We start from the raw sequence: 70,951 nt of genomic DNA on the forward strand, positions 1-70,951 counted from the left end.
TTACTTAAACTTTGACCTCATTGATTTGACCTTTCAAGGTGCAAACAATTCCAGAAGCAATGATGACTTTTACCTGTGCTGCACTTTGCCTCTCTGCTCTGTGCCCTACCTCCCAGTTTTACCACGGATCATGTGTAGGTGACTTTTCATGGATACTTACAAGTTCTCCCAATTCCTTGGGAACCCACTAGTGGTCAAAGCCTCCACAGGGTAACTTTTAGTCAACTATTTCTGGCATGTATGATGCATAATCTGTTACCTTTGTTTGTTTTTGACCAGTCTGCCTCCCAGTGTTCCCTCTACAGGCTCTCTGCCTCACAAACTGCAGTCTGGTAAGAAGACAACAACACAAACACAAACATTAAAGGAAAAGTTTGACATTTTGGGAAATTGTCTGCTTATTCTCTTTCTTGCTGAGAGTAAAGCCCCTTTCAAATGGCATTAACATTGCCTTGTTCAAAAGGTGAATGAGAGGCAAAACTCTCCCAACTTCTCTTTTTCATAACTCAGTAAAATGTGACATAGACATGAAACACATATTGATATCATTCAGTGTGACTTTCACTTCCCGAGGATATCATCATCTCTGATGTCCATCTAGAATAAATGTATTGGAAATCATAGGAAAAAAAGCTGCAAAACCTGCCTGAGAATCGGCATTTTTTTTTTTACGTTTTCTTCAGTTTTAGATTAACCCAGTGATTGTCTGTACATCCATAGGTACATTGCAAACAGGAGCTGCTGATAGATCATTCAGCACACTGTTATTGGACACACTTTGACTAAATGTATGTCGTCTTATTGCCTCCCAAATAGGCCTAATCATATACAGCTTCGATGCGCTGTGTGGTGTGTTTTTTTCTGTTAATGTAAAACCAAACAACATTGCTTTTTGTTGTTAATGTGATATTAAAACACCATAAAACGCCCCACCCAGTCTTGTGTCAGCCCTGTGGAAACACTAGAGGGTGCTCTGTCACCTACAGACTCTGTGGCTGCTTCATCCAGCAGGAATATTACTGTCAATAAGTTGTGTGTGTGTGTGTGTGTGTGTGTGTGTGCAGCGATTGCCGAACAAAGAGGCAGCTTCGTAGGATCAGACAGACAGTCATTTCATCCTTCTCCAGCCACAACAGGACACACACAGGTAACAAAACACACTCTTACACACACTTACACGTTTGTCTGTCTCTACATGTGAGGACCGTCATTGGCATTCCCTAGCTCCTAATTCTAACCTGAACCTTAAAATCAATTCTTAACATTCAAATGGTCCTTTGACATATCAGTCAATCAAGCAATCAATCAAACTGTATATGTATAGCACCTTTCATACAGGTTAGCTTCACAGATGGCTGACAATAATAAGACTGAAAAAGACAAAAACAATTTGAGACCAATGCACGCAAGATTAAAAAAAAATTATTTAACAGTAATAGTAGTAAAACAGAGTGAAATATAACTACATTAAAGAACTACATACAATAGATTAAAAAGACAAAACAACTTTACAAATGATGGGAATAAAGCACAATAAGATAGACTTAAAAGCTAATAATAAAATAAAATCTAAAAAGCTAAATAAAAGCTAGACTAAAACTAGATCAAATACATTATAAAGACAAAACAAAGACAAATGAAATTGATGAGGGAAAAATATACAATATTAATAATAATACAAACACATTTTTTACAGAATAAATACAATTAAGTATGTTAATAATATAATGTAAATAATGTCTATAAACCATTCTTAATCAGTAGTGATTACAATTGATCACAATGCAGAAATGTCCTCACTACGATGGTTTAAAACTGTTGGTCCTCACAAAGATAGCAATACAAGAAGTTTTTATTACATTTCTGAGCTTCAGGGACACCAAATCCATCAAACACACTTTTATTTCCTCACCTAACTTACTGTAATGGTCTCCTAACTGGCATAAATCAGAAAATGATTCATAGACTCCAAATGATACAGAACAACGCAGCTGAAGTACTAACAAACCAAGAAAAGAGATCAAATTACCTCTGTCTTAATGTCTAAATTAGAGAGTCAATTTTAAAATTTTACTCATTACCTTAAAAGCCCGTCATAGCCCCAGACTCTGAATGACTATGTTCCTATAAACCTGCACACAGTTTGAGGTCCCCTGTTAGCTGTTAATGGTGTATAGCTAAAGGTGTTTTTATGTGTGAACAGCAGGTGGTGCTGTCGTCTTTGTGTTTGTTGCTCTGTAAGTATAATGTTTTTATATATATTGTGTGTAGGAGCTGGACCCTCGCTGGTATGTGGGTAAAGTGACCAGAGGTCAGGCAGAGGGATGTCTAAAACAAGTCAGAAAGGTAACAAAAAGTAAAATAATAGTAGCCTACAGAACATTTGATGTATTCCTTTAAAAAAAAAATGTTTGAAGGTATTTTTTTAGTTACTTTGCATGCAATGTTTTGATGGAGAGAATTTGACTAAATGTAAACAAATAGGCCTATAGGCTCAATAAATATGGGTAGTAGTTTAACATCAGTTTTTCTGTGACGTCCACCCCTTATGTATTATTCTGTGACTGTGTTGAGGACGGGACATACCTGGTCAGGGACAGCACCCGGCAGCTGGCCAATCAGCCCTTCACCCTGATGGTCTTCTATCAGGATAAAGTCTACAACATCCAGATCAGACAGCAGAACCAGAAGTTCCAGCTTGGAACTGGACTCAAATCCCAGGAGGTAAACATGAAGTTACTGACCAGAGGCCTTCAGAAGAAGTAAAGTTATCTAAGGGGCTAAACCTGTTTGTGTAATGTAACTGTATTGACTTTGTATTTGAAATGAAAATGTGAGCGTTGTCCCATTCACTTAAATTGACCATTCATTAAACTTACAAAAAGCCAAAAGTTAGCATTTCATTTGCTAACTACTTTCATTTGTGTGGTTACGTAAAGAAAAAAACACTTAACACTATGAGGGAGTCGGTGTTCGGTGCTATCAGAATTGAGGCTAATGTTAGCATATCTGTCCTGATCTGGATTTGGGGAAGTTTACACTCCAGCTTAGTCCTCGTCCTCAGTTTATTTTGTCTTGTAACGTTAAAGTGAAACAAACTGTCCAGCAGAGTGTCTGTCGGTATGACTGGTTAGCTCAGACTACCAGAAGTTTTGATACTAACATATTAAAGTTGTGTATGTCTGCACGCTAATTCAGTATTTAACATTTACCATCTTAGCACATTAGCATGCTATGTGAACATTAATCCAGTATCAGTTTTAGGCCTCCTACAGGCCTTACCCCTCCAGCTCCTCTGTTTCATTTTTTAAATATGCTGGGAGGAAGAGAATTTGTGGATGTAGTTATCGTTTGATACATCGATAGTTTTGACACAGCCAGAAGTGTCTTTAGCAGCCCCTAGTTGACATTAGAGAAAGTGCAGCTGAAAAAAGCTCTGACTTCAACAAGTCACGTTGGTGATTGGTCAGGAAAACTTTAATCGTGTGTGTGTGTGTGTGCAGTCTTTCCCGTCAGTGAGTGGCATCATCGGCCATTACTCCCAGTCTCCTCTGCTCCTCATCGATGCAAAAAACCGCAGCTCCAGCCAGCAAAACCAGTGTCTGCTCTCTGACCCGGCTGGATACCACATGACCGGAGAGACGTGGTCCTGACCAGATAAACTGGATCACACCAGATCACAAAACTAAACCAAAGGGAATTAAGATTAATGTCTACCTAAAACGCCATTGAGGCGTGGTACTCGCCGATACCCGATCCAGCATTTTAGGCAGTATCTGTGGGATTTCCGATACTGGTATCGGTATGGGAACAACTCCATAAACATGCTCAGGTTTTTATCTGTAACAATGAGTAAAAATTATTTTGCACATGTTGCTTCGTGTGCTTATTTTTGACCATTGACAAACTAGAGTTTCTAGCTTTATGTCAGCGCTCAGTTTTGAGTTTAAAGTGTTTGACACAATAAACCTTTATACTTAAAAGCTCTAAAACATTTCTGAGAGGTTTTAGATTGTTTTGTCTGTATGATGCTACTTCCAGTACAATATATTGAATCAATGCTATATTTCTATAGCATTTAGTTAAAGTATATTTCACATTCAAACTATGCATGTTGATTGCAAAACTTGTCCTGGTTCTATCTTCAGCTAAGCAAAGAAAATCCCACGTTTCATGATTGTATTTTCCATTCTTTTTGTTAAACAATGCAGATGAAACCTCACAAGCCTCCAATGTTCATACTTTGTGCATTCAGTGTGGGACATTTTTATTTCACTGTTAATGTATCAGATGTAAATGTTTTTTTTCTCTCAGGTGTTTAATTAAAACATCATGAAAACATTAGCAGCTTTATTGTTTCTCTGAAGGAGAAGAATATAAATATTTAAAATATTTAAAATTGTAAACAGCATGTGTTCTAAATGTCCCTGCCACTATGAGCAGTTTGTAGCCACATTAGCTAATCAGGTAACAAGAAATAGACCATGTTTACACTTACTTTCTGGGTCTTGTTCAATTGTGTTTGTCTGTTCTGTATGTTTAAAAAATATAAAAAAAAACAAGAAAGAATTGATCTTAAAAAAAAAAAAAAATGTTTCCGGGATACAAACACAAGTGGAGAACCAAGACACATCGCCGACCACACCTGTGTCTATCATGCGTCTCCAGATGACCTCTTGTGTTCAGATTTCGTTACTGCCTACGTAACTTCCACTGGAAGGTCAAAGGGCACAGTTATTACGTCCACACTCTCGCCAGTCTCGTTAGCAGTTGTGTCTGTACTCCTTGAGATATCGTTGTCAGCAGAATCCAACACATTTCTTTTTATCGGGCAAAATACAACACTTTGTTCAACTCGTGGTAAAATAGGCAAGTTATAGAGTGTTGCCGCACTGTCACCAAAACAACCACCATGACAGACTTTTCACTGAGTAAAGTTTTGGGTTTGGTGCTCTTATACTTTGTCACCTCGCTTCCTCGTGGGTCGTTAGGAGCTGCTCAACAAACAACCTATAAGGGTCGTTTTCTGGGTGAGGACAGTCTGGAAAGTTGCTGTGAACCAACTTGAGCCTGGTGAAAATGACTCAACAAAAAACAATCCATCTGTTTCCTTTTCAAAGCCATTATTGAGGCTGAACACGCCACGTTAATTCTTTGTTAAAACAGTGAGGGTTAGTATGATTTGTACTAGTAACAGCATCAGAGGTTTTAAGGGATTTATTCACATTTTGAGTAATTGAGGCTGTAGTAATTCAGGAATTTGTGGAGCCAACTGTTGATGCTGTATGTTGTTATTTAAAGGTCATTAATGTGAAACAAATATTTTCCCTTTGCCGATTACCTTAAACTGCATTATATTTGACAGTTAAAGGTTATCTCTTACTTTTTTTCCATGAACCCCTGCACCCCCTCCCTCTCTCTCTTTCTCTCTCTGTATAATCCCAGTCAATTATAGTTCAGACTGTGTGTGTTGTTTTGTCTGTGTCATCTTCGAAGGCACCGCAGGGCGAAGATTACTGCTGCCACCGCCAACTGTCATCACGCACACACACGCACACACACACACACACACACACACACACACACACACACAGGTGTGACTTATTAATCTCGCTGGCAGTGAACAGATAAGACGACTGTCTGCTTCAGTTCAGACACACTGAGACATTGCTGTCAGTGACCTGGATTTATGGTGGTTTTTGACTGATGTTGTGAGGGCAGGTGATGTAAAATAACCACCACTACAGACAGAAACCCAGGCTGGATGGAGCTTCAGAAAGGTTCTGATGACTTTATAAACTAGTTAACTAGAAAATATTCCAACTATAGTGTATACTCAAACTGATATAGATTTTCTTTAGGTGGCTAAAAGAAAAGTTGCTGCCCCGCAGTATATTACTCTATTCAAAGCCACCAGACTCCTTTGACAAAACCAGTCATTTGCTGCTTTTCCATTGCCTTGATCGGTTAGTTAGTTTGTGTTACTGTGTGACTTTCGGGTTAGATCTAACGTGGTGTCCACAGCAGTACGATGCTTAATGACCCAAGTCTTAGTTACTGTAGGTAATACATTGAGCATAAGGATATAGCAATGTCATTATGCAGAAGGTCACATGGGGAAAAAGTTTTTAGAAGGGCGTTGGAAAACAGCATTTTGACGCTAAAACTTACATACTTCGACCAAGATGTGACTACCTGGATTTGAATACATAAGGAACCTGACAAAATAAAAAAAATAATGATGTACTCATCCTTTAACTACTGTAGTTAAAGTACAATTTTGAGGTATTTGTACTTCACTTGATTATTTCCATTTTCTGCTACTTTATACTTCTACTAGCCTACATCTCAGAGGGAAATATAGTACTTTTTAAAAAGCAGTAAAAGTAGGCTACTAAAGCATCTCTGTGAGACAAATTAGGTTTTGTTCTATAATAAAGCAAACTTTATTTAATATAGCACATTTCAAAACACAGTTACAAAGTGCTTTACAATAAAAAGAATACATTTAAAACAAAGTTTTTTTTTTTTAATTAGTGACTCTAATCTACGTTTTATGGTATCTTTATAAAGATTTGTTGAAACCAAACCAACAGATGACTTGACCTGTTAAGCTTTGTTGTGGGGATTTATTCCAAACTTCACGACAGCTGAAAATAACTGAATCATTCCACTGTTGTTACTCTGTCAAATAATGAATCCTGATTTACAGGAGAACATTTAAATAAACATTCAAAGTTAGACTGAAAAGTTTACATTAAAGTACAGCGTTACCGTTTGATTAGGATTAAATTGCTCCTGTGAATGCTGACATGCTGATGGTGTGTTTGGGGTTTTAAGAACAATAGCTTGGACAACACCTCAAACAGCAGCTGATGGTCTGTCAGTCTGCAGTTTCTTTTAAATTAGATTCAGGCACTTCTAAAGGAATCTGAACACCCTGAATCAGCAGATTTAAAATAAACAGACGATTTTATTTCGTGAAGTAAGATAGACTCTTGTTTCAGTTGAGCCATTATTAACTGCTTCAATAAGATGGGGCAAAATAAATATAAAACTAAAGGGTAAAGGACACTTTTTGGTAGAAAACCCCATACATTCTGAAGACTCTTTTAAGTGTTACCTTTAGAACTTGTGCTATATTTTTCTATAAAGCAAATATGTTGCCAAGTAAAAATATACTTTAGGAGCTTTGGACTTTCAAACACATGAAAAAGCCCTACCTCACTGTGGCTGACATGGACTCACTGCATCCTCTATAATATGTTTTAGGTGACAAAAACACAAAGAAATGTCTGTTATATGACACAACAGTGGCACACAATAGCATAATAACTTTAGATGTTTTTCCCCACAACATGCTGGTTTCACTTTACCATTTGATCTTAATTCTTTGTCTAATTTTACCTGATGCATTCAGGTAAAATGGGATAGTCACTCAAAACCCTTTCCCATACAAAGTAAAGTGTATAGTGATAACATTTTGATTATTATATTTGTCTTATTTGAGATTTTAATCCTAGTTATTTCCGACCAATCAAAATGATTGTGTTATGTAAAGGACATTTGTAGCAACAATGCAATAACATGTTTGCTGTTTGGCTGCCAATACTTAAAGAGCCAAGATGTAAAACCTTAACTGACTTCACCCTATATACAAATATTTGTATGTATATTACATTTTTTACAATAAATACTTTCTTTTAGTGGTTTGAATTTATTTTCTTGAATGCATCAGTTCCTAAATCTACAACAGTAACAACTTAGTCATACATCAGAGATAATTATATCCTTGGGAAGTGTAAGTCCCACTGAATGATATATGTGTTTCATGTCTCCACCTGTGATATTAACCCTGTCTGAATGGGGCTTAAGAATAGATAAATCATTAGGATGTTGCTTGTATGTCAAAATAAATACATTTTTGTTCTGTGCAACACTTTCATATTGTGTCTGTGATGGAGGCTGCAGCCTGTGAGGCTCTAACAGGAGTTTAGACTGTCATTGTTTGTTTTATCTTTAGTGTTTATTAGAATCAGTGACTTTCGCCAGACAAGACGCTGTAACGTCTAAAACTGTAAAAAGAGCCTCAATCACTCATTTGTCAAGCTGTGTGGTGTGTGTGTGTGTGTGTGTGTGTGTGCGTGTGTGCGTGCGTGCGTGCGTGCGTGCGTGTGTATGTGTGTGTGACATACCTCAGCATTAAATCCTCAGGCTCTTATCTGCCTGAGGGAAGGGATTCAACCTGTTCTTATTCAAATCAACCCCCACCACACACACACACACACACTTATGGATGTGAATCACTTACACATGTGAATCCGTGTGTGTGTTAGAGATAGCACAGTAGCCAATCAGCTCGTCCGTGGGTGGGGCAGCAGAGTATAAGTTCCTCAGGTGAGCAGCAGCAGGTGGACAGGTGCAAGAGGACGACATCGGCTGTTTGTGGCTTCTACAAACGCACATTTTTATATAATCACACATTGAGCCGAGCAGAAGAGGACGTCGCCACAGACAGATGTCTATGTAGAGAGACAGGAAAGTGAAGAAAGAAAGACAGGAAAAGACTTTCCAGAATGACGTCCTTTGTCACAGAGAAAGATCCATCTGCCCCCCTGTGTGGACGCGCTCTCCCCCACCAGGAGCTTCCTTCTCTGGGCCTTGATCCGTCTGATTTCAGCCTGTACAGCCCTCCTGCTCCTCCTGAGACAAGCATGTCTGTATCAACGTGGCTCCCAACTTCTAACAACCACAGCGACCCTTACCTCTGCTTCAAAGGCCCAGAGCCAGGCCCCATCTCTGGGGCCACAGGACTTCCTCCAGGCTTCTTCCCTTATCTCTACAGCCTCCAGAGGCCCCTGTTTCCCAGCAGCCCCTGGTTCTCCTTGTCCACCCCAGAAGACATGCTGCGCCTGGTCCGCCCGCCGTACTCCTACTCTGCCCTCATCGCCATGGCAATACAGAGCGCACCTGAGCAGCGGCTGACACTCAGTCAAATCTACCAGTACGTCTCAGACAACTTCCCCTTCTATAGCCACAACAAGGCCGGCTGGCAGAACTCCATCCGCCACAACCTGTCGCTCAACGACTGTTTCCGGAAGGTTCCCCGCAACGAGAGTGACCCAGGTGAGCTTTAAATCCCACTTTATCCTTTTTACCACAAAGCTTTTGATTTCAGTTCATTTAAAAAAAAAAAATCCTTTTACATTAAGGTCAAGTCAAATAGTGTTTTATGATGTTTCTAACAAACAAATAAAATGATGCCAAACCAAACTCCACAAAGTTTTTCCATAAAAACAATATGTCTGACACTGGTAAAAACCAGCTGGTTCTTTTGTTCTTTGAGGTCATAGTTAGATTGTGATTTTGAATAAAAAGTGAAAAAGCAATAGAGGAGCTCAGGGCTTTGTGAAAAGATAAATAAAACTCCAGTTATAATAGTCCTGCCTTTAAAAAGTTAAAGTTCAGTAACATTAGTTCAGTAACATAGAATCTAATGTTAAAGCCACCGCTAGGCGGTTTGTTTCTGGACATTTAAACCTCCTGAAATGTGTTTTTCTTTCATGTACTCACAGAAAAGAGAAGAGAAATACTTGCTGCTATTTTTTAACCTCCCTCTTCCTCTTTCCTCCTCTCGTCCTCTCTGCAGGTAAAGGAAACTACTGGATTCTGGACCCAAACTGTGAGAAGATGTTCGACAACGGAAACTTTTGCCGCAAGAGGAAGAGGAAGAGTAAGAAAGATAACGTGACCACTGGAAGGAAAACTTCCTCCTCCTCATCCTCGGACTCCGGCTTGTCAGAGCCCAGCCCTAAAATTCCCAGCATACACTGCAGTGGCGGCAGCAGCGGTGGCGGCAGCAGCGGTGGCGGCAGCAGCGGTGGCGGCAGCAGCGGTGGCGGCAGCAGCGGTGGCGGCAGCACTGAACTCCCTGCACTCTCAGACACTCCCCCCGGCCTCAGCAGCTTCCTGTGTCCTCTCCAGGATTCCCTTCTCCCTCCTCTGCCTCCTCTCCCTCCTCTCCCTCCTCTTCCTTCTCAGGTCAGCTCCCCTGAGCTGTACATGCAGGTACCGGACCATGCTTCACCCCCTCCTCCTTCTCAGGGATATGCCTCTTCTTACTCGCCCGGCGCCGTGGTGCCGCAGTGGGACGCCTGCAGCTCCTCTCCTCCCCTCTACTCCTCCCTTCATCACTCCTTACCTCCTCCTTCTCCCCTCCCGTCTTCCCAGTTGAGTCCCCCACACTTCTCCTACCTCGCCGACCCCCAGGCCGGGTCGCCGCCTCTCTACGTCGACCTGCAGACGGCGTCTTGTCTTCTGACGGACTTCCAGGAGGCCCAGCAGCTGCTGCAGCTTCAGTGTGGGTCTCTCTCCTCTGGGGGCTTCGCTGATAATCTGCCCCTCGACTCTCTTGTTCTCCAGCAATGACACAAACTGATAGTGATACTTCCAGAGAACGTCTTGTGTTTACACTGAGAACTGATGTGAATTTGATGTTGAATTTTAAACTTTGTAAAGTATTTTTTTAAATGTGTAAAATGTCTCCAGGTGGATGTTTGACTGAATTCAAACCAGCCAGAATGCACTATGCTAGCTGTAAAAAGTTTGGGAATGTTTGTATTTATCATTTTTTTGGTGGGTGAATGTTTTTTATAGTGTGAATATCAGTTTGTGTTTGTAATAAAAACAAAACAAAAAAAACAACGAAAATGCAACGATTTTGAATGGTCTGGATGAAAAGTTTAGTTTATTTAGTAACAAAACGAAATATAAACCAATCACTAAGACATCATCGTCAGATATTATTTATTAAAAGTAAAAAGACAACATAAACGAGGAAGTAGTTGATTGTTTTTACAACCAATCAATGTTTTAAAATTACAAATTAAGAAGTAAAATAATAAAGAAATAAATAGGCTAAATAAACAAAGAAACCAAAGAATGTAACATTTCCACAAAAGAAAATTATGTAAATAGCAATAAACTAGCAATACATGAGCTGTGGCACTTCCTTTTCTAACAATAAAGTATAAAATCAAACAGGCTGCTATTTTAACAGTTAATGTAACTCCTTCTGTCCCAGAATGAGACGCTAACAGGATAGGGTGACCAGATTTCCCGGAACTAAAACTGGGACACTTTGCGCATGACCGTAGTGCTGAAACCATGACCTGTAGTAAGTAGCAGTGAGTGATTGGGAAGTAGCCTACTACAGCAATCAGAATGAGAGAATTAATTTTTATTTCATATTTTCCAGAAATAATAATAACTGAACTGTACGTATTGGGAAGTAATGCAATCATCATGAAAACGAATTATTATATAATTATGTTTTCAAAAAATAGCCAAGTGTTGCATCCCTACTGTCATTGCCGATCTACCAAAACGGTAATTTGTCGACGGTCCCTTACACAGAACCTAGCGACAGAACAGATTAAGTGCTATGAGGCTTTATGTTGGATACAAATCTCTAGCGATAATAATTGTAGTTGGCTATGTAATCGCTGACAACCGGGAAAATTTCATAGTGGTTGGTGTAAACCAGGACCTCTATTCTATCTACAGTCCTCTATTTCTCACGAAGATCCACCAAAGGGTGAGGGATGATGACATCAGCACCTTCAAACAAACAACAAAACTAACAAACAGACAGTCCCACTGTGGTTTGAGAATCTGCTGAGTCCTGCGATCCACAAGGAGGAAATCCTGACCTGTTTTCTGTCTGTTTGACTTTGCTTCAGTGACTCAGCAGTTTTGTGTGCAGGACGAGTCGACAGCAGAAATGATAAAGTAGATAACAACTCTGAGTGTTACAGTCAGCAATTCCCACATAACAACTGACCGAAGAGCAGCACTTACATTTCCCACAGACAGTGAATTTAATTTAATGTCAGAAAGAAGTGGAAAAACAACCTGAGATCTCAAGGTACAACAGATATAACAAATTAAGAATTTTTCTTCAATTAATGTTAAAAAAAATGCCACTTACTCACTTGCTTTGGAGCTTACGACCATATCACACTGTCTTCATCAGACGATAAATGACCCTTGAGTTGAGATTGTTATGTTGTGTTCTTTAAGTAAAAGTAAATCAGCTAAATATACTTCAAGTAAATATAGTCATCATGCAGAATGGCCCTTTTAAGAGTGTTATATTGTAGGTTAAACTGTTCAGTTACGGAAAGTAACTAAGTACATTTACTCAAGTACTGTACTTAAGTTTAAGAATGTCTCCGAAGGATAATTCACAAACTACCCAGTATATAAAGTAATTAAAATGAGCTCCACCAGCTGTGACATTACAATTTTACACTAACAGTGAGACACACTAAAGAGATCAAAACTCCATCAACACTTGTAGTATATTATAATAGATTTTCTCGATCGATAAGACAGGCTTAATGAAACTGGTAACCACTTTATCTTCATCCTCACCCTCTCAGCACAGCAGAGGTCCTCTCTTGTAAACGTGTTAACCCTTTTTGTTTTATTGGTTTCACTCATTTTTCACACCTTTTTTCAAAAGAAGTTTACACAGCTCTCATAGAAAGACCCAGAACTCTATTGGAGTAACTGTGTTAAACAAAAGGAAACATCTATTCACAGCTGATAAAAATTACTTGCATAGTTATGAATCTCCAATGCACCTGTGTGAAACTCCTGTGCACAGCTCAGCAATCAGCAATCAGTCCTAGATTTGATTTGTATATGCGACAGGAAGACGTTTGTTAAATAAGTTAGTTTGTGGTGTCTTGTAATCCCATGTGAGATGGACCAAAATGTTTGGCATGACACAGAAATAAAATATAACTAACTAACTAACTAACCTAGACTAGGTCAAGAAATATGACATGGAAAAATCTGATGCAGTACAATACATATTTTTTTGTTTATGAGTATTTCTGAGTTTGGGTGAAATTCTTTATTGATTCTTTGATAAGGAAAGAATGCAGTAGAAAAGCTGTACCATAATGAATGTCTAAATGTATCTAGTCGATGTGCTTACTGCATCTTGCCAACGACAGTTCATGGGCACGGAAAGACCTGCACACAAGAATACAATTATTGAAGAAAACTTTCTCCCTTGTCTCCCTTTTTATTTTATTTTTGTTGATTTTTTTTTTTTTTTTTTTTTTTTTTTTTTTACAGTATTTCAACAGGGCATAAAGGATGTCTGCACACTGCTTGGCTCCAGTTACGATTTAAAGGCCTCGTTTCAATCTGCAAGATCTTCCTCAGGCAAAAATAAAAGACAAAACAGGGATTTCTTGTAAAGGCAGTAGACCTAATCAACTCAAATCACTATCACATGCTGGTCAGCAAACAGCAAGGAAAAACAGACACCACAAGAAAGAAACTTCAACAGAGCATCTAAAAGTGTAAAAAAAAAAAAAGGTGCAGAGTTTGTTATCTCTAGTAAAATCATCTTTGGAGGAAATACTACAATTCATGCTGTGATATGCTTGCCTGCATGTTTTGGGCACATACTATATAACTAAAGTATCAATAAATGGCACAGGCATATAGCACAGATTAAGGTTGAAACGGTTAATATTGATAGCTGTATTTTGTTGTCCATTGTTTAATGATTGATTAAAAGAAATATTAATTTGACCACAAGTTTGTGAGCATTTCGCAAACAAAATGTGCCATTTTTGCCAATGACTTTCAGTTTCGCCTGTGTGTGAAATGTTTTGAAAATATAACTTCTGAATGGACAAATGCGTTCAATTTCAAATGTAGCGTAAACACTATATGTTCTTCTTCTCTTAACATTGGAGGTGGTTGTTGACTGTGAGCAACATTTTGCCATTCAAGTTTAATTGAAGGTTACTATAAGGTGTTTATAATCATTTTCTCCAGCTTTTAATAAAGCCTGAGTTTAAACCAGGTTAATTTACATGTGGTGTGTGTGTGTGTGTGTGTGTGTGTGTGTGTGTGTGTGTGTCTCCATGCTGTATGTTTAGTCATGCCGTTGTCCATTGATGTGCAAGTGACAGTAAACAGACGACACTCTCTGAGTGACTGATACCACATCAATAGATCAATACTGCTGAAAGACTTCAGAGTCCAGCTGTTTACACACAACATGAGGAGAGAGAGAGAGAGAGAGAGAGAGAGAGAGAGAGTGTGTGTGTGTGTGTGTGTGTGTGTGAATAATGAATGAGGTCGATAGCAGTGTAAGTGTGCCGTTTGTTTCGGTCCTCAGACATCTCTGCCTTCAGGACACACACACACACACACACACACACACGTGCTTGTCATCATCACAGAAACTTATGATCCTTATTGTCACAATAAACAAAGAAGTGTGTGTGTGTGTGTGTGTGTGTGTGTGTGTGTGTGTGTGTGTGTGTGTGTATCTGGTATTTTCACTTGTTTTGAAATTACTTTTGACAATTAATACATCATCTAAATAGTAACGGATTCATTTTCGATCAACTGATTGTTTCTGATCTAATAGCCTATTTTCATGTTATAAATCCTAATTTTTGTCCATCCAACAAGTTTTAAACTGAATTTCTTCCATTTTGTTTCACTTCATTTCTATGAGAATCCTGACCAAATTACGAACCGGCTACGTGACCGCGGTGTAATCTGCGCCATGTCATGTCCTGCCTCCTGCACACTCTATACCCCTTTAAACCAAACGGAGTATTTCCAGTAGGCGAGAACGCATCTGACACGAACAGGTTGTCAAGGTGTTGTTAAATTGTTAGAATTCACGTGTATTTGACCTCGTTGGCTTTCCATAAAGCTCCTGTTGTGTGCTACATGTGTGAAAGGGAAACTTCATAAATACATATGAGAAAATGGCTTGAGTCAATAAATGATAAAGTAGGATACACAAAGCATTAAGAGCTGAAAATATGAGATCTGCGTAGAGCGAAAAGCTTCCTAACATAGGCTACTAAAACAAACAGAAATGTTAATGACACATCAACATTTCAGAACTGAGGTTAACGTAGGCTACTGAACCGAAAGCAACATTTTTAATGCATGTTTTGTTTTCGGACGATAGAGCTCGTCAACACATCGACTTTGAAATTAAAGAGAAAAACAATCTAATCATTATCAAAGATTTTAAAGATATTAGCAGAAAAACAAAGCCAGCAGCGCAACACACACACACACACACACACACACACACACACACACACACACACACACACACACACACACACACACAGACATCAGTCGTCAAAGATCTGATAGATTTTATCAAACTGTTTATGACACAACATGAGGAGGAGGGCTGAAAGTGTGCCGTCTGTTTACTGCCACATGCCACACAGGATTTGAATTTCAGACTCGGGGGTAAGGCAACAATTAAAGGCAAAATGATCAGAGGCCTGTACTACGAAGCAAGATTTGGCGTTAACGAGGTAACTTGGTTCAACCCAGGGTTTTCTGTATCACGACGGTGCATCACTTGTTATCGGGTTCAATCACCATGGTAACTTATGCTGAACGCCTAACCTGGTCGGGAGCAGGTTATGTTGGAGATTAGACATCAACTGTGTAAAAGCCCCTCCTACTGACCAATCAATACTCGATAGATAACGGCGTCACCGTTCTTTGAAGATCAGGCGGAGAGAGAGAGAGGGGGAGAGAGGGATGCGCTCATAAAAGTTAAAACATTTAGAGACCGACAACCCCGTTAACATTCCCTGGGTATTTTTATGAAATATATAGATTTTAATGGGAGGGAATTACATATAGGCTATCGGCATCTTGAGCCGCGTGTTGCCAATGCGCACATTGGTTTGAATTATGTTTTTATATATTTTATTTGCTCTCAGGATCGCTTCCACTGCCAGGGTTGCAACTGAAATAATAGGCCAACGGCAGTTTACGGAAAGCACAAGTGTAATTATGGTCAGATCTAGTGCCTGACTGATGGGGAAGATATTGATAAGCGTTGTGTTGTGGTTTGGGTTTTTGTTTCCAGTTTTCTAGTTCTTTTTTGTGTCTCTGTTGGTCCTGCCTCTCCCTGTGTCTCCTGTGTTTTTCCTCCTCCTGCCTGCCACTGCCAGCTGACCACGCACACTTGTTCCTCATTCCACCATCACCTTCCCTCGCCGCTCACACCTGCCTTCCATCTGCAATCAAGCTCAGTATAGTCTACTTCAACCCCGGCTCCACTCACTATCCTCGCTGGATCGTTGTCTCCGCCATACTGGTGACACTCGCTACAAGCTCTCTTTTCTCTCCTTGTGTTTCTCCCCGCAGTCATCAGCTCCACACCTCGCTCCCGCTCCCAGTCAGCTGGCTTCACCCTTCGGTCCCCCTCCTCACGGCTCTCCACTTCACCCTGCCTCCGCTCCTGCTCCCAGCCTTCCCCTCTTGGACTCTCCCTGTTCCCCGGACTCCAGTGCTTCCTCCCCGGTTCCCTCGGCCCCGGTTTCCCCGCGCTCCCCGAGCTCCCTCGTCATCCCATCCCAGTAGGATCCCTCGCCATCCTACCTATCCCCTGTCTTCCTCAGGGTCAGAAGCTAGTACGGTGAGCCTAGCTTCTGCCCCTGAGTCCCTGCCCTATCGCCTGTCTTCCCTCACAACCCTACCTGCCTTCGCCGTGTGTGTGTGTGGCTGTGTGTGTGTGTGTGTGTGTGTGTGTGGCTGTGTGTGTGTGTGGGTGGCTGTGTGTGATGCATTGTTAATATAAAACTATTGTCTACAGACGCTTTATTGCATCTGTAAGACCTGGCTATATGACACAACATCTAACAGTTTTATTGGAGTAATGAATTAATCCACAACCTGTTAAGGTGTAGCAGGGTGCTACCACAGGACAGTTTATTATATGATTACCACCACAACTGCCATAACGTCCTGATTACATCTGTGTGTGCATGTGTGTTCCAGTGCGCCTGTCTCAGCATGTCTCCTACCAGTCGGGCTGCCCGTATAAGAACTTATCCAGTTTCCCTCAAACTCAAAACAACCCGTCCTCGTTTTTAAAGTAGATCTCTGAGTTTTTCGTTTTACTGCATTTTATCAGCTCAGTGTGAAATTTCCATTTTATTGTTAAAATGGAGGAAGTCAAACATGCTGTAGCAACATGCTAACACTAACATATAGGCCTGTTTGGGAACCAATATGACAACAGAAAGAGAGCAAGACCCCATCAAAGCTCATAAAATGTTATATTGATCCATTAAAGGGCTGTACAAATGCAAAAACGTTTCTAAGTGCAAGATAAAGCATGCATGATGAGTCATATGGGTTACACTACAGGTGCACCTATCAGCTCTGGATTGATTGAACACACATGAAGTCAATTAGGCTACCAGCAGGGCTGAGTCATTGCAGACACACAAGAACAATACAATTCTGTGGCATTGAAACATTCTTATACATATTAATAGCCTACTGATATATATGCATACAAATGTTATCTTATAGGCCTACACTGTGTTTTAATAGACAATAGATAGGCCTAATCATTAACAAATATTAAATGATAGTGTGCAAAGCAACCCCTCAGCAGCTCTTCATGCCTCCATGATGTGAATGTAATCCTCTGTGAATAAGACCTGTCAGGTTCCTCTGAGGCATCGGCACGTCAGCCAGCAGGACTGACAGAGCTGCTGGCAAAGCGCTGCGTTGTGTGGGGTCGGCCCGCTAACCGCCAGGCTGACGGCTGCCTGCCTCACATTTGTAAGTAAAGTTTATTTATATAGCACCTTTTCACAGATAAAAATTGCAGTGCTTTACAATAAATTGGAATATGATGAATAGAAGACATAAGAATACATAGGTACATAAAATCAGATTAAAAGCCTGTTTGAATAGCCAAGTCTTCAACTGCTTTTTTAAAGAATCGGCAGCATTTAAACAGCGTGAAGAGAGCGGCAGTGCATTCCACAGCCTGGGTGCCACTGCCTAAAAAGATCGATCCCCTCTGGTTTTAAAATGAGTGTGGGGGACCACTAACAACATCTCACCTGATGACCTCAGACACACCGGGAAGAAGTGTGACGCTGTATCAGGTCAGACATATAAGGAGGAGCAAGGCTCTAAAAGTAAGGACCAGAATTTTAATATTAATTCTAAAATGAACTAGTAACCAGTGAAGTGATGCCATAGCAGGTGTGATGTGCGCTCTTTTGCTTGTGTGAGTTAAAAGCCTCGCAGCAGAGTTCTGAACAACCTGCAGACGATAAAGCCCTTTCTTGTTCAAACATGTAAAAAGACTGTTACAATAATCTCGACGAGATAAAAGCATGGATGATCATTTGCATATAAACAGCAAACAGGAGATCATTTCACCTGCATCCAATATATAAATCAGCTCATTTCAACAATTGTCGAGACTTTTTCTGAGTGATTAAAAACCAATAACTTCTTGAAAATGTCTTTTAAACAAGAGAAATTAAACCAGAGTGATGTGTTAAGATAATTTTAAGAAGCTGTTAGAGGTGAGCTGGGGGGGGTCGGCTAGTTGTGCTGGTATCTTGACAGTTTTAATGAAGATGACCCGTATGTTTCCTTTCGCGTCCGTTAAAGTGAAACCACATCTGATCCAGTTTAACCCCCAACACACAGTCCCCTCTGAGACGTCTGAGACGTCTCTGTTTATATAGGTTATAGGTGAGACCATCAGGACAGCTCACCTGGAGTTATTCTTCTGAGGTGAGATGCAGAGAAACTCCCCTGCTAATATGGTTTTGGTCAATTAAAAAGATTGTGCTGTGTGAATTTATCCTGCAGAACCTTCATACAGGACACGCATTAGGACACACAGACCTCTTAAACCACCTATGTCACCTAGAACCTCTTTAACGATGCACACAGCCATCAGAATCAGAATCAGAAATACTTTAATAATCCCAGGGGGAAATTATTTTTGTTGCCACTCCAGGTATACAAACAACATATACAAACAACATATATTATCCAGACTTTTAACATATATAATAAAAACAAATATACAGTAATAATAACATATGAAATGTACAGTGTTAATGTGCAAGTAGTGCAATAGAAAGAGAAAATGATTGTCTATGTTGAGATGATTATAGTGCAATAAAAAAGAAGTGAATTGTCTATGTTTGAGATGAGATGATTACAGAGAAGGGGTGTGTGACTCTCTGAGGGAGGTGTTGTAGAGTTTAATGACCACAGGCAGGAACGACTTCCTGTGGCGCTCTGTGGTGCATCTGGGTGAGAGGAGTCTTCTGCTGAGGGTGCTCCTCTGCTGGGCCAGTGTGTCGTAGAGAGGGTGTGAGACATTATCCAAGATGGACTGAAGCCTGGACAGCATCCTCCTCTTAGCCACGGTCAGCCATTTCAAAGAACTCACTGATATCTGCCCAAGGACATTTGAAGATCCCTAATATAGTCTATGGTATATTTGGTGTCCCTGGAATTCCCTGAAACTCCTTCTAGTAACACTGAAACTGCCTCAATACTGGAACCATCCAAGAACTATGTTCCACATATCTGGAACAAACTCCTAAAAAAACTGCAGGTCCACCGCAACTCTCAATTCTTTTAAATCAAGGCTGAAGACATTTCTTTTTGATGTTGCCTTTCTTTAAATACAGAAGTTGCATTGTTGAAACTGTATGACATTCTATATAAGCATATAAAGAGAATTAAAAAGTAAGACCGGTGGGACCGGCCCGTTTTGGGAATGGGAAGGGAAGAGGGAAGAGCAACGGCTTATACGTTGACATATACTAGCAGCCTAAAATCTCGTATTTTATCTGCTTTTATATTTTTAACTGTTTTTAACTGCTCTTTAATGTTTAATTTCTTATAGGCTATTGCACTGTAACTTTAATTCTCGTATTTTATCTGTTTCTAATTTTTTAATCGTTTTTATGTAAAGCACTTTGAATTGCCCTGTTGCTGAAATGTGCTATACAAATAAAGCTGCCTTGCCTGGAATCCCAAAAATTCTCACCCCTGAAACCCTGCCTAGAACCCCTTAAACACTGCTGGAACCAAATCCCTCAAACTAGTGGAACCTTTAAAAGCTTTTTAAAGACCTCCAAAGAACCCCTTTTAAACCCCCACCTATGTCCCCTAGAAAAAAAAAAACACTTGAAGAACACAAGAAGCTCTATAGAACCTGTCACAATGACTAAACATGTTTTAAAAAGACCTAAAATCACTGAACATTACAACCTCTTAATAAATGAGCATTGGAATATCTTTAATGACCCCTGCCTCCATAATTTAAGAAAAAAAGTCTCACCCAAGGAACTCTAATACCTTCCTAAGGGCTGCTAAAATCCTTCAAGGACCCTGAAAGCATATGAACTCAAGGAACACTGACAAAGTAGTACCCTGAGCACCCTTAGAACCCTTTAGAAGTATTCCCAATCCCCTCAAACCTCCTCCTTGACTTTTATTCTTGGATCTTTTTGACCTTCTCCCTGTCGGTCTGTGTTGTTGTGTCAGTTGTGGAACGCTTCTGTTGCCTCGGGCTCCGTGAGGACAGGTGACAGGAGTTTATGAAAATAACAGCAGGGAGAGATTATGACGATGAGTCTGGACAGGTTTACAGGACAGACTGAGGAGGGGAAGGGGAGGAAGAAAAGCTACCATCGGTAGAAACCTGTTCGAAACCCTTCTTTTTCTTTCTCTTTTATGTCCTCGGGATGAAGGATTTCTGCTCAACATTTTACTACACCTGCTCTGACAGTTCATCTGTTCATTCATTTGTTATGTTGCAGACTCACATTAAGTATCAAGATAACAACAACAGTCTCACATAGATCACGTAGATTAAGTATCAAGATAACAACCCCCCCCACACACACACACACACACACACACACACACACACACACACACATAAACTTCTTCACTGACACCTGAAACCTCAAAAAACACTCAAACTATAGAAAAAAAAACCACAATCCACAATGGTGTGCCCAGCTTCTCATAGGCCAGACAGAGAAGGGGGACCCCTCTTCCACCCACAGAGTAAGGACACAAGGACCCCTCATACAAATTGAATTCTCTTTAAGAAGTCGAGACTCTCAACAGGCTTTGGTGTCCACTTAAGGACTTCTTGAAGCACCTTAAGAAGACCCCCACAGAACTCTATAACCCCTTAAGAACCCTGGAACCCCCTTCTACCCTCCAAGAGCCTTAGACCTGCTTTAAAGATCTCTGATCTTTAACGCTGTGCCACTTAGGTGCCCCCTGGAACCTCAGAGTCCTGGATCCACCTCCTCCTAAAAGACCCCCATGGTCCTCGGAAACCATAATCTGCCTCAAGAAGCCCTTAGACTCTTAAAATCCATGTGTTCTGATTCAATAGTACATACTAACAGTGATGGAGGAAGTACTCAGATACTTTTCTCAAGCAAGACTAAACTATAAAGATACTCTACAATTAGGTTATTATTAGTGATGCATTCATGTGAAAGCAGTATTTTGGTGATGTGGTTTATCAATCTGGAGCTAACTTTAACTTCTTTATAAACTGTTTTAATCTATGACAATTCATTATAATTCAGAAACTTTATATGTGAAATCTTTATCTGCAGCAACTTCAGCTGTCAGATGAATGTAATGCAGTAAAAAGTATACATTTCCCTCTGAAATATAGTAGAGGTACAAATTACTTATTAGGAGTACAAGACAGGGGGTAGGGTATATATTATATATGAGTATAACTAGCACAAACAGAAGTGAAAGAAGTCCCATTTTCAAAATAACCTTTTGGGGAGTAAAATTCAAGTATTTTTGTTCTTTGTATTTTGTACTGCTTGTGCTGCCACCGTGTGGTCACAGGCGTAAGTTCAGGACGTAGTATTTCCATGATACAACGCTCCCACCGTGTGGCTGAAACACCAAAGAATAATTATATTACAACATAATATGAAGATAGAAATAAAGCGTTTTCTACTCCTAGTTAGTTCAACCAGTTGTTTAAAATTACCTGGAAAGAACTGCTCCATTTAAAGTTTGCATGCATGTAAATAGCCTATTCATGATCTTTTATTGAGAACTACATTATTCTTTTATTCTACTGAATTTGTCTTTGGCTGAAAAAAAAAAAGTCAGATTTTTAATGTTCAGCTGACCTAAAGTCTCAAGGCTACAACAGCTTAGCATTTGGAACTAATTGAAAGTATACCAACTAATCACTCTGTTCTCCCTATAATTAGTGCCAAACTACACACTTCCTTCCAGCGAATTATGAATTTACAGATCTATAAAATTAATAATTTCCACAATATAAACAAAGTTTGTCCTTCATATTTCCAGTTTTCCAGATCACATCACTGGTATAAATTGAAGTGGTTTGTGAACTTTGTGGTTCATTAAGTCAACTAACCGTTAATGTTAGCGGTTTCTGAGCTGCAACAAGTAGGCCTACATTGACTTTACTCCTTCAGTTTGTTTAGTAAAGTGTCAGGCTTGTGCGACTGCACTGAAACATTATCCACCTTATCATAACTCAAAGAAAAATACACAAATTTGTAAAGTTAGAGCATTATAACCAAGAGTATTATCTCTCCTTTACAGTGAGGACTGACAGCCTGAAGGATGTTGAGAATCAGACGGATAATTTCAGGTTAAAGAGTTAAAAAAAACACTTCAGACACTAGAGTAGGTTCACATTTCTTTTTAAGGTCCAATGTGTAGGAATTTCTCCCATCTAGCATTGAGGACATATATCGCAAACAACTCTCTTGCGCCATGCAGTTCAAAGTACATATTACAGCTACGGTAGCCTTCATGCTTCAAAAAGCTGGTCTCTTGCTCTTTTCAATATCCTTTCTCTTTTACTGGGCAAAGAAGAAGACTCCTGTTCCTGAAATTTGGATTTTGAATACGTGTGGTCCTCCATGTTTCCTTCTTCAAACTTTCCAGGGGCTGGGGAGCTACGATACCCATTAGCAGCACCTGTGAGTTTATCATGTGATAGTGAGAACACGAAAGGCGGAGCAGTATCTCCTGTATGTCCCTTACCGGCTAATGTATTTCAAGATGGCGCCTGAATATGGAGCGTCTACCCCGGTTCATGCGAATGCAAAAGTAAAATCTCAAGCCAAAAAGAATACTTGGAATTGGTGGTAAATATTCATGAAAAAGGACAAGTTTGTGAACGGGCAACACAGATTTTGATAATGAACAACTAAACACGTTACACACTGGACCTTTAATTAAACAAAACAAGAGTCAATTAAAACAAACTTTACAGCAGAAACACCTAAATCCTTCAGAGCTCAAAGACAAAAACATTGATTCAGGATTTGTTAAACAGTGGTAGAAAATAAACGTTTTCTGCAAAATGATCAGTTTTTTTTTTTACACTCTTGACAACTTAAAACCAGGAAATATATAAACGGAGAATTTACAGTTTGCCATCTGTCTCATTCTGTCCTGCTGCCGTCGTCCACAGAGCAGCACAATCTTAATCAATCTGATTGGCTTGCTGGGCTGTTCACCTGCACAACAAAACCAACAGAACATGATGCAACTCCACTGTTTATTTTACTGAACGAACGTCTGTAGCTTGTTGCAAAAATAGATTGAAAATGATAGTTTGGAATTTTATTGTCCTGCAGAAATGACAATCCGCTCAGATGGAATCGAAACATCCTGCATGTTGTTGAGATGCATAAACACAAAAGATTGTTTATTTACACACTTTGTTTTTGAACATTAATGAATAAACAAAAACAGTCTTGACATTTATTAAAACCTCCTTGTTCTCCGTCTTCTCCAGAGTCACATGGCCCAGGACAGGATTAGCCTAGCTTAGCACAAAGACTGGAAACAGGGGGGAAACTGCTAGCCTAGCTTCAACCTCTTGTACGTTGCTTATTGATCGGGCGTAGAAACAGAAATGTAGGAAGGAGATGTTGTGGTTTTGTTGGAGCTACTGATGAGAAACGAGGATTTCCTTAAATGCTGGACTGCTCCTTTAAAGTATGGGTTCATGTGAATGAAGGCAGTGATTTCAGGGCTGCTCACTGATTGGCCAATGCCTCAGAGAGGTTTGGGCAGGCTGGACACCTCCTCCACACACTCGTCATAGGCGTCCTGGTAGTCCTGATGAGGTTTGATCAGGATCACACAAGTCGGTCTCTTGGAGCCCGCAGACGAACCCAGATCCTAAAACCACAAACCAAAATTTAAAAAGAAAAAATCACGCTCCACCTTCTTTGAGTCACAACTTAGTCAAAAAACATCATACACACATCAAACAAACATGTCTATCACGAATAAACATTGATAAATCCGCTCAAAAATCTGAAAAAAAAAAGGCTCATAACTTAGTCTTATAAGTTCATTATAGATTTATAACTGCAGAACTAGCCTTAAAAATTTATTTTTTGTTTTTGTTTTCATCATTATCTAAGTAATCCAGTGATAGTTGTCTGTACATCCGTCACTACAAGGAGATAATCCAGCATACTATTAATGGAGACAGTTTGACTAAATATAAACAAATGTAGAACATTATTAAAATACGTCTCATCAACATGGAGCACTGACACTCTCCTCATACAGATATTTACTCATTTTATATATATCGTTTCTGGTGGAGCCTCTAGCAGCACAGAAATCACAGCTGCCCTATTCTTTATTTATCAATACATGCCAGCTTTCATTCTGTGCTGCGTTTGTTGGCTGCAGTAAACTAACATGTTAAGCTGCTGCTGATTTGTGTGTGTGCGATGGAGTGATGGTGGTTTTGTGTCATGGTGGCAGCAGACTCACCCCTTTAGAAGGGATGTAGGCGTATGGCAGGTTTCTGTCCTCACACATGACAGGCAGGTGACAGTAGACGTCGATGGGCAGCGTGTCGCCGGCCAACACCACAATGCTGCATAGAAACATAAATAAATACACAAAACATCGCTGACAACTAGTTATTGATGTTTTGGATCATGCCAGTAGTTTGTTTACATTAGCAGTAAAACGGGCAGATGGTCTAAAACAGCTGATTCCACAATTTTGGAACTGTGTATATGGACTCACCCTTTCTCTCCTTTGTTGATAAACTTTTGAACTTCTTTCACTCCTCTGCGGATGTTCTTTACTTTGGCAGCTGGAATGACAGAAAAGACCATGAAGATACTGTTGCAGACTCCAAACCAAAAATCTGTCATTCATCCTGAATTCAGAAACAGATTTTCAGTATGAGCAGAAATCACACAACTTCTTGTTTCTAAAGCTTTAACAATGAATGAAAAACACATGTTACATGATTTTGTTCAGCCTGCACGAGGCAGGAACCACCGCCACCATTCCAACGTTTACTGAAAACATGAAAGGCTTCCCCTAAGAAAATAGTTAAACAACCTCACAACACATATTTTAATGATAACATGTATGCCGAATTAATCATAAGAGTCAAACGATTTGTAAAATATCTAATTACACGGTCTACGACGTCTGTAATATCGGCTAACACACAATAACGAGTTTAAGCCTTTAGTTATTTAAACCGGTTGGCTTTACTAAAAACACTCGAAACTAAAGAACACCGGCACAGATCAGCAGCAAACTGGATTTAATCTTAACAGCAATCACACATGTGATACAGGATATTTATCCTCCGCACGAGGCAGGAACGTTCTCTTAATACCTCCATGGGCAGGAAGCTAAACAATGTTACATTCAAACGTTGTCTGAAACCTGACATGAGACAAGATGCTGCTTCCACTAAGAAAATGGCCAATACAAATCCTCGCTGTGGACATTTTAAGGACCTGTTATATAACGAAATAATCTGAATAATACAAGATAGAGTTTTCTTGTCCTACTACGACTGTAAAGCCTTCTGACACACAAGAGTTTTAAAATCGTTGCATTGTTAGTGAAGTGTGGCATTATCTGCATAAAAACATCAAACACAAGATAAAGTTAACGGACATCGGAGTTGGTTATCAGCTCAGAGATTATCACAACTGTTTATTATTTATTTTTTACCCTTTTTGACGCATTTGTAGAGTTTCTTGCTGAGTTTTTTGGAGGCCAGCGGCTGGGCGATGGGGTTCACGTTAGCGATGAGCTCATGGTAAGACCTCTCGTTCCCGTCGGCGGCTGCGGCCTCTTCTCCGTCCGCAGAAACCTTCTCCTTCTTCGTCTTCGTCATTTCTGATCGAACGAAAAAAAAAATCGATAGTCGTTGAGTTGTTTTTGATCCGATTTCTTTTATTCAGACACTGCACGCACCACACTGTAGAAGGAAACCACACGTGTTTGCGTTTCTTCTTCTAGTTTTTCCTGAACAGAGAACACTACATTGCCCCATGAATGTTATGTATCGCCCCAAGCGGACCGGAGGGTAACAACAACCTGACTTTTCAAAATGCAGGACCGGTATGAAGGACCGGACTGCCACTTTACTGCAGTCTACGTGTCCCTAAGATTGTATCGTAAAATAAAAACTGTTCTCAGAGCCACAGTCTGCTTTTTTGATATAGGCTATATATCAAAGATCCTCTATATCTATATCTAAACCGTCCATATCTATTCTTTCCTCCTCTGTGTCCGGTGTTTCTTCTCTTTCTTTTTTAAAAAGTGCTCTCAGTAAATAAGGTGATTTTAGTATTTTACTGAGTAGCCTATAAAGATCCTCAAAGGGAGACACTACAGGTGAATAGGGCAAACATTTTAACTAATATATATCACCATGGAACTTGCCCAATAATTTTTGTATTACAACGTTTCTGAAATTGTATATTTAAACATGCAAAACATTAGGCATTATCTAATGCTAACTTTTAGAGACTTTAAGGAGAAATCTACAGACGCAAATAGACAAAGTGTAGTAAAACATAGTTTTTTTTTTTTTTTTTATTAGTCTGAAAGAGGACATGTTTTTGAAGCATGAAAAAAAAAAAATGTTTTGCCTGTCGTGCTTGGCCTTAATTATTGCAGAGTACAATGTGTTGGACAAAAACTACAAAATATATGCATCAAACTAAATTAATGAAAAAGTATAAAAAAAAAAACAAGCATGTTTGATAAATATTAAAGGAAATTACAACAATGTGCAAAGCAGATAATTAATAGGCTACAAGTAAAGTGTCAAGGAACATTTGGTAAACATGTAAACAATACAGGGTTGAGTCACAGTGATGATGTCACAGTAATAATGTAACGCGATGATGTCATCAGCGGTGGATGATGTCATCAGCGGTGGATGATGTCACCCAGCGTGGTGGGGAGTTGCCTCTCCTTCATCTCTCTGGCCATCTGACACCAGACGCAGGGCACACAGAAGGTGGAGCACAAACAGTCGCTGCACAAGCTGCCCTGAACACACAAGAGACAAGTACTCACAACTACTGCAGTAAAGGTACCAATACTACAATGCTGTACAAAGACTCCATTACACCTAAAAGTCCTGCATTATCACTCCTACTCAAGTTAAAGTACAACAGCATGTATAAAATGTAAATCAGAAGTATTCACAGCTTAGTGTAGTAAAAGTACAGAAGTATTCTCCACTTCATGTAGTAAATGTACAGAAGTATTCTTAGCTTCATGTAGTAAAAGTACAGAAGTATTCTCAGCTTCATGTAGTGAAAAGTACAGAAGTATTCTCAGCTTCACGCAGTAAAAGTACAGAAGTATTCTCAGCTTCATGTAGTAAAAGTACAGAAGTATTCTCAGCTTAATGTAGTAAAAGTACAGAAGTATTCTCAGCTTCATGTAGTAAAAGAAATATGTTTTTTCGGTTTCTAGTAAAAGTCTCAGTCAGTGTTTCCCAACCTAAGGGCCGGGCCCCTTCAAAGGGTCACCAGACAAACCTGAATTGTGACTGGATGGACGGGAGAAAAAAAGTTCTGCACCGCGATAATTAAAGAGTTGTGTCCTTACTTTGATGCCGTAGTGTTGACGTACGGAGACTCTCATGGACATGGTGATTGGACGGATGCACCCAAAGACATCCAGCAGGGGAAGACAGAGACACTGACCGAACTGTTTAGTGGTTCTACAGGCGAAACAGGGACAGCACCAGAAGGCAAAGCAGCCTTCAACACAGGAGAAAACACATACACGCACGCACATGCAAGCACGCACGCACACGGACACACACACACAATCAATAACACAATGTACCAAGCTTGTCTCTTTGCTAATGTCAAGACAGGACAAAAAAATATAGTAATCTCATCAGTTTTCGAATTCAAAGATCAAGTAGCCTAGCTATCAAGTTTATAATAATTTTCTTTTCTTTTTATAAATGATTACACTTGATGAATAAAGATTTTAAATCACATTTCACTAAAATAACACAATAAACTTAAAACAAATTATGCAACATGCTGATAATGACAAAATTAGTAAATAACATCAGTTAGCTTAGCATTAGATATTTCCCTCTCATTATAAACATGCATGAAAACTACTAACTCTGAATCACAGACATCTGTCCATGTATACAGACAGAAATAATATCACGCTTACTAAAGATTTACCTTTTGAGCCTCAAAAACTGTCAGTTGGTTAGACTGTGTCAAAAAATGTTTTGGAAGTGATGCTAGCTAGTGATTCTAAAGAGACTTCCTGTTTAGTTCATTGCTCTTGATTGCACAGTGCCATCAATGGGACGGCGCTACAGATGTTTCCAAGCAATAGATTTACCTGTTAACTAAAGTCTTTACTAGCGGAGACATTTCTTAAGTTTTACATTAACTAGAAAAAGTAGTTAGAACTGAGGAAGGACTTTATGAAGAGCTGCTGCAGATATATCCTTGACTTAAAGAAGAATTTACGATGCAAGGAAACATCGTAAAGATGAACATCATAAAGATGAACAATCAATTTTTATTCATCACATAAAATCTTATGAGGTACAATTCCAGTGAAATGTTATCCCATCATCTCCTTAAACCATAAAAATCATCATAAAGCAGAATGTGGCCGTCAGATAGGCACACATGGAGATGGCCGCAGAGATGGTCTTGCTAGCTTGAGCTCATCTTCTCCACCTTTACCTCTGTGTTTACTCTGATGATTACATTTGAAAACTTGACTGGCCAGCTGGCTAGCTAGCCCAGGCTAGCAGTCGGCGGGAGACTGGCAAGTCGATTTCCCGATGATGAGGGACTCATAGCCACATAAAGCACAACTAAAGCATGACTAATATGTATTTATATAATAATATAGTCATATTCTCTCTGAGTGAAATAATAATTAGTGTTACTGTACAATCTGTCATGTCGTCGCAGCAGTCACAGACCCCAGAAGCCCATTCAGCTGCATCAGAGGAAACAATCAGAGCCTGAGGCTGCCTCTGCAACGGCCGACTCATCTTAAACCTGTGAAACACAGTCAACCAGCTCACATCTGCGTCACAACTATATACAGCCAGGTATATATCTGCATTATTACTCAGATCCTTTACTTAAGCAAATGTGAGGGTGTTAAATACATACGAACTGATTAAAACCAAAGAAGATGAGAGAAAAACAGGATCTTACCTGTGAGTGTGTGTGAGTGAGAGACTGAATCAGCCACGCTGACGAGAATGTCTCTAATTGGGTCAAAGGTTTCGGACGAACCTGCCTAGGCTGTCTGACTGGATTTGATTTCTCTTTAGGTACTCGCTCGTCATCTCTAAACTATGGAGTAAATACTAATGTCAGACTCACGTAATGTTCTACTCTGTGAATACTTATGTACTCAGTCATCTGTAGGAAGCAGTATATAAAGTCTGTGTGCAGTTAAAAGACTCAGTCACTAGATGGAGGCAAACAGACAGCAGTGAACTCTGGATTCAGCAGCTGCTTTAAATTTAAGCTTAATTTAATTTTCATGATTTGAAATGACTCATCACATGAAGACATAAGTTCCACAGGAGAACAGACATCTGCATACTCACCATCAGACGTAGATTATTCAAAAAGGTACATCAGAGTTTTATTAAATTAAATACACAAAGGACTGTTACATGATTTCTGTAAAGGCTGCAGGAGTTGTGAAGTTGTAATAAAATTAAACAGAGCAGTAAAATGGAGGGAAAAGAGTTAATCTGAAGGATTCTCTCTGAACACAAAACAACAGGAGTCTCTCGGAGCTATCGATTCTACCTTTCAGAGTTATGTAATCTGTTTTTTCCCCCTCAGTTTGTTAAAAGTCACAAAATACTGTAGTTCTCATGAGTCTCAGAGGCCATCCATTCAGCGCTGTAACATCAGAGTTATCCAGTAATATTCTCTGGGACTTGTAGTTGGTTTTTCTGCTAAAGTTGGACACAGTCTGTTTTTTCTTGGAGATTTTTGTCATTGAAGCAGAACATTTTTTGTTCAGTGTCTGATTGTTTGTTCTCACGATTCAACCAGGACAGTTCTCCCTGGTCTGGGGGACGGCAGGAGCCTTGAATGCCTCCTAAATTGAAGTGATTCATAAGTGTTTATGTGTTTTGTCCAGAACTTGTCGACTTTCTGTCCCCCGGGTCAGCAGGTCATTGGGCGGAGCTTCAGGGCTCAGGGGCAGTACTCATACTCACCTCCATCACCGCCTCCATCTATCTGGTAGATGTTTTCCACCGCCGAACCTCGACTCTGGAGGTGCAGAGTGGACGAAATCGAGTTGAACAGGACCGAACTGTTGACCTGCTGCTGCTGCTGAGGCCTGAAAGACAGAGACAGAATTAATAAGTTTTCATTCATCTTTTTTTATTCATTAGTTTCTTTAGGAACACAATTTCCCTGCAATTTCATAATGATTTTCTAGAATGATTTTCTAGAATGATTTTCTAGAATGATTCCTGGAAAGCTATGTGGCACTAATTGTAGCCTGGGAACATTAGGAGAATATGTACACATAGTTAGTACAAACTTATAAGCCCTTGTGGATTTCCTTTCTTCATAGAGATTTCCATTTAAACTAAGGTTAATATAAATGTACATTTCTGCATATTTAGCTGACCTGATGGTGTTTCCTTACACAGTAATTAGTACTAAATTACATCGTCCTTTCCAGGAACCTTCTATGAAGTTGCTTATAGATATCATAAATTCTTGAATTTTATCCTTTTATCTCTGTCTTAAATCCAAGATATTTACTTTAAAAAAAAAAGTTCCCCCCATTATGCTCGCTGGTTAGAACTTCATTGTGAAGAGATGAAGACATGAAAGGGGAGAGAGGGGGAATGACATGCAGCAAAGGGCCACAGGTCAGAGTCGGACCAGCGGCTGCTGCGTCGAGGAGTAAACCTCTATATATGTGCGCCTGCTCTACCAACTGAGCTAACCCGGCCACAAGGCTGACCCAGTTATTTAAGATTCATTTCATCCTTTGGTCGCGTGCTCCTCCAGTTCACATTTTGACATTTACGCTGTGACATTTATCCGATCATCTTCAGCGAGCTCTGTGAATGTCACATCAGTCAAAAGGAAACCACAGAGGTTTCATCTCCGCTCTCAAAGTCCCGGATTCTAGTAAAAGAAAACCTGCTGCAGACTGGAGAACGTCTAGCCTTAACATATCAGACTTTTCAGGAAAATTCAGGTTTTAATCATGTATTAAAACACTGGAGGGGTTTAGGCTGAGGTCAGATTTAGGTCCCATTCTTGAGTCAAATAAGAACATGGATATGGTTTGTACAGGATGTAAAAAACGTAAAAAGTAAAAAGTCCAGGACAGGCCAAGCAATTTTGTAGCTTGTTTACAACACAGTGAGGTTTAGGAATCACATTTTATTATCAAATTTCTGACACAAGAAAACGTTAAGTCTAAATTCAGGACGCTCTGCAGGATGACAATAAGAGTACAGATTTTTCTGTTCTGACTCTGCATGGTTCTCCTTCTGTTGGGCAATAATCTAACGCGTTAGTGGTTTTGGGTGTTTTTCTCATATTGCTGAGTTTCGGTTTGAACACACCACAGCATCACAGAGCCATGTGAACATGATGCCAGGATGAAGATGATGATAACCAGTGATGATGCAGAACTGTTTGTCGGGAAAGACATCATGAGAGATGCCCCTGTGGTAAAACTGCCAAATTATGAAGGCTCGGCTGAGTCATGATTTGTCATCAGAGAGCTGCAGTTTGTTCCGACAGTTTTTTATGAACTGCAAATTGCTAAATTTTAATGATGGTCTCTAAGCTGCTTCAAAAGCTGCCAGACATGAATTTATTTGGAAAAAGTCCATCAACAAAACAAGAAAAGAAGTTTCCCAATCTGAATCATTCACATTACAAAACTTACATTTTGTTGAGTCGCCTCCTGCTTGCTGCAGAGACAAAAAAAAAACATCAGAAATAACATTAATGAGGAGATAAGTTCACTTGACTTCTCAGTAAATACAAATGTACTGGAATAACTAAAATCAAATTACATTTAATCTCTGATTCCAGACACCAAGACTTTCACCCTTTGAATGTTCTGTTTTAGTAAAAGATTTAAAGGATCATGATTGATGTAAAACTAGGATATTAAGAGACTGGCATTAGAATGCTAATTATGACTTAGCATCTCATAATAACAAGATCCGTTTCTCAGAATTACGAGAAAAATTTCCTTTTACTTCACCCTTGCCCCCACGACTAGCGTTATAAGCAAATTAGTGGTTTGCGATAAAACTGGTCACATTCGATTAGCATGAAAACATATCCCAGAGAACGGTCGACTCAGTACACATGTATTATTAACCCCTAGGTTCATTTTGCGCCGGATTTGTCCTTTAAATTAACATCAAACCAATGGTTGATGGGTTCTGATGGTAGGCTACTTTTAACATGAACTCTTCCATCGTGGCCGACTGACCACTGGTTCCTCTCTGGATTGAAGCAACATGTTTGGCTACAGTCAGCTAAACACACACAGTGGATGTTAAACTTCCCTCTTTGTTGCTGTAGGTGTGAGGATGATCATGAAAACGCTGACTTTTGTACTTACTGAAAATGACGAATACCACGCCTGCTGTAACCAAGGATACCAACCCAAACAGAACACACAGCAGAACCACGTTCACACTGCTGCTCTCCTGTAAAAACACACACAAACACTTTACATCAAAAACAATCTTAAAGGGAAAATATAACAACAGTAAGACAGTGCTGTCTGGAAAACATCTTCCTGTGTTTCTTACAAAGGTTGATACAAGGTGTTTTTTCTCCCTTCCTTTTGTTAGCTATAAACGTTAGAAGTTCAAGCTACCTGTCCCTTCACCATATTCAATATTTGGAATGAGCCATTGAGCTGAAAGTAAAAGCTAGTTAACATTAGCACTAAATGTTGCAAAGTGTGAAAGAGTGTTTTTCCCTATTCATTTATTTTTCTTTAAATCCTATCCTCAATGTTATTGAACACAAACTCGAGACACTCCCAGATAATGTTATAATGTTTATATTATGACCACCAGTTTTAAATTATTTAAACATTGTTTCTGAGAAATCACGTTGTTTGGCGGGTCACACGGGTTGTAATGCCTGCTGCTGCCATGGAGAATCACCTTGACAACAATCACTTCCGGGGTGTTGTTGCTAACAACAACAATCACTTCCGGGGAAGACAACTGGCAGTTCATTTGAATTGCGGAGTTATTCGTAATCGGCAAAGTTGTTTTATTCTGTTGTAATTTTCAGCCGTAACTGTAACGTTTAAAGGCATGTCGTTATCTGCCGTTTCGGCTGTGCTTACTTTGTTGCTTTGTTCGCTTCTTTGATGAACCAAATCAACCAAAAAAACTAGCAGTCGGGTCATTTTCTTTAGTTTGTGGCTGAACATGTAAATTAGGTCTCCAACCTAACATGAGCGATCCAGATGTTAAAAGTAAGTTGATTTCAACTGCAGATTGTGTTTTCTGTTTTCACCTTTAGCCGTTAGTCTGAATTTCTTCTGAAATGAACAACATTCAAATTTTCACACAGAAAGTCTCTCTCTCTCACACGCTCTCTCTCTTTCTCTCACCTCCGCCTTAATGCTGCTGGGGGAGGAAGTTAGGAGAAGCTCTGTCGAGCTCATCTGACCTGCAGGAAGAGGAAATGAAAGCAGATGTTTTTAGTGCAGCTGTGTCAGCAGCATGATGTCATGCTGAAGGTTTAGAAATATATATAACTGGAGTTTGTTTAAGAAGTTACGAGTCTGAGACTGAGTTTAAAGGTCAATGTGAACAGATTGATCTCCACTGACAACACATTGACTGACTGTGAATGAATCCACCTGCTCGACCATCGTTCACTCTCTTTAGGTTTGTGTTGTACCTTCTGTATAACTGGCTGCTGTCTGCTCTGTAGACGTCTCGTTTAATGTTGTTGATGTGGTCGTCTGTGGAGCTGAAACAAAAATCAGTGTGACATTTACATGTGCAACACCAATAAAGATCACTGTGTGACATCAGTTATCACAATATGCTGATGACAGCTGTTGGCTACAGAGGAAATTGGAGAAGTTGATTTAATGCATCTTTGGATTCCTGGAGCTCTGAGACTCTTCTCTCTGGTCCTGTCCAGCTGTGACTCTTTATAGTCTGTTGGAAAAACCCAGTTAGCTGCAACCTTCAATACTAACTACTAAGTATACGCGTCATTTGCTAACACCTCACTATTTGGGACCAGGCTATTTCCTGGAACAAAACCATTCATTGTGCAAGTTAGATCACTGATGCTTAAAATAGTTTGCTACAATGTAACATCTCCGTTCTCTCTTTCTTCATCTGTTCTTGAATGGACTGTAGCGAGCTGAACCCAGCATGCCGTTTACACTTGTGTAGCCTACATAACGCACTACTAATAAATATGTCCAGTAGATCTCAAGAGCTCGCACTCCACTCTGCACTTCCTTGGGTCCTCAGCAATACACCCGCTAAGTGTGAAGGCGATCGAATGAACGGTTGTCGAGAAAATTGAAGGACAGACAGACGACAGAGACACAGAGACTCCTTCCATTTTAGTTAGAAAGTTTTTTTTTTTTTTTTTTAAATGAACGAATGGCCTAATTTAGTCATAAAAATATGAAACAGAGAAAATATAGAACATTAAAAGAGCTACATAAAAACTGTAGAATAATGTATCAAAAGGACAGAGGTTTCTTTCTTATCACTCCAGTTAGAGTGATCTTAATCTTGTTGGCATTAACGCCATAGTCAGAATAAAACTGTATTTGTTCTGTGATCAGCTGATTGTAAAATTAAAGTGGAAAGACGAACCAAACATAAATAAATTGGGATCACCTCTCCTCCCGCCCAACAGTTCACGGCTGCGACATTGTTTGTATATGCCCTCCTGCACAAACGTTATATTTAAATCATTTCTCACCTCTCTCAACAATCAAAATGAAGTGATGTTTGTCATCATTGAACCATCCGGGTATGTCCACTCTGCACCCATAGCGTCCAGCATCCGTCTCTGAGATGTTCAGTATCGTCAGAGAAACATCTCCATCACCCAGTCGCCCCAGTAACTTATACCTGCTGGAAACTCTGGTTTCTTCTTTCACTTTATGTCCGTCTGTGGAGATGAGCTGGTTGCCGCAGCCTGAGACTGGTATTTGTCCTCGACCCCAACAAACTGATAGTGCTTTGTAGTATGTGATGTCATATTTACAGGACAGAGTGATGTCTTCACCTGTTCGACCAACAACTGTGCTGCCGTCACATTCACTGACTGTGGAAACACAAACGGGCACTGTAGATTTAAGGTCACACTTTGTGTTGAAGCTGAAAATCTAAATTCTGCCTGTTTATTGGAAAGATCTCAACCTGTTCTTATCTGCTTTTATCTGTTTTATTGTTATACACTCTAAGTTACATTTCTGCTTTCTGTTTTTGCTGAGCTAAGAGTCAAATTTCCCATGCGAGACAATAAACACTGAACTGATCTGACAGATATAAAAGTACAGCAAACAACATGGTGGGTTTGTGCCCTATATCACATAGCTGGTATCTTAAGCTGTTGAGCTGCAGCTTTGGTTAGTTTATTGAAATGCAAACTATGTCACAGCTGAATCTGACACTCTTATTGACTTTGACAAATGACTTTCCCAAATACATGAAGCAATTATAACTGATATTAATAATGAGTCTCTGTCAAAAGAAACAGTAGCCTACAAAAATGGCAAGAACAAAATTGTTTGGAGGACAAAAAAAGAAACATTATTCTCAGTAATAGATAAACAAAAAAGAGTGGATAATAATAAATATATGACAAATGCACACGGTCACAAAATGCACATAAAGACAAAACACACCTACAGACTGAAGTTAAAGATGTAGGCTATAGTCGAGTTAAAAACCTCGACAGAAGGAGTTTTAACTTTTTTGTTTACTTGTTTGATCACTTTTAAATGAAGTCAGCGCTAATGTCAAGTGAATATATGTTACCTGTGAGGAGAGCGAAGAGCAGAACGAGCTTCATCATGAACACACTGACAAACTGTCATCACACTCACACATTTCACACACATCTGCTGAAACACTGTGAGTCACCACAGCCGCACAGCGTTACTGCACACTGTAAAAAAATCTTCCACTGTCACTTTAAATAGAAGAAAAAACACAATGTTTTGAGAAATTATGCAAAGAAGAAAGACTTTTCTAAAAACTTTAAAAGAAAGTTTAAAGACATTTTTAAACCAGGTAATATTTATGTAAATTAGGTACAAACTAATATGTGAGACACAGCGGCCGAGGGTTCGACTCTGACCTGTCGGCCCTTTTCTGCATGTCATTCCCCCTCTCGCTTTCCCCTTTAATGTCTTCAGCTGTCTTGTAAAAATATAAAGACCTAAAATCCCCCCAAAAAATAACGAATTACTATACTAAATCCAAATTATTAAGAGCTGAAATATTAAGTTAGCCTTATATTATTTAGCCTTAAAAATAGGTTAATGAGAGTCTTGTTATTGTTACAATATACATATGATACAAGTTAACTCTAAATTATGATTTTATATTAAGGATATGACTAACTGAGCCTACATTATGATTTAAATGTACAATATGTAATTTGCACGCCATTTCACACCATTCCGAGGAAACATGTCGTTCAACCCATGGATGTATTAGCCATGTATTGGCCAACCCATGGATGTATTAGCCATGTATTGGCCAACCCATGGATGTATTAGCCATGTATTAGCCAACCCATGGATGTATTAGCCATGTATTAGCCAACCCATGGATGTATTAGCCATGTATTAGCCAACCCATGGATGTATTAGCCATGTATTAGCCAACCCATGGATGTATTAGCCATGTATTAGCCAACCCATGGATGTATTAGCCATGTATTAGCCAACCCATGGATGTAGGCATATTAGTAGCCTACGTAAGAGAACAAGGAAACTGTCTCAAAACGGTGCCCACCGTTTTGAGACAGAACGTGCCCCAGGTGAACTGCATTTTGAAACTGAAGCAGCGCAGAATCAAATGTTGGGTATAGGATATTAATAACTTATAACAGTAAGCCCAAGTGATGCATCAATAGGCTACATTTTATCAAGCAAGACCTATAAAGTCATGAATATTTTGTTCTAAGATTTTGAATGTTTAGCCTATATAGGTTACAGCCTTTTTTCATTAGTAGCCTAGCCTTTTCTTTTCTTTTTAATATTTATATTTTCCCTGGCAGGAATGAACTATTTTGTAATGATAGAATACCTATCACATTTTAGGAATAAATGAGGGAACTTTATGAGTGGACAGTCATCATCTATTACACCTTCACCAGACTGATTACTTTAGATTTGTGTGTCACGGTAAACATGTGGTGCAGATGATCTTTAAATCGCGGTCGGCCCCTGACTTCCTGTTGGCAGCGGCGTCGGCTGCTTCCTTTTTCTGAACATCGGACTTTCACTTCATCAAAGCAGAAAGAGGACAGGAGCTCCACACTGCAAAAAATACCTGCAGCTCGGACTTCTTATATATATATGTATGTATATATATATATAAATATATATATATATATATTTTTTTTTTTTATCTGTTTTATTGTTATACACTCTAAGTTACATTTCTGCTTTCTGTTTTTGCTGAGCTAAGAGTCAAATTTCCCATGCGAGACAATAAACACTGAACTGATCTGACAGATATAAAAGTACAGCAAACAACATGGTGGGTTTGTGCCCTATATCACATAGCTGGTATCTTAAGCTGTTGAGCTGCAGCTTTGGTTAGTTTATTGAAATGCAAACTATGTCACAGCTGAATCTGACACTCTTATTGACTTTGACAAATGACTTTCCCAAATACATGAAGCAATTATAACTGATATTAATAATGAGTCTCTGTCAAAAGAAACAGTAGCCTACAAAAATGGCAAGAACAAAATTGTTTGGAGGACAAAAAAAGAAACATTATTCTCAGTAATAGATAAACAAAAAAGAGTGGATAATAATAAATATATGACAAATGCACACGGTCACAAAATGCACATAAAGACAAAACACACCTACAGACTGAAGTTAAAGATGTAGGCTATAGTCGAGTTAAAAACCTCGACAGAAGGAGTTTTAACTTTTTTGTTTACTTGTTTGATCACTTTTAAATGAAGTCAGCGCTAATGTCAAGTGAATATATGTTACCTGTGAGGAGAGCGAAGAGCAGAACGAGCTTCATCATGAACACACTGACAAACTGTCATCACACTCATACATTTCACACACATCTGCTGAAACACTGTGAGTCACCACAGCCGCACAGCGTTACTGCACACTGTAAAAAAATCTTCCACTGTCACTTTAAATAGAAGAAAAAACACAATGTTTTGAGAAATTATGCAAAGAAGAAAGACTTTTCTAAAAACTTTAAAAGAAAGTTTAAAGACATTTTTAAACCAGGTAATATTTATGTAAATTAGGTACAAACTAATATGTGAGACACAGCGGCCGAGGGTTCGACTCTGACCTGTCGGCCCTTTTCTGCATGTCATTCCCCCTCTCTCTTTCCCCTTTAATGTCTTCAGCTGTCTTGTAAAAATATAAAGACCTAAAATCCCCCCAAAAAATAACGAATTACTATACTAAATCCAAATTATTAAGAGCTGAAATATTAAGTTAGCCTTATATTATTTAGCCTTAAAAATAGGTTAATGAGAGTCTTGTTATTGTTACAATATACATATGATACAAGTTAACTCTAAATTATGATTTTATATTAAGGATATGACTAACTGAGCCTACATTATGATTTAAATGTACAATATGTAATTTGCACGCCATTTCACACCATTCCGAGGAAACATGTCGTTCAACCCATGGATGTATTAGCCATGTATTGGCCAACCCATGGATGTATTAGCCATGTATTGGCCAACCCATGGATGTATTAGCCATGTATTGGCCAACCCATGGATGTATTAGCCATGTATTAGCCAACCCATGGATGTATTAGCCATGTATTAGCCAACCCATGGATGTATTAGCCATGTATTAGCCAACCCATGGATGTATTAGCCATGTATTAGCCAACCCATGGATGTAGGCATATTAGTAGCCTACGTAAGAGAACAAGGAAACTGTCTCAAAACGGTGCCCACCGTTTTGAGACAGAACGTGCCCCAGGTGAACTGCATTTTGAAACTGAAGCAGCGCAGAATCAAATGTTGGGTATAGGATATTAATAACTTATAACAGTAAGCCCAAGTGATGCATCAATAGGCTACATTTTATCAAGCAAGACCTATAAAGTCATGAATATTTTGTTCTAAGATTTTGAATGTTTAGCCTATATAGGTTACAGCCTTTTTTCATTAGTAGCCTAGCCTTTTCTTTTCTTTTTAATATTTATATTTTCCCTGGCAGGAATGAACTATTTTGTAATGATAGAATACCTATCACATTTTAGGAATAAATGAGGGAACTTTATGAGTGGACAGTCATCATCTATTACACCTTCACCAGACTGATTACTTTAGATTTGTGTGTCACGGTAAACATGTGGTGCAGATGATCTTTAAATCGCGGTCGGCCCCTGACTTCCTGTTGGCAGCGGCGTCGGCTGCTTCCTTTTTCTGAACATCGGACTTTCACTTCATCAAAGCAGAAAGAGGACAGGAGCTCCACACTGCAAAAAATACCTGCAGCTCGGACTTCTTATATATATATGTATGTATATATATATATAAATATATATATATAAATATATATATATATATATATATATATATATATATATATATATATATATATATATATATATATATTTGTTATACACTCTAAGTTACATTTCTGCTTTCTGTTTTTGCTGAGCTAAGAGTCAAATTTCCCATGCGAGACAATAAACACTGAACTGATCTGACAGATATAAAAGTACAGCAAACAACATGGTGGGTTTGTGCCCTATATCACATAGCTGGTATCTTAAGCTGTTGAGCTGCAGCTTTGGTTAGTTTATTGAAATGCAAACTATGTCACAGCTGAATCTGACACTCTTATTGACTTTGACAAATGACTTTCCCAAATACATGAAGCAATTATAACTGATATTAATAATGAGTCTCTGTCAAAAGAAACAGTAGCCTACAAAAATGGCAAGAACAAAATATATATATATATATTTTTTATTTTTATTTTTTTTTTCACCCCTACAGGGCGCAGTCTTTATTACAGCCACAATCTGAAAGTGTTGGACAGAATTGATAAGTTTGCTAATCTTCATTAGACAGTAAATAAAAAGATCAAATATGTTAAGTACATTATCATACCTATGTATGATGTTTGTTTTTTTACATGCCTCTTCTGTTAAACAACTGTACCTTTTTGTTTCAGTGTCTGAGGTAGCTGAGTGCTTCCTCGAGCTGGTGACAAATAAGAGGAAGAATGGAGAGGCCTTCATGGTGAAATTCAACGTAAAGAAATACATGACATTTCCTGTATTAACCTAGAAGCTCAATGTCATCATACAGAACCAAGCCCTCTGACTGAACCCTGTAATGTTTCTCTGTGCTTTAATGTGCTTAAAAAAAGGGTTGTAAGAGTTTTAATCACAACATTGTACCTCCACACTTGTACCAGTCAAGGTGAGGCAGTCCAGGTGACCAGAACCCATAGAACAGATACAATATTGATTATCATCATGTTGAAAAGTAATTTGTGTTGAATCATAATACCTTTTCATATATATATATATATATATATATATATATATATATGAAAAGTATATATATAACTTTTCATATATATATATATGATGATTTTGTATTGAAATGAAATGTATAGCCCACATTAAAAAAAAAAAAATCTGACATAACACATGTCAATAAACAACAGAAAATGTTCCTTCCTCTCTGTTTTCAGTCATTTTCAGTTACTCATACAACTCTAAAATTCAAAGACTTTTCCGCTCAAGTCCTGTCATTTCAATATCAATATTCTGCAAAATCTTCATTGGCACCAAACTTTAGAATGTGATTTAAAAAAAAGATACTATGCCAGTGGTAATCTGTCCACCCATTCATATTGCCATCCTGTTGATTTGTGTTTGTTCTCTGTCCGTAGACAGATCCAGGAAATGTAAACCAAATTGTATTTAAATATTAAACATTTAAAAAAAAAACACACACATCTCCTTAAAAGCTAAACACTATATATCTCATTATTATACATAAACTCAGCAAAAAAAGAAATGCCCCTATTTCAGGACACTGTATTTTAAAGATACTTTTGTAAAAATCTAAATAACTTTAGAGATCTTCATTGTAAAGGGTTTAAACAATGTTTTCCATGTTTTTTCAATGAACCATGAACAATTAATGAACATGCACCTGTTGAACGGTCAAAAAGACAATAACAGCTTAAGGGCGGTAGGCAATTAAGGTCACAGTTAAAAGAAAATTAGGAAAGTAAAGAGACCTTTCTACTGACTCTGATAAACACCAAAAGAAAGGCGCCCAGGGTCCCTGCTAATCTGCGTGAACGTGCCTTAGGCATGGTGCAAGGAGGCACGAGGACAGCAGATGTGGCCAGGGCAATACATTGCAATGTCCCTACTGTGAGATGCCTAAGACAGCGCTACAGGGAGACTGGAAGCACAGCTGATCATCCTCGCAGTGGCAGACCACGTGTAACAACACCTGCATAGGATCGGTACATCTGAATATCACACCTGCGGGACAGGTACAGGATGGCAACAACAACCGCAAGAACTGGCCAGTCTGGTGCAGTACATGAGGAGGAGATGCACTGCAGTACTTAATGCAGCTGGTGGCCACACCAGATACTGAGGGTTACGTTTGATTTTGACCCCTTTGTTCAGGGACACATTATTCATTTCTGTTAGTCACTTGTCTGTGAAAATTGTTCAGTTTATGTCTTAGTTGTTAAATCTTTTAATGTTCATGCAAATATTTGCATATGTTAAGTTTGCTTAAAATATAAAAGCAGTTGAAAGTGGCAGGGCGTTTCTTTTTTTGCAGAGTATATTATAATCCTATAACTACCTGTGATCTGTACTATTTTGTAACTGTGCTCTAGTGTTGACAGTGATGGGGAGTAAGTACATTTACTCAAGTACTTATGTACAGCTTTGAGGTACTTGTACTTTACTTATGTGTTTCAAGTTTATGCTATGCCATTTTATACTTACTTACTTATACATACTCCAATATATTTCAGATATGTATTTTTTACTCTACTTTTTAACAGCTATATATACTAGTTACTTTCATATATGACCAGTTTATTATGCATTATTGTAGATTGAACTGAAGGAGTATAGGAAGTCTTTAAAATTAGCAGCACCTCAACCAGCTACTACATTAAAGTACAGTTTACGTATTAATACATCAAAAACATATTATCCAATAAGACTGTTACAAATACATAAGTACATTTTGTTGCCATTACTTTTATACTTTTACACAAGTAAAATTTTGAATGCAGGACTTTTATTTGTAATGATTTTTACAATGTGGTACTAAATACTTTTACTGAGGTAAGTGATTTTAATCTATTTTTTTATCTTCCACCACTGACCACTTGACTTTAACGTTTTGAGGGCAACAACAAAAGATACCAGCCCTGCTTGCTGATATAACAAGGGTTGAAGGTGGTTTAACGGGTTTGTAAGCATGGACAGCTCCAGACCCCCTCCTGCAGCCAAAACCTTCCTAAATAAATTATTTTGTGTCTCATTCACGAGTTTTGAAGCAACTGTTCTATGCACTTTTAGACAGAGAAATGAGATTTCGCCTAACCCTAAAAGACAACAATGTATAGTATGTTCTCTGTCTTGTTCACTGATTTGTTATCCACTGTACTGTAGAAAGAAACATTTGAACAAACCACAGCATTAGGCAATAATGCATTTATTATTGATATACTAGAATTACATGATATCATGAATTAGAAATGAGCAGGAATTACACATAATGCTAATTAAAAAAAAAGAAGAAAAAGTTGTAGGGTCATTTGGATGAACTGAGCCTTTACAATGGACACATTTATCAGTTAAATAGTGACTCCCAATGGTCAATACATAAAAATGACATTCTGGATTTTAAAGCAGGTCACAGAAATCTTACAAATACCCAAATTTAACTCAGGCATGTGTTGATCCAGTGGTCTGTTGAACAATGAAATGTTTAATGACACACTTGTGCACATGTATTGCAGTTAGCAAAATCAATTATTATAAGTCAGCATTATTTAAACTGTTTCACTGTTATTACCTGTATACATATATTGTTTTCAATGCATTTTAAGGAAACCTTGTGCCCTATAATAAAATGGATATACTAAACTATTAGCAAATTGAATGAAAGAGAAGCTTACAGCTTTTAGACCTCCCATGTACAGTACATTGTATTGACTACTCTTAAGATATTTTCACTTCATATTCCTTGTCTGCTGTACACAAAAGCACTTGAGGCATATATTTTTTATTTTGCACATTGAAGCACTAAGAAACATTGCAGTTTTGATTACAAGACCAGTACTGTATGAGGTTGGTTGTGGTTTGTAATTGCAGAGAGCTATGAGGAGAATGAAGGAAAAGTCACATATTTCTTTCCTTGCGGGAACACCAGGAAGGCCTCCCCATTCTTTGTCTCATCTGTCACCAGCTCCAGGAGGGACTCTGCTACCTCAGATACACTGAAATCAAAAGGTACAGTGACTTCAATGAATATGTAATACACAGTATCTCACATGGTCACGATAATGAACTTTAACGTGTATTATATGATGTCATCGAGGGGTCTAAAAATGATGGAATTAGTTTTATAATGAGTGGAAGTCTAAGTTGCAGCTCCTCAGGTTAACCAGCTGCAGAACAAACTGTTTAATGGATTTAATGGAGCGTGTAAAGACTCACGTTAATATCCCAAACTTTTCTGCTAATTTTTCAGTTGCATCAGCCAGGTGGGAGAATTGTCCCAGTTTGGATGGGATTGTGGTGAAAAGGTCAGTTTGGACGAAACCTGGGCAAAGGGCGTTGAACCGCACACCGTAACCTGATGCGGTAGAGGCAGCCTGGTAAAAGATACACACATACACATAATTAAGCTTCAAATGTCAGAGGCAATAAAGGAAAAAGCTGCCTCACTCAACCTGTAATATACCAAACCAGACAGTGCATAATGACTCAGCTTCTCATAAGAAAGTAGCATAAGTTACCTATAGCTTTTGACCCAAAACATGTCAGGACATAAAAGCATATAAAGTATGTAAAGTATCAATTGCAATGATTCCCACACCTATGTGCATCCAACACTTTGTCTGTAAAAAACAAAGTAATTGAATTCTTGTAGCTACACGTTTTCTTAATCTTCCTGGAACTTGTTTTGGAAAACCATTCTTACCGCCATGGCTCGAGTGAAGCCGATCACTCCGTGCTTAGTGGCTGTATAGACAGGACAGCTTAGTAGAGGACCGAGACCTGCAGGATGTGGGTTATATCAAGTCAATATTTGGCTTCATGGCTAAATAACCTAAAGGATACACACTATTCTACGTTGTCTCTTATGTTCATGCAACAATGTTGAGACCTAGGCCAAGATATTGCTCAAAAGGCAAACACAGTAATTATGAGCAATACATTAAATTAGGAATGCTTTATGAACGTGCATTACATTTAGCTGTATTGAATGTATCTCCTCTATATACCAACAGGCTGTTCAATTTTTTGCAAACCAAATAATGTGTATTTGCGCCATGCACGCTGTGTTATGTAAGAAAAGAAGTATATGTTTCTGTTGTTGTGCAGATCTTTTTTCCATCTGACTTTTTAGTGCAAATTCTGAGGATTTATGCCCCTGACATGGCACAGACTGGATATAAAGTACTGTGACTGTGTTCATCACTGCACACTGTGTCAACAAAAAGAGTTGCTGGTTTTATTGTTCTACAAACAAGAGCATACATTCATAAATTAATCATAGCTACAACTGTCTGTATAACCTTACAAATAATGTCATCATAAATACCTTTCCCATAGTAAAGAAACTATCAACTCTCTGTACTATTTTTATTTTTATTTTTTCGGAAGCGCAAAGAATGCTGCTTTCTTTTGTTGGACAAACAAACACATTATGCAGTACATTGTGGGCTTTACCTGCCATGGATGCAGTGTTGACGATGACCCCTCCCCGACCTCCACTCAACTTGCTCATGTGCTCCAGAGCCAGGTAAGTCCCCCTGATAACACCCACCTACAACACACAATACTTAGATTTTGGTGTTGACATCAGAAATCCATTTTTTCTGTCCAGTCATCCCTGTTAGTCATCCCTGTTAGTCATCCCTTCGTCGGTTACAGTTAGTCCAGAACGCAGCAGCTCGAATTTTGACCGGGACCAAAAAGCGTGACCACCAGTTTTGGCCACGCTCCACTGGCTTCCTGTCTGTTTCAGGATTGATTTTAAAATTGTATTGCTTGTTTTTAAGATTTTAAATGGATTGTCGCCTTCTTATTTATCTGAGCTTTTACATGTCCACACACCTGTCAAAGTATGGAGGTCTTCCAATCAAATGTTCCTTGATGTGCCCAGATCCAGGTTAAAAAATAAAGGTGACTGAGTCTTTGCAGTGGCTGCTCCAACCCTCTGGAATAGTTTACCTATTCATATAAGAACATCTCGGGCCGTTTAAACATTCAAGTCCTTGCTTAGGACCCACTACTATTCATTGGCTTTCAATTCAAGTTGAGCTTTGACACCTTGTACCTTGTACCTTTTTTTTTCCCTACTGTTGGTTATTTTGTATTGTGTATATATAGTGTTTTTTTTTTTAGCTTGTTAAGTATTTTGGTTAACTATGGTTGTTTTTAAACGTGCCGTCTATAAATTGCAGGAACTGCGTCTGTCTGTCTGTCTGTCTGTGTGTGTGTGTGTGTGTGTGTGTGTGTGTGTGTGTGTGTGTGTGTGTTTTATGCGCATATCTCTAAAACTGTTAGTCCGATGGATTTCAAACTTGACAGGTGTCTTGCTACGGGCATGAGTAAGTGCAGTGCCAAGTTTGACATTGTTTGGATTAGAAATGCAACACATTGGCTTTTGCTGCTCTAGCCGCTGGCCACTTCCCCTCTCACACTGCACACTGATTAAGCACTTTGGCAGCTAAAATGTGACATACACCACAGCAAATAGTACTACTTTGGACTGTCTTTGACTTTGAATAAACAAATGACAATTCCCGAATTTAAGAACGTTTCAGAATCCCACACATGCAAAGCACAACCAGCTACAGACAACAAGTGGCAGACAGAGCGTGATGCCACTTATAGGTAGGCTACCAGACACTGTTTTTGAGTCACATCATTGTCCGTGTCTGGGGGCATGTTTGGTGGGAAGGTAACCTGCATGCCACCATAGACTGTATATAAGAAGCATGCCACATGCAGAACGCCTGTAGCGACGCGTCGATGATGTCGACGCATCGACGTCAAAATTACGTCAACGTCGTATTTTTGCGTTGCCGCTTCGCCACACACACATGTGAGAGACCAAAACATTGCAGGATGGAGGACGAAACAGCAACCTCCTCACAGAATTCCCAACAAAGCCCTGCAAAAAGCCCCATGAAAAGAAAAAGTCCTAAAAAAACAGCTCGCCCTTAATCATCGAAGGTATGGGAATACTTAAAATATAGTCCCAAGTACTAACGTTGGCTAAATTAATTTCATGTTTGTGTAGTGTGTTGTGTAGCCTGCGCACTTAGGTGGTGCTAGCTAACTATCTTAGCTCTCCGTGCAGTTTGTTCGTGCTAGGTTAGTAGCTAACGTTAACGTTAGCTAGCTACTGGCGCCTAGACAGCTGTGTTTAGCTAACGTTAGTTATCATCTAATGTTGGCTTGAATGGTAGCTAGCTTACGGCTGCAGAACACAGCTAATGTTAGCTAACGTGAACGTTAGCTACTAACCTAGCACGAACAAACTGCACAGAGAGCTAAGATGCGTTGGTTAGCCTAGCACCACCAAAGTGCACAGCTACATTAGCATGTAAACCTACAGAATAGCAGTTAAGAGAGTCAGTTTGATTATGCATCAGGTTTTATGTTGGGACTGTTATGTTGTGTTAAACACTCTCAGGAATGTCTGTACTGTGCACTGCACAGTGTTTTTCTTTTTTGCACTTCAACTTGATTTTTTTGAGAGTTATGTTGGTACTGTAAAAGAGTAAACAGGCTGGCCTTTTCTTTGCTGTGCAAAATTGTTTAATAAAATATATTATTAAGAATTTTTTGGTATTTATTTGAGATGCATTATGGTTTTTATTAATCGAGCAACAGAAAAATAATCGTTATATTAATTGCCCGATTAATCGTTTAATAAATAATCGTTTACCCCCAGCTCTATTTACAACCTTAATACATCCATGTTTACAACAGTGCGGTGGGGGGGTTACCGCCTTTGACTCTTTTCCTGCTTCCAACGTTAGCTACATAATTGCTGGATATACCAAACAAACTTTTCTTCACTTTCCTGGAGCATGAGCGGATAACGTTAGCTGAAAGGAACATCGCGACTGTTGGAATGAGGTTGGCGGAAAAAAAAGGCGCTGCTTTTTTCTGTGTCTATTTTTTTCGCTAAGAGGAAACTCAACAAAAAGCCATTTGCCAACACTAAATATCAAACAAACGGCAGACACTATATAGTATTAACTTGCTGTGAGCTGTATATCTCTCTCACTCACACACACACACACACACACACACACACACAGGTTTGGGATCCTTCTGTAAGTAATTATGGGGTTCAATTTGGTTTTGATGAATTCTACAAGCAGCAATACCACAGGCCAAGCAATCGGCCGTTCCTAAACAGGCACATTTTTCAACGGGCCCTGCACTAGTATAAATAAAATTGAACAGAACTGCTGAAAAAAAAAACATGTAAATGTTTCTGTTGGCGGTGGTGCAAACAGTGATTCATGAAACACTGCAATTATTGTGTTGTGGTGGCATTTCCCGTGTGGGAGTGGTGCAACCGGGTACAAAGTAACGGGCGTAATCGCAACCAGATGCAGTCTGTTACTCTCTCTTCTTCTTACGAGGTTTATGGAGACCGTTTTCTCCCATGTGGTCTCATTCAAGATGCCAGCGTTGTTGCACAGGATGTCTATTCCTCCGAAGTTGTCTGCAGTTTTCTGAAAGGCAGCTTGAGAGCAGAAAAAGAAACAATTATTAACTTTTTTATTTCATGACCAGGTTGAGCTCCTTCCCTTATTTGGCCTACTATGTAGCATCCTTCACTGTAGAGCTGCATCAATTAGCCAGCTTATCGATTAGTCGATTGCCAGAGATTGCTAGGCTTATTGATAACGAAAAACAATCATTAGATGCACGAAATTTTGAATATTAACTATAATAACTTTTTTTAAATGTAGACCAATTAATTTTCATTTTATTCAATTCAAGTTATTTGGGACTAATAGTCAATATCTTTTGCTATAACTGATGCCATTTTTTTTATGAAGTTCCAGTTTTTTGTCGTATGCACTTGCAGTGTATTCAACAAAAAAGGCAACATTCTGATGACATACAGTATAACATGAAACCAAATAAATGTACAACAAAGTTACTCTGTAATCTCTGTATACTTTAAAATGGGTTGCAATTTTGTGTGATTTTCGCAATATTGTCCCAAGTAAATGCTTATAAATTGTATTTTTTCCACACTTTCCCACACAAAGTAGAACTGAGCCTTCTGAATCTGAGCGTACAAAACACACCCTGAACCTAACAACCTCACCTTCATTATTAGTACGTTACGGCCAGTGGGTTTTTCTTTTCCCTATTGTTGACATGACCATATAAAGTCTTAGGAATTTATTTGCTCACACTCTTAACTATATTTAATGTAACTGTATGACTCAAACTAATCTGGGATTAAATTCCATCTGGTTTAATTGAAGACAAAATGTCCCTGAGTTTGTGAGCTTTCTGGTATCTGACAAACAAGGTCCTGGTGGGATTTATTAGTTTCATGTGTTTCTAGGCATGTTTATTTAAATATATATTAGACCGCAGCTGTTTTCCTCTCTTCAATACCTCCCCCACTTCCATACTGTGTTTAAATGTCTGCCTGTCTGCCTGTGTCTGTCTGTGTCTGTTACCTTTGATCTGCTCCTCTGATTCAACATTACAGTTCAGGAACAAAGTCCTCTCCTGTCCATACTGTTTGTCCAGAGCTTCCTTCAAACTCTTCCCTGCCGTTTCATTCACGTCCAGGAGGGCTACCTGTACAGGTGAAGGACTATCAGATATACACTCAGGTTTATTTGGTACACCTAGCTAAAACTAATACAGTCTAATACAACAGTCCGGGAATAAATCCTACCTACATGAAGGTTGATTCCAGCTTCCTAAATGTGAATATTTTCTAGTTTCTTCACTCTTCTGTGACAGTAAACTAAATACATTTTAGTTGTGGAAAAAACAAGACATTTGAGGACGTTGCGTTGGGCTTTGGAAAACACTGACTTTTTTTTTTTTTTTTTTTTTTTTTTAAACCATTTTCTGACTTTTTAAAAACCAAACAACTAATCGATTAATCGATAAAATACTCAACAGATTATTCGACAATGGAAATCATCATTGTTTACAGCCCTAGTTAAACTGTTCAGTTTTTTTGTTCAAACTGCTGTGTCTTGATTCAACTTTTTTGTTTTGTTAATTGCGCATGTAATTCTATTCTTATTTTATTTTATTTACTTCTAATGATCTATTTTTCTTTTTTTTTTAACTTTTCTCTATTTATCTGTAGTTATTTCTGGCTTTCTGGCTGCTACAACACCTGAATTTAGCCTCTGGGGATCTATAAAGACTTATCTTCACATATACACCTCAAATACATATCTACACCCTTACTGATATGAATATGGTGGACATCTCACCTTTAATAAATGCTATCCACCTGCTGAAAAGGAAGATCTGAGAGCACATTTAAAACAATGGACAACAAAGCAGTTTCACATTCCCTCTGCATCCTAAATGCCCAACTCTTCTGAACCCCACTCCTCCAGTTTGTAAAGCAGGCTTTCTGTTCAAATTTTAAGGGGAGCGAATGGTAAAAACAGATTGATTACAGCTGGTACTCTATATAGACAACACAGTAGGCCTACACTGGTGTATTGTCTGTATAAAAGTACCAAGCACCGGACATTCGCAGCATGAAGCTCATCTTAAATGGATAGATGCATTTTTTGTTGCAGTATATATCGAGTTGAAGCTGTGTAGTACGGAAGCGTATTACATTCACCATAGAAAAAAAAAAATTCTTATCTCGTAATTATGAGATAAATGCATTTTCACAACAACAGAACAACAGAAAACAGCTCTTCGTATGAAGGTTTCAGGCTAGCTGATGCCATGGAAGCAAATAGGCCCACGCCATGTGTTGTTTGTGTCTTAAAGATGAAACACGGTTTTTAATCCACAATGAGCTTGTGCTCAAACTTTAATGTACGAACCATAGACTGTATGTTATTAACAGTCTATGGTACGAACCATCATCACCAAAACATACCTAGACACCCTCCGCTGGTCACACTAGGTATTACAGCTGATTCATTACAACACATGTCTCACCTGTTTAGTTGAATCCGTTTTTATTTTGGTTTGGGTTCGAGATATTGGGAGATGCTAATGTCTTTAAGTACTATAGATGGGATTGTTATCAGTTTGTCGACTTTGCACAGGCACCTCAGGACTTTGCGGTTGTTCCGTTGGAAAGCCCATTCTGATCTGTTGAACATATGTCCATTAACTACTATCTATAAAGTTACATATGAAGTATCACGCTAACCCAGCTGGATTTAATGTTACCTTTCGGTGGTACAGTCACTGAGCCGTGGCCTAATGACAACTAGCTAGATATGCCGCCTTCCAGAGGCCTGTACTACGAAGCGAGATTTGGCGTTAACGAGCTAACTTCAGGTTCAACCCAGGGTTTTCTGTACTACGAAGGTGGATTAGTTGTTATCGGGTTCAATCGCCGTGGTAATTTATCCTGAACGCCTAACCTGGGGCCTGTTTCACAAAACCAAGATAAGGGATTAAGCCGGGATTTATCAGTTATCCTGGATGGTTTAAGCCTTGACTCGGTTTCACGAAAGTGGAGGCACATAAATCACCATGGAGATTTATTCTGTGCAGCTAGCCTGCTCCCGACCAGGCTAACAGCCAGGATTTATTTAATCCTGGAGCCTTTTCTGATCACCGAGCAGTGGTTTTACCCTATTGTTATCAGCCTGGATTAAAATACAACAGGTGCATATTGCTGTTCATTTAAGTACTGACTGTTATTATTTAAAGTTGGGACCATAATTTTTTTTAATAATTATTCATGTGACAGTCATCGTTACTGTTATATTGCTGTATGAAGACTGCTGTTCATATTGTTAGAAGTTTGATGAATATATTATGACAGTTGTTGAGATAATTAGAAAAGGCTGATAAACATTTCAAATGTGTTTTAAATGAAGTCTGTTACTAAGGGCAATACATACAATACATACAAACATTTCTATAGTTGACCAATGCACCTCGAATTATTTTAGTTGATTCATTTTTTTTAATTCTTTAACTATAAGGATCATGTTTGTTCCTCTTCCATGTGCATTGTATTTGGCATTCTTAGCACACAAATTGTGTTGTCCAGTAAACTGGGACTATAATTTGGGAGGACTGTACAATTTAAAGAACATATCCTAATTGTACAATCCTCCTAAATTATAGTCTTAGTTCACTGGACCAGTAACTATCTAGTGATGTAGGCTACTGTACATTCATGTAACAACAGGGAGAGGACACCTCGTTGGTTTTTGACCTTATATTTTGCTGGGGGGGAAATAACTGATGAATATACTCTGTTCAATTCATGTTTACAGTGTGCATGGAATTTATCACTTAATTATCTTTATAGTTTCTAGATTTTAGAGTCCAATTTCTTCAGTGTCTTTATTTTCTATGTCCATATATACAAGGGTGCAAAGCATATAATATGTAGAGAAGGAAACTCGTCCTCTATAAAAAAAAAAAAAAAAAAAAAAAACGCGTAGCAGATAATAGCGGACCGACTGAATGATAGTCTAAAAATATACATTTATGAACTACTGCTCTTAACTGAAACCATTCAATGAGTCACTGTCATCTGCAAAAACGAACAGTTGTACACTTTGCATTAAAAGCGAGCAGTGTATGTTAATATAATATGGAAATGTATATTTTAGCCCATGAGGGAGAGGGAGGAACAGAGTGAAAGAGACATTTATGCACCATACTCTAGCGTTGTAGAAAATTGATCTTAATGGTAAATTTCCTGAGTAACATTATCTTCTGCTTACTTTTAAGGCAAATAGTACAACTGTTAATTTGTGCAAATGATTAGTAGTCTAATCCTTGAATGGTATGATTATGACTGTTTCAGTTCAGAGCAGTGGTCAGTTAATGTAGCCTATATGTTTAGGCTACTTACACATTCAGTCGGTTCGTGATCGTCTGCTACGCTTTCTCTCGCTGTTTCATTACAGCGACCGTGTTTCTTTTCTTTTTATACAAAAATGTGTTTCACGTCATCATACTTCCACAAGAAGCTGCTGCTCACTCTGTATAAAGTATGAATAATGCGTATTCTCCATTTTGGCATCAGTAAATCTGTGATCGACCTCGCGGTCTTTTGAGGAAAGCCGTGGACGCGCATCTATCTGAATTACTTCAGCCTGGCTCAACCTAGTCGCTCCTCCTCAGCCTGGCTTGGCCTTCGTGAAACGCACCAAGCCAGGATGAACAGATTAGACTAGGTCAAGCCTGGCTTTATCAGTTATCCTGGATTTATATATTCTGCTTTTGTGAAACAGGCCCCTGAGGCCTGTACTAAGAATCAAGATCAACATGTCCAGGATTTCTTTCAGTTATCCGGCTTCACTAACCCTAACAACCGCGGTCCCGCATAACCTGTGTCACGACGCTGGTTAACAACTAGTTCAGTCAACCCAGGGTTTCCCAATCCAGCGGCGCGCGCGTTCACATAAAAGAGGCGGTGTTTGCGCACCACGACGACCAATCGCAAACATCTACCAGAGACGCATATTTTACATAAGAAGAGCAAACTATAATTCTACATAAATATGAAGAACACAGACACGGTTTTACAGGCAAAATGCAGGAAGGAAAGCTGGCATAAAAAGTCGACGCTGTTTTGCGTAAATCACAACACTTATCCTATCAATATCACTTCCAGTGGTGTAGTCTACGTGATAGCTCCAGGATGTCTATATACCCACTTAAAAATGTCCAATGACACGTAACATACTTTCGATTATATTTTTGATAGATTTTTAATTGTTATCCGTGCTTTTTTCTAAGGTAGCCTATTTTTTTTTGCATAAAAGTATATCGGAATGCAGGAAATGAAGTCGTTGATGCTTAAAACTTCCCTGGGGGAGGACACCCAGACCCCCCACTATGATATGCCCCCCTCCTCCCCAAAGGCAGATTCTGGCCAATATACAGTACAGTACACCCACTATAGGCTAATAGTCTACATTAGACTAGTCACTTCCCCATCAGTCAGGCACAAGATCTGACCATAATTACACTTTTGCTTTCCATGAACTGTCGTTGCTTTAGCCTTTTATTTCAGTTGCAACCCCAGCAGTGGTAAGCTGTGAGAGAAAATAAAAAAATATCAAAACATAATTCTAACCGATGTGCGTATTGGCAACACACGGCTGAAGAAGCCGACAAATAGCCTATTTGTAATTCCCTCCGCTTCAAATCTATATCTTTCATAAATATACCCATCAGGGAATGTTAACGGGGTTGTCGGTCTATAAATGTTTTAACTTTTATGAGCGCACCTCTCTCTCTCCGCCCACCGAGCTCCAGCTGATCTTCTAAGAACGGTGACGCCGTTATCAGTCGAGTATTGATTGGTCAGTAGGCGGTGCTTTTACACTGGTTGATCTCTAATCTCCAACATAACCTGCTCCCGACCAGAGGCCTGTACTAAGCGAGATTTGGCATTAACGAGCTAACTTCAGGCTCAACCCAGGGTTTTCTGTACTACGAAGGTGGATCACTTGTGATCGGGTTCAATCGCCGTGGTAACTTATGCTGAACACCTAACCTGGTCGGGAGCAGGTTATGTTGGAGATCAGAGATCAACCGGTATAAAAGCACCGCCCACTGACCAATCAATACTCGACTGATAACGGCGTCACCGTTCTTAGAAGATCAGCTGGAGCTCGGTTCGCGGAGAGAGAGAGAGGTGCGCTCATAAAAGTTAAAATATTTAGAGACCAACAACCCTGTTAACATTCCCTGATGGGTATTTTTATGAAAGATATAGATTTTCAACGGAGGGAATTACTTATAGGCTATTTGTTGCCTTCTTTAGCCGTGTGTTGCCAATGCGCACATCGGTTTAAATTATGTTTTTTTTTTATTTTCTCTCACGATCGTGCACCACTGGGGTTGCAACTGAAATAAAAGCCTAAAGCAACGACAGTTTATGGAAAGCAAAAGTGTAATTATATATGGTCAGATCTTGTGCCTGACTGATGGGGAAGTGACCAGTTTAGTCTAATGTATTGTAGTGGGTGTACTGTACTGTATATTGGCCAGAATCTGCCTTTGGGGGAGGAGGGGGGCATATCATAGTGGGGGGGTCTGGGTGTCCTCCCCCAGGGAAGTTTTAAGCATCAACGACTTCATTTCCAGCATTCCGATACACTTTTATGCACCAATTTATGGTGAAATACCTCCATTGAGCCTATGTGAAGAATAAAGCACAGATGACAATTCAAAATATATCAAACATATAATGGAAAGTATGTTGTTACGTGTCATTGGGCATTTTTAAGTGAGTATATGGAAATCTTGGAGCTTACTATCACGTAGACTACACCACTGGATATTGATAAGCTAAACGTTGTGATTTACGCATAACAGCGTCGGCGTTTTTGCCAGCTTTCCTTCCTGTGTTTTGCCTGTAAAACCGTGTCTGTGTTCTTCATATTTATGTAGAATCGGGAAGTACTGATGGGGAAGTGACTAGTCTAATGTAGACCATTATAGTGGGTGTACTGTACTGTATATTGGCCAGAATCTGCCTTTGGGGAGGAGGGGGGCATATCATAGTGGGGGGTCTGGGTGTCCTCCCCCAGGGAAGTTTTAAGCATCAACGACTTCATTTCCTGCATTCCGATACACTTTTATGCAAAAAAAAATAGGCTACCTTAGAAAAAAGCACGGATAACAATTAAAAATCTATCAAAAATATAATCGAAAGTATGTTACGTGTCATTGGACATTTTTAAGTGGGTATATAGACATTCTGGAGCTATCACGTAGACTACACCACTGGAAGTGATATTGATAGGATAAGTGTTGTGATTTACGCAAAACAGCGTCGGCTTTTTATGCCAGCTTTCCTTCCTGCATTTTGCCTGTAAAACCGTGTCTGTGTTCTTCATATTTATGTAGAATTATAGTTTGCTCTTCTTATGTAAAATATGCGTCTCTGGTAGATGTTTGCGATTGGTCGTCGTGGTGCGCAAACACCGCCTCTTTTATGTGAACGCGCGCGCCGCTGGATTGGGAAACCCTGGGTTGCGTCGTGACACAGGTTATGCGGGACCGCGGTTGTTAGGGTTAGTGAAGCCGGATAACTGAAAGAAATCCTGGACATGTTGATCTTGATTCGTAGTACAGGCCTCATGTTTCAGGCTATGAGATCTTTTCTTAATTACGAGATCTTTTCTCAAAATTATGAGTTATTTTTTTCGTAATTACAAGATCCTTTCTCAAAATTATACGAGATAAGTTGTCTAAATGTTTTTTCCTATGGTGAATATTAATACGCTTCCGTAGTGTTGGGCAGTAGCCTACAATCTGTAAAAACATTTCTGGCAATATTTGATTAATTGATGTTTTGAGCAAATAAACATATTAAAAAGACTTAATTCCTGACCAAAATGACTCCATAAGAAGAAGTTTTCTTTCACTGAACAATGCATCACGGTTCAAAAGCTGGAAGATAATATAAAATATAATGGACAATATGCAAAACGGTCCGTGTAGGCTACTGAAGTGACCTGTCTACCCACAATACAAACACAAACACAAACACACGTTACCTTGGCACCATTTTTCAGGAGTATCTCTGTTATTGCTTTTCCTATCCCCAGCGCTGCTCCAGTCACTACTGCGATTTTACCATTTAATTCCATTTCAGATGTTCAGTCAGAAGATAGGAGGCTCTCAGCTGTAGGATCCCTGCAGGAAATATAACCGTGATGAATCCAGAGAAGAGTGTTTCTAAACTAGCACCGCCCATCATAACATAAAAAAAAGAAAAAGACACCATCATCAGGAGAATCCACCAAACGTGTCGAAACATGAAGCCAAATAACATCAGTGTAGCGTATAGGTTAAAACCATAAACTGTTATGTTCTCTTTTACAGTCTATGGTTAAACCCTATCAGGCTACAGTGCATTCAGGTTTTAAAAGTTTTTAAAGTTGGCCTAGGCTAAAGTAAAAAAAAAAAAAAAAAAAAAAAGAATGTTTGAATTAAGTCGGAACTGTTTTTAATTAGGCTAAAACGTACTGAAAGCAGTGGTGGTTGTGACTATTCTAACCTTTTTTGGAAGCATTTGCGTAAAGGATTATCAAGCCTACCAAATATGTACATTTGTCCGTCTATGATCTTACAGACATACCGACCAATAGGCTACACGGTAAATGCTGCGTAGATCTGCTAGACTTGTCGACGTAGAAGTTTAGGAACGAGGAGTGGGGAATGGTTAGGGTTAGGGTAAGAATAACAGGGTAGGCCAATCAGAATCATTATAAGGCTACTCGCCAATTTGCGTTCACAGCCCGACATCACACACCGTTCATAAACTTTGCGATTTAATTAATTTTTGCTGGACACCGCATGCAGGTGTATGCTGTAAAATGACCGAATAGGCTACTTTTCCTGCTTCGATGAGACACTCTATTCAATTCGGCATGTGTACATGTAGTCATGGATTTCAATAAAAATCTTACTTTAAACAGAGACGGTTCAGAAGGATCACCCCAGTTTAGGTGGTGCTATGGAGTAGCGCTAACCAATTACAAAAGCTTGAATGTTCAATCGATGAGAGCTTATTGGTGGATTTTATGTGTGCCGAATTTACGAGTGTCTCCTTGAATATCTGAAAAAGAGCTTAACTACAATTTGGATATCTGTATCTCTGTTTATAGCCTACGTAAGACATCATAAAATTGCCACATTCTTTAAAGAAGTTTGGAATGAGTGTGCCAACAAAAACGTTTCCTGAGCACAAACATGTTCCGTTTATAGGTAAGCCTACACATTTGTAATTGTGACCACTAGATGGAGGTATAGTGTTGTGTGACTTGATAGCTCATATTCCTCTAGGTAAAATAAGATAAGATAAAATAGACTTTATTAATCCCACACTGGGGAAATCCTTGTGTTACAGCAGCTCAAAAGCTCCCAGCTCCCCAGCAGGCTACTGCATAAAAGATAGCGGAGTCATAAAAAGTCTTTAACAGAGTCCTGCACATACACATATGCACATACCTGCAGGTATAGGCTATTGTAGGCTAATCAGTATTAATAGGACTCCGGATTTTGCTGTTAGTTGTTTTTTTTTTGTGTGCGTGTTGGCTACATCCAGGCAGTGTGTGTGTGTGTGTGTGTGTGTGTGTGTGTGTGTGTGTGTGTGTGTGTGTATACACTATGCATTTATCTGGTTAATACAAAGCAGTTACTATTTTCTGGGAAATTAATGTAACCAGCAGCACTATCAGCTGGTCTCAGGTTTGGCACACCCCATCCTGATAGCCGACAATATACTGGCGTGTTTCATACTGCTTTTACTCAGATAATGTTGGGAGTTGAGTTTTAGTGAAGTGAGTTGAGGAAGCTATACGTCAAAGCCTAAAGATGAGTTATTTATAGTTTGTAGTTTAACACTTTATATGGTCTTAGTTTCAGAGATTATTGTATTTTCTATTTTATTTTACTTAGGTTACTAAGAAATTGCACTATAGAAAAATGTGTTTGGGGGAAGATGCCCTCGAGGCATTTTGTCCTACACCACTTATGTCCTACAAGCCTACAGATGTGAATTTTTCACATTTTTATAATTCTCGGAAAAATCGATCACATATTTTGTTCCAACCCTAACCCTAAGAATATTTCCTCACACAAATCTCTATATTTGTTTTTTCAAAATCTGTGATCACAATGTCAAATGAGGCATTACGGATGCCATACAGCACTATTTCTAATTTCCTCACAAATTTGCTATGGCCAATTCCCCCAGGTACTGCTAGCTTGCCTTAAACTACCTGAACTTTCTGCGACTGTCAGGCCGCATTGTTAAAAATGTGTTCCTTAAATCGACGATTCCCAACCCAAGGACTCACAAGATAGCTATCTCTTTTCTCTTTAAATACTTGGATAGTGTCACCTTTGCAATTGCTTAAGTTAGAAGGGGAAATCATTATTTGGAGGAAGTGCTTACAATTCATTTAACTCATGAGGGGCCACAAGAAGACATTTTTTAATTCTAAGGGGCCAAAAAGGTTGGGAACCACTAATAACTTGGTGTACCTTCATGGTGAATCAAAAGGACTGTAATGTGTCTACTTTTAAAAAAAAGTACCACCCCTGTACCTCTATATCAGATATTTGACATGTTAAGTGTTTTATGACAGTGAATAACTCACAAAAAAAAAAAATAACCATGATTGATTTAGTGCTAATCAGGGGCAGCAGGATCAGCTGTGTTCCCTTAATCCTAATAAAATAAAAGAGTACATAATCACTATGTATTAAAGGTTACCAGGCACATTACCTCCTTTTTTCAGGTACAGTAGCACCACTCGTGTGTGTGTGTGTGTGTGTGTGTGTGTGTGTGTGTGTGTGTGTGTGTGTGTGTGTGTGTGTGTGTGTGTGTGTGTGTGTGTGTGTATTAGGACTGCTTCTTTTTTTTATCGTCATTGCAATATCAACTGGTGCAATATACGTATCACGATAGACACTCAAAGAATTTTTGTGTTGGTTGAAAGAAAATATCAGCAGAAAACTGCACTTTAACACATAACTGTCATTCTTTATTTAGTGGTTCCTTTCATATTTAATTCAATGTTCAATTTGTTCAGTAAAATTGTTAGCAATGATTTCCTTTTATTTGTTTTAAATTCAACCTGCAATTTGTTGAGTACAGAACTGAGTACATTTAAATATCTGTTTATTTATTGCAAGTAATATCGTTATCGCAATATTCAACAACATGATTGCATATCGCATATTTTCTTCATATTGTGCAGCCCTAGTTTGTGTGTGTGTGTGTGTGTGTGTGTGTGTGTGTGTGTGTGTGTGTGTGTGTGTGTGTGTGTGTGTGTGTGTGTGTTTGCTAAGGACGCCTATTGCTTAAATGGTTTTGATGAGCATACCTGGCAAGACTGTGCATGCTGCTGCAACAGTAGAGGTCACTGAAGGAAATACTGTGTGAGAGTGTGTCACAACCACAAGAAATGTGTCAAAAACTGTTGCAACAAAAGAGACAGAATAACAGACCCTTTTTTAGTTCAGACTGTGATGCAGTTCTGTAAATTAATATGACTTTTGTTTGATGTAACAAGAACCACAACTGCCTTTGTTGCAGCCAACAGGGACACCCCAAAAAATAGATACATACATTTTGTGGAATTTGTGACTGTGGCCTGGAACTTAAAAACACACAAACGACCTGGTAATTATAGCTAAGACCTCCACACGTCATGAATATGAGATGATTTGCCTGAATAGTGGCTCACTGGAAGGATCTTTACCTGGGACATCTTGCATGACACATCCTTTATTTACCCATTAGCTTCCACAAAGTGGGCGTTGGTCTTCAATTAAAAAAAACGACATAAAAACAAACAACAATTTAAATCACTCATCATCAAAAAAACAAGAAAAGGTAAAACACGCCTAAAATAAAGAATCTGAAAATAACTGAAAGGGTAGACAATAGAAACTTTCAATGAAAATAGAAACAAGAATAAATAATGACAAAAAAATCTACAATCAAAATCAAAAGGTTCCAGCAATACAAATAATTAAAAGTAATAATTAAAAGTACAAGATCTTTGTGAGATTTATAATTTTTTGTGACTTTGTGAAAGAAAATGTACTTTTTATCTGTTTTATGTTGGTGGGGAGCATATTCCAGGCAGAAGAAGCTCTGTAAATAGCATAAAACATATACACAGAAAGAATAAATGTCTGTAACATTAGTTTTATTCTGCTGAGAAGATGTGTACAGACCAGACCTCTGTGTCCAAATGTGCCACTAGGTGGAGTGCAGAGTTGCTACATGGTAACAAATGACCTGTTTCACTGAGTCCATTACATCATAGTTTTAGATACAGAAAGTTTAAACACATGGACACAGAAAGAAAGAGCTCCTTTTCATATCTTCTACCTTTTCAACAGAAGCCATAATGTGTTTAATGTTGTACCTTTTAATATAATTTTTGTAGACTGGTTCTGGCGTTTCCTTTTGAAAGGACTCCCTTTGATAACTGCTAGCACTGTTATAGCAAAGTAGAGCCCAATGACAGAAGGTGTTTGACACTTCAAAATGATTCTATTCAGCAGCTTCCAACCAATTCCATCATAAAACCAGGGAATTGGGGCTGTTACTCAATAGTCACCTCATGTCCAATCACTTTAATTAAAATATACATTAAAAACTACTTTATCTGAGATTTTCTGAAACAGTGGTTGACAGCGTGTCTGAGATCAATTACAAACTTTAAAGTTTTGTCAAGTGAGAGCCAGCTCCTCCACTCGGTTGATGACGTATACTGTGTGAAAGGACAAAATATATAGTTCAGATGCCTTGAATAAAACTGATATAAATTGTTATGAAAAAAGCCTATACTTCCAACTCTGTGCTCTCACCAACCGGGGTCACAAAGGCCCCTCGAGCTTGTCTTGCTTACGGGGCAAATCTGCCATTTAACGGCTTTCAACTGTGATTTGCTGACCAGCTGCTGACTTGTGTTTTCATCCCAGTGGCCCATTGCCATTTCACTGGTGATTACACTGCTACAGAGCTCCAGAGAGCGGAACAATGCCCGAGAGCTTTACATGTCACCAGTGTCATCGGCCGCAAAGAATAGGAGGCTGCTATTGAGAGAAATATCAGCCTGTTTACAGTGAGGGGCCTCAATGGGGCAGGGGGGGTAGGATAAGTGCATGTGAGGGTGTGTGTGTGTCTACATGTCAATACTACAGAAGACTGTGACTGTGAATGCAAAGGGTTTGGTGTGTGTGTTTAGAGATTATGTGGTCTGAGGGTGTGTGACGGGTGCTACAACCTAGACAGAGATTGTTTGAGAGGTGTTTGTCGGCTGTGATACATTCAGGTGTGTGTGTGTGTGTGTGTGTGTGTGTGTGTGTGTGTGTGTGTGTGTGTCCCAGAGAAAGACAGAGAGGGATGCACAACGGACAACGTGAGGTCTGTCATCAGGCCAACGCCAATATGTTGTGCTATTGAAGTGCTTCTGTCACAGACACACACAGCGCAGTCATCACTGTTTGGATACAGCTAATAACAGAGGTCAAATGTGTCTATGACTGTCCACGTTTTGGTCTTGAATAAGAGATCTAAAAGAAACAAAAATCACAACTCTCACTTGTTCGGCAGTCGACTTTCAAACCCCTGATGTCGAAGTCTCCTGCAAGCTTTTAAAAGTACCAACAAAAGAGCACTTTCAAAATGGCCCCTGCTCCCAACTGCAATTTTAGGAAGCAATGAGCTCTGCAACTTCTTTTCCAAACTGAGAATGTCTGTCTGGACTAGGTTTTCCCAAAGGGCACCTTACTGTTTTCTGTAGACTAGTCTATCTTTGCCAGACCCTCCTCCAAAGCGCGCTGAAGGAGGGTCTGGTTACTCCACATAGCATTTGGGGATGGGAGGAAAACGTGCTCTGGTATAATGGCGTTTCTTTAAACCAATCAGAATCGTCATGGGCGGTGCTAAATTCCGGACAGAGCCGCTGCAAAATAGTCGTGCGAGAGAAAACTCAGATTGGACAGATAGTCTAGCTAGCTGTCTGGATTTACCCTGCAGAGATCTGAGGAGCAGTCAACAATAGTCCACATAAATCCACCGAATTTAAAATTCCAACACAAAGAAAGCAAAATTCATGCATCCGGCGGAATTTCCTGCGACACCGGAGCAATCCCGGAAGTGTAACGTCAAAGATGTAGACTATCAGACATACCCTAAGTTACTTGTTTTATGGGGGGGGAACAAGATGTTTCACCAAGTCACTAAACACCTGAGGAGCCATGTGCAAGTCTAATGTTAGCATATTCAGTTGAGTGATAGGAACATGTTTAGTTTCTGAAGTTGGCAAAGTTGCAAAAAAACATGCACGTTTTTACATTTTAATTGGGAATCTAACAATATACTGAGATAATGCTTTACTTCTGAAATCTGTTCAATACATGGGCCCAAGGATTAAAGATTTTGGCAAATACAACTTTCTTTCCTGAGAGTTAGAGGAGAAGATTGATACAACTCTCAAACCTGTGTCATTTAAATATGAAGCTACAATCAGCAGCCATTGAGCTAATTTTAGTAAAAAGACTGGAAACAGGGGAAACAGCTAACCGGTTTCTGTCCAAAGGCAAAGAAACACAATCCTCTAAATCTCACTAATTAATACAATTTGTTTAATCTGTTCAAAAACTTAAATGTAAAAAAACAACAAGGGAGTTAGATTCTGGACTCTTTCTAGTCTCTGCTGGTCACCCGGCAACCCCACGGTGACATCACATTGCACATTACACACACAGTCTTACATCTTAAAAGTAACAATAAATTTACAGTTATGCAGAAACTTCAGTCAGTCAGAATCAGTCAAATTGATCCATCAATGAGGAGAACCGATCCAGTGTGGGATCGCACATTTGAGTGGGTCCTTGTCTCACAAGCTGTATGTTGTGTTGATGTTGTTATGAGCAGGACAGAGAGAAAAGAGAGAGAGAGAGAGAGAGAGAGAGAGAGAGAGAGAGAGAGACATAAAGAGAAGGATACAGAACAGAGGGACTAGAAGGTATTGTCACCACTGGTCTGACACTGATGTGTCATGGCTTGTTTTCTATGTGAGGACTAAAAACACACCACTCCATGACAAAACACATTTTCAGCATTTCACTGTCGAAACCTGACTTCTAAGATTGGGAATAATAATACTAGCATAATAATAATACGATGACTGCAAAGAATGTAACAATCTTTAAATGGACTAGCTCTTAAAATGTTACACTTATCCCAAATAGTCTTTCAAAATTGAATGCAGGTATCTTTTCATTGCGGTGGTCATTGTTTCCATCATCTGTTGTTTGTTTTGTTCAAAGAGTTACTTAACACTGCCTGAAAATCTTGTTTTTGCCAACCTCCAGCGGTTTAGCTTCTCATCTTGCTGCAGTGATATAGACACTGCTCTTTAGGACCACCCCGTGGCATCCATGTTGGGTGTGGTTACAGGTGCCACAAAGCACATTTCTGACCACACCTAACCACACATGGCTGGGTATGAATATAAATATATGTGAATATAAAAACATCTGTTGTCGTAAATGTTGTGAATGTGTTTTGTTCTTTTAATCACATATGATTTTAACCCTCCTGTTGTCCTCGGGTCAAATTTGACACGTTTTCAGAGTTTCTATATCATACATTTGGGTTTCTTTCCACCAAAGTGCCCAAATATAACATGAATGATTCCAAAAAATTTAAATTGTTTCAAAACAGTAATGTTATACTGACAAAACTTTGACATACAGTATACCCATCTGTGATTATCTACTCCACATCTTCTGATCTTAACAATTAGTCAAAATAATTCATAATTTCTGCTTTTTTTAAACTCAGAAATTAGGTATAATTTCATATAAATGAAGTTTGTTGACCATTGAATTCCAACAAGACGTGTAAAACTAGTGGTAACAATTTATACTTTATGTTTCATAAACAGGTAAAGTTAAAACAGACGGAGGACAAGGGTTAATCTAAATATACTGCTGCTAAGATGCACTCATGCATTTGTTTTTTTTGGGTTTTTTTTCAGTTAAACAAAGAATTACAAAACTCAACGAACATTTTAAAGATAAAGACTGAAATCTATAGCAGCTTTTGTCTGGCGCTGTTTTCCACACCCAAACATTGTATTCAGGCAGGAATTTGACATTTAACTGTTTGCTTTTCTCACCTGGAGGACTGAAGGCTGAGGTTTATGTGATTAAAATGTGAGCAACAGCCAGAGGCTTTACAGCAGTTTTACTGGTCCTGTCCACACCACACCCCGTGAAGTTGGGGGATATTTTAGGTGGGATTTTGGGGGGTGTTGGTGCTGCTGCGTTTTGCAGAATCTCATTTTTTCTTTTTAAAGATAATTTTTTGGGCATTTTAGGCCTTTATTTCTATAGGACAGCTTAGACTTGAAAGAGAGGGGGAATGACAGACAGCAAAGGGCTGCAGGTCAGAGTTGAACCTGTGGCCACTGCATCGAGGAGTAAACCCTCTATATATGGGTGCCCGCTCTACCAGGTGAGCTACCCAGGCACCCAGAATCTCATTTTCAAAGGGGTTTTGTATTGTACTGCATTTAATTCTACTTAATTGAGTATTTATTTTAATGTCCAACTTTATGGCCTGGACTCAGGACAATGCTGCTAGTAGATTGACTTAAAATGTACATCTACACCTACGCTTAAGGGAACATTTTGGTGATTTTCAGGTGAGACAACGTCAAGATTTCAGGTTAAAATTGAGCTAAAATGAAAAACAAAGGTCTGTATTCTCTTCTTCGTTTGAAAAAAAAAAAAACTTCTCATTCTCATGTTTTAAAGTTCTTGTGTTTGATGTGACTACAAGGAATTTACATTTAATCATGAGTTTCTGTGATGATGTGGTCAGTTTATTAATAGCATGTCATACTTATATACATTTAATAAAAAATGTAATCAGTTGTACAGGCAGAGTGCCAGCACTAATGAGGGCCAGGCTCTATTTCTTATTGGACTCATGAGTCAGTAGCACGCATCAGAGTAGGACAGGTATGAGATAGAGTTGGAAAAAGTGTGTGTGAGTGTATGATGGATGTAAATTCATGAGGACACAAATGGCATAAGATAGATATACATGTTAATGGTAAACTCTTTCTTTGTCTAGAGTTCCTGGCTTCTCCTGTACACCCATTAACACACCCGCCATTCAAACACAGAGGAGTAGCAACCAATGCTGCACCCTTCATAATAATGCAGCCATTAACACTATGTGGTGAGAAACACATGTCACAATCGGTACTGACTCACAACATATTTCAGGCTTTAGTCATAAACATACAGGGAATCCTGCAGGCTGTGTGCAGGAGCTGAAGTCTTTATAAATTCTCTCTGCAGAGAAACCCCTGCACTGTTTGTCAGCGACATGATACACTTCACATATTTTCAAATATTTTCCATTTAGTAGTGACAAGTTTAAGAGATGTTGAAACTTTTAATATCAGAATACTGATCACAGCTCGTTGCAAAATGTTTTGGGGTTGGATCAACCACACACTTAATGCATTTATTGCTAACTGTATTATTCAGTTGAAAAGCATTTTTGCTGTGCATTGAATCTTAAGTTCCTCCAATGTTTTATTTTGTGCCTTGATGTTTGGTGATACACCGGTTATGGAAAGTTTTTATTAGAATCTGGCAATCTGAGTTTATGGGGAAACATGGGGTTTTGTTGTGTAGGATCTTTTTTATTAGTGTATGCAAATGTATGCATGTGTATACAAATGTATACACAGTGCTTGTTGAATTATCTGCCAACATCTACTTCACGCAGCAACTGGCCAGGTGTGTGCAGGTGTGAAAGTAGGCATGATGTAAACTTTTCTCTTTTTTTCAGTCTTTACACAACTATTTCCATCACTTTTCATGAGCACAACCGAGTGCAACACCACAAATAACTTTGAGGAGATACTGTCTGAAAATGTTGGCTGTTATTTCTATTTGTAGGATTCATCGTGTCTCAGTCGGCTTTATCACAGCAGGTTTTTCACCCCACCTTCAAGTGTGGCCATTCAGACCAGGCAATTACACTTCTGCACTAGTTTGTTTGGACCCTTAACCTGAGGCCACAAGTAAGAAGAGGTAAGAATGCACTGTGCATGTACAAACACAACTTCCATTACTTTAAAGACTTCAGAGGGTTTTGAAATGACATAATAACAACAAAGCATGTGTAACCAATTGAATGGTCTAAATGCACAGCTAAAAATTAAAATAGTTTTCCTGGAAAATAAACAATGAATGAAAAATGTTTTTTCCTGAGGCAGGCTAGTTTTATCTGACTATAGCAGCCTGTAGCTGGCGGTCCCTGTTCATGCATGTAGAAAGTCAGCACAATCACTGCAAATGTACATGACATGGAAACATGATGAATGAATGTGGAGGGTTAAAACTTATTTCAGGCCAGTTGTCTCTGTTGACTGTTAAAAGTGTTACATCAAGATGTTAAAGGTGCCCTGCCACACGTATTTCATTACTTTGTGGTAATGTTTGAAGTTCTACCATAGACTCTGTAACATTTTTTGTGGAAAAAATTCCTTGGTTACCTTGTATCAAACCATTCTAGCGTGGTATAGAAAGCCTGCAGGAAGACACAGCTCGATTTGTGCCCGTTCTCATTAATATTCAACGAGCTAAGCTGCTTGACTCTGATTGGCTAAGAGCTAGCCAATGAGAGCCTGGCTATCAGCATCCTTTACCCAGCGCATCTGGGCAAGCTCATCATGAATAGTAAAGAGCTCAGGCAACACCACGTCAGACTGACCAGCTTTTGTAGTTGGCCTGATTTCTCCGCTTATTTCTTTTCAGTGGCTAGAGCTAACAGAGGTGGTAGCAGTTCATTTTCACATTCACGACATAACACAAACACATATGGACCTAACATATTTCAAAAAATGCAAGTAAAAACGGTTTTGTGTGGCAGGGCACCTTTAATGCTTAATTTATTATAGTTTACAGTGCATATCATAGTTAACAGTTACACTACTATAATGTATTGCTTTCATTGTTTATGTTGTACATTCATTCATTTTTAAAATGTATCTGTATATGCACTTTTTGGTTCGAAGCTAATCATTTGTATTTGGTTGTACTGGTACTTTAAATACATGTTTTGATGCCATTGCTTATGTACTTCAGGCTACAAGTACAGTTTTGAATGCAGGACTTTTATTGTATTTTTTACAGTGTGGTACAGCTTTTAAATATCTGAGTATTTCTTCCACCACTGACAGAAAGCCATAGTGGCTGTAAAGAAGAAGTATTCAGATCATTTACTTACTACACTGTGAAAATACTTTACGGCATTCAAAACCTTACATAAGTTATCAGCAAACTTAAAGTGCTCAAAGTAAAAGTACTCAGTGTGCAGTAAAATGTTCCCTTTCAGTGTTTTCCTATTATATATGTAGATAGATGTTTCTGGATTAATGTTACTGCTTTAGAGTAAGTTGCAGTTTATTGCTGTAGGTGTTTAATATTGAGGTCATTTGAACTACTTTATATATTGTTTAATCTACAGCAATGCATCATAATTTACTATAAGATCATGTTTGTAGCGTTGCTGTCCTGTGAGAACCACATATATTTAAAAAGTCAACTTTTGGTGCAAAACAGTTTTCAGCTTTGTGACGATGCATATCCAGCTGATCTAAGAGCTAGCTTAAGAAGTAGAAGCATTTTCCTCAACACAGTTTGTGTTTTTATGTTTATCAGAAAAATAGAAATTTAAAATCACAAAATTTGGAGATCCATGGTTTTCACTGGACAGGAAGGCTATGAGACATGTTTAAACTATAAAGTAGCCTAACTAAAGCTGTCAGACAAATGTAGTGGAGTAAAAAGTACAATAGTTTCCTCTGAGATGTAGTGGAGTAGAAGTATAAAATGTCATAAAATGGAAATACTCAAAGAACATGTAGGCTACCTTGAATTGTAGTCTAGCCTACTTAAGTAGTCTACAGTAGGCTACTTGAGTAAATGTACTTTGTTGCATTCCACTACTGGTAAAGGCACAGTTAAACACACACACACACACACACACACACACACACACACACACACACACACACACACACACACACACACACACACACACACACACACACACACGTAAACCAATCTGGTATGATAAAATTATAAAGCTTTATAAAAAAAACGGAGAAAAAACTGGACTCAAGACAGTGAGAGGACACGTGCAGGTCCGGTGTGGCCACGTGTGTACCGTAACAGGGTTTAGGTGCTTTCCCCCACTTTTATTTAGGCTAAAGATTTTAGAAAACAGAGTAACATAAAATACACGAGTGAAGGACAAATACATGTCAAATCATCATCACGAGGTTTTATTTAAACTGGTAGTTACAGTAAAAACCTTGTGTTTTGGACAGATATTTAATGAGGTAACGGTGATTTGTCGACGCGTTCAGACCATGGATGTATTTTAAAGAGAACGGTTCAGACGGCGAGTCGAGACCGACGTCATCTAAGAGCTCCGCGCTGCGTTCAAGTCTATATGAAAAAAATGTCGCAGATATGACGTTATGGATAATTAAGTAAGTAAATGCAGTGAAAGGAAAATAAAGGAAATAATAAGTAGGCATACAACTACTTGTTTGATATTATTTTTGTTAGTGTTGTGTGTATATCGTTTTATATGGTTCACCCCAACATTTACATGCATTGTGCCTCACAAATACATGAATGGTATAAACATTAAATCAAACCAACTTCAAAAGGTGCTGTGTTCTGGCTCGAATGACTACGTTAAATAAAACAAGTTGCATAAATATCTTAATAATTGCATAATTTATAGCCTATAATAATGTTAGCTACTATTCTGAAAGTGACCATTCTGAGTAACTTAACCTTTAATACGTAAAATAGCCTATATTTTGCTATAAACAGTAACATTTTTAATTCGGGACTTTTACTTATAATGGAGAAGCCTATTTTTTTCATTTTTGGTTTTACAACTTTTACTTAAGTAAATGATTTGAATACTTCAACTAATGAGACTGGTGTAACACTAAATGTAACAAACGTGTTGCTGTGCTGTGATGTCAAATGAAGGTACATTGTCCATATGCTATTCATTCAATTCAATTCAATTGTATTTATAGTATCAAATCATAACAAGAGTTATCTCGAGACACTCTACTAGACTAGGTCTAGACCAGTGAGACCACACTCTATAATTTACAAAGACCCAACAATTCTAGTAATTCCCCCAAGAGCAAGCATTTAGTGCGACAGTGGCGAGGAAAAACTCCCTTTTAGGCAGAAACCTTGAGTGGTGAGTACAACTTCCTTTAGGGAGAAACCTCGGACAGACCCAGGCTCTTGGTGGGCGGTTGTCTGCCGGTACTGGTTGGGGGTATTCATATAGGCTATATTAATAGAGGTAGCTATGTAGTAGTTAATGTTATAGGCTATATATATATATATATATATATATATATATATATATATATATATATGTGTGTGTATGTGTGTGTGTGTTTTATTTAATCTTTAAGATTATATAGTTTTGCATTTAATTAAAGCTTGTATTGAGGGCAGCTATAGTTTAATTTGTCTAGATCTCTTGCTTCAGAAAATATTACAAGTGGTGCATATAAAAACCTGGCGTAGTGAGCATTTTCTCGTTTACTTTTTCAAAACTGGGTTGGTTGATTTCTCTTGTAAACACTAAATCAAACTAGATTAAACAGCTAACTTAATGGGAAAAAATGTATTCTCTCTCCATGAGACATTTCGTTACTAAAACACTTGAATGCGCAAAACAAAAGTGGCACTTCCGATATTGGGATTTAAGAGGTTTTACGACGAGGAAGCACTTGAAAGCAGCATCTCGACCTGACCCAGAAGCGCGCTCCCGGGATTACGTGGCTACGCCCCCTGTACAATGAACGTGCGCGTACCCCTCTATCGCGTGGTGGGGATCATCCATATTGCTGGTAGTGGTGGAGATAGGGTTGTAATCCTGCGAGGCCCTCGGACACGTTTCTTTATTTTTTTTACATATGTTTTAATTCGGCGCTGACTACTCTGCGTCTAGACTGAAGCTTTTTTGGTCTAGTAGCGACAGAGGAGCGGCAGACTCCGCGGAACAACTTCAGATTTTCTTGAAATTGTAGGCGAATTCGGGCCGGGGGGAGGACTGGTAATCCTGAGGGGGGAAGAAAGACGGCGGTGGGAAATGGCCACTCAGGTGGAGGCTCTCCTGCCTGGCAACCCGCTTGCAAAAGCGGAGGAGCACGGTAAAGTGATCTGCGGTGAGCCGGAGGATGAGGGAGGCGACGGGGCCAAGCGGCAGACGGGTGTCGCCGAGCAGGGCAGTAGCAGCAGCAGCAGCAGCAGCGGCAGCAGCCCAGGGCAGGGAGGGACCCCCGATACAGAGGAGCAAACCTCCAAAGAGTCGACAGAGGAGAGCAAAGGGGGTTGTGAAAGCGAAGATAAGCAGAACGAGGAAGG

At 38.9% G+C, this 70,951-nt stretch overlaps 7 protein-coding genes across 12 annotated transcripts in view; 3 read left to right on the plus strand and 4 right to left on the minus strand.

Moving 5' to 3' along the window:
* Window positions 1-4,344, plus strand: part of lcp2a (lymphocyte cytosolic protein 2a) — a 15,806-nt gene extending 11,462 nt beyond the window's left edge. For 3 of the 4 annotated variants that reach the window (XM_036008870.1, XM_036008872.1, XM_036008871.1), the window contains 5 exons: window positions 277-332; window positions 1,065-1,147; window positions 2,272-2,346; window positions 2,575-2,724; window positions 3,504-4,344. In XM_036008870.1, coding sequence (XP_035864763.1) covers window positions 277-332; window positions 1,065-1,147; window positions 2,272-2,346; window positions 2,575-2,724; window positions 3,504-3,653 — 514 coding nt within the window. In that variant the 3' untranslated portion in view covers window positions 3,654-4,344. The remainder of the gene's footprint in view (window positions 1-276; window positions 333-1,064; window positions 1,148-2,271; window positions 2,347-2,574; window positions 2,725-3,503) is intronic. The other variant, XM_031308005.2, reaches the window with a different exon arrangement.
* A 4,085-nt stretch (window positions 4,345-8,429) lies between these two features.
* On the plus strand, window positions 8,430-10,831 carry foxi3a (forkhead box I3a). The gene is made up of 2 exons (XM_036008873.1): window positions 8,430-9,126; window positions 9,650-10,831. Exons 1-2 carry the CDS (start codon window positions 8,577-8,579, stop codon window positions 10,426-10,428), a joined length of 1,329 nt encoding a protein of 442 aa, XP_035864766.1. The 5' UTR covers window positions 8,430-8,576; the 3' UTR covers window positions 10,429-10,831.
* A 12,281-nt stretch (window positions 10,832-23,112) lies between these two features.
* nhp2 (NHP2 ribonucleoprotein homolog (yeast)) lies at window positions 23,113-26,241 on the minus strand. The gene is made up of 4 exons (XM_031308011.2): window positions 25,915-26,241; window positions 24,961-25,030; window positions 24,700-24,805; window positions 23,113-24,090 (listed from the first exon to the last, which is right to left on the minus strand). Exons 1-4 carry the CDS (start codon window positions 26,078-26,080, stop codon window positions 23,965-23,967), a joined length of 468 nt encoding a protein of 155 aa, XP_031163871.1. The 5' UTR covers window positions 26,081-26,241; the 3' UTR covers window positions 23,113-23,964.
* A 580-nt stretch (window positions 26,242-26,821) lies between these two features.
* Window positions 26,822-29,834, minus strand: LOC116055942 (cornifelin homolog B-like). The gene is made up of 4 exons (XM_031308013.2): window positions 29,421-29,834; window positions 29,149-29,258; window positions 27,814-27,968; window positions 26,822-27,246 (listed from the first exon to the last, which is right to left on the minus strand). The coding sequence occupies exons 2-4, from the start codon at window positions 29,249-29,251 to the stop codon at window positions 27,124-27,126; spliced, it is 381 nt and encodes a 126-aa protein (XP_031163873.1). The 5' UTR covers window positions 29,252-29,258; window positions 29,421-29,834; the 3' UTR covers window positions 26,822-27,123.
* Window positions 29,835-30,058: 224 nt separating this feature from the next.
* LOC116055939 (hepatitis A virus cellular receptor 1 homolog) lies at window positions 30,059-38,534 on the minus strand. 2 transcript variants are annotated; one of them, XM_031308009.2, is made up of 7 exons: window positions 38,473-38,534; window positions 35,205-35,552; window positions 34,152-34,223; window positions 33,859-33,917; window positions 32,845-32,932; window positions 32,155-32,179; window positions 30,059-30,573 (listed from the first exon to the last, which is right to left on the minus strand). In XM_031308009.2, exons 1-7 carry the CDS (start codon window positions 38,507-38,509, stop codon window positions 30,426-30,428), a joined length of 777 nt encoding a protein of 258 aa, XP_031163869.1. In that variant the 5' UTR covers window positions 38,510-38,534; the 3' UTR covers window positions 30,059-30,425. The 2 variants fall into 2 exon arrangements, with proteins under 2 accessions (XP_031163869.1, XP_031163870.1); XM_031308010.2 differs by lacking the exon at window positions 38,473-38,534 and adding an exon at window positions 36,269-36,422.
* A 4,643-nt stretch (window positions 38,535-43,177) lies between these two features.
* On the minus strand, window positions 43,178-56,667 carry zgc:56585 (uncharacterized protein LOC393297 homolog). The gene is made up of 7 exons (XM_031308220.2): window positions 56,467-56,667; window positions 49,441-49,564; window positions 48,376-48,482; window positions 45,440-45,536; window positions 44,688-44,764; window positions 44,201-44,358; window positions 43,178-43,980 (listed from the first exon to the last, which is right to left on the minus strand). Exons 1-7 carry the CDS (start codon window positions 56,557-56,559, stop codon window positions 43,860-43,862), a joined length of 777 nt encoding a protein of 258 aa, XP_031164080.1. The 5' UTR covers window positions 56,560-56,667; the 3' UTR covers window positions 43,178-43,859.
* Window positions 56,668-70,404: 13,737 nt separating this feature from the next.
* larp1 (La ribonucleoprotein 1, translational regulator) overlaps window positions 70,405-70,951 on the plus strand; it is a 65,943-nt gene continuing 65,396 nt past the window's right edge. For both annotated transcript variants that reach the window (XM_031307959.2, XM_031307960.2), the window contains exon 1: window positions 70,405-70,951. This exon is cut by the window's right edge and continues 110 nt beyond it. In XM_031307959.2, coding sequence (XP_031163819.1) covers window positions 70,677-70,951 — 275 coding nt within the window. In that variant the 5' untranslated portion in view covers window positions 70,405-70,676.

The sequence above is a fragment of the Sander lucioperca genome, chromosome 13, assembly GCF_008315115.2.
Source record: "Sander lucioperca isolate FBNREF2018 chromosome 13, SLUC_FBN_1.2, whole genome shotgun sequence".
Taxonomy (NCBI): domain Eukaryota; kingdom Metazoa; phylum Chordata; class Actinopteri; order Perciformes; family Percidae; genus Sander; species Sander lucioperca.

Bases quoted from the DNA above. Each gene is read 5' to 3' on its own strand.
- foxi3a (XM_036008873.1), top strand. From the start codon at position 8,577: ATGACGTCCTTTGTCACAGAGAAAGATCCATCTGCCCCCCTGTGTGGA. The intron at 9,127-9,649 runs GTGAGCTTTAAA...TCCTCTCTGCAG, and splicing joins CCGCAACGAGAGTGACCCAG to GTAAAGGAAACTACTGGATT.
- nhp2 (XM_031308011.2), bottom strand. From the start codon at position 26,080: ATGACGAAGACGAAGAAGGAGAAGGTTTCTGCGGACGGAGAAGAGGCC. The intron at 25,031-25,914 runs GTAAAAAATAAA...CTGTCATTCCAG, and splicing joins CTACAAATGCGTCAAAAAGG to CTGCCAAAGTAAAGAACATC. The intron at 24,091-24,699 runs GTGAGTCTGCTG...TTGTGGTTTTAG, and splicing joins CCTACATCCCTTCTAAAGGG to GATCTGGGTTCGTCTGCGGG.
- LOC116055942 (XM_031308013.2), bottom strand. From the start codon at position 29,251: ATGAGTCGGCCGTTGCAGAGGCAGCCTCAGGCTCTGATTGTTTCCTCT. The intron at 27,969-29,148 runs GTACAGTAACAC...CCTGTGTTGAAG, and splicing joins CTGCGACGACATGACAGATT to GCTGCTTTGCCTTCTGGTGC. The intron at 27,247-27,813 runs GTAAGGACACAA...TTGTGTGTTCAG, and splicing joins GTCAACACTACGGCATCAAA to GGCAGCTTGTGCAGCGACTG.
- LOC116055939 (XM_031308009.2), bottom strand. From the start codon at position 38,509: ATGATGAAGCTCGTTCTGCTCTTCGCTCTCCTCACAG. The intron at 34,224-35,204 runs GTGAGAAATGAT...TTTTTGTTTCAG, and splicing joins CATTTTGATTGTTGAGAGAG to CTCCACAGACGACCACATCA. The intron at 32,933-33,858 runs GTGAGAGAAAGA...GTGTTTTTACAG, and splicing joins CCAGCAGCATTAAGGCGGAG to GAGAGCAGCAGTGTGAACGT.
- zgc:56585 (XM_031308220.2), bottom strand. From the start codon at position 56,559: ATGGAATTAAATGGTAAAATCGCAGTAGTGACTGGAGCAGCGCTGGGG. The intron at 48,483-49,440 runs GTAACAGACACA...TCTGCTCTCAAG, and splicing joins ATCAGAGGAGCAGATCAAAG to CTGCCTTTCAGAAAACTGCA. The intron at 45,537-48,375 runs GTAAGAAGAAGA...TGTGTGTTGTAG, and splicing joins AAACGGTCTCCATAAACCTC to GTGGGTGTTATCAGGGGGAC.